The sequence below is a fragment of the Eumetopias jubatus genome, unplaced genomic scaffold (genome assembly GCF_037043125.1).
Source record: "Eumetopias jubatus isolate StellerSeaLion01/CBP00866 unplaced genomic scaffold, mEumJub1_p1.0 scaffold_4, whole genome shotgun sequence".
NCBI lineage: Eukaryota > Metazoa > Chordata > Mammalia > Carnivora > Otariidae > Eumetopias > Eumetopias jubatus.
The window spans coordinates 135,640,469-135,712,557 of NW_028274810.1; the positions used below are offsets into that span (position 1 = coordinate 135,640,469).

Sequence of the window (72,089 nt, forward strand, 5' to 3'; positions counted from 1 at the left end):
TTTCATTCTCATTGGTTTCCTGAATTGGTTAAGTTCTTCTTTGATTTCCTGGTTGACCCAAACATTGTTGACCAGAGTGGTCTTTAGCTTCCAAGTGTTTTAATTTCTTCCAAATTTTTTCTTGTGATTGAGTTCCAGTTTTAAAGCATTATGGTCTGAGAAAATGCAGGGAATAATCTCAATCTTTTGGTATTGGTTGAGACCTGATTTGTGACCCAGTATGTGGTCTAATCTGGAGAAAGTTCCATGTGCACTGGAGAAAAATGAGTATTCTGTTGTTTTAGGGTGGAATGTTCTGTATATATCTATGAGGTCCGTCTGGTCCAGTGTGTCATTCAAAGCTCTTGTTTCTTTGTTGATTTTCTGCTTAGATGATCTGTCCATTGCTGAGAGCGGAGTATTGAGGTCTCCTAAAATTAACGTATTGTTATCAATATGACTCTTTATTTTGGTTAACTGTTGGCTTATGTAGATGGCTGCCAGAGCAGAAGAGACCATCTCCAACTCTCTGCCTCAGAGCAGAGAGATCGCAGTTTGTTCTTCAGTGAGCTCTCCAGGCCACACTAACTCCTTTTCTGTCTGTGCTGCTATAAACTGCAGTGGCCTGAGTTGTGTGCCCCTCCGCAGCACTCCCAGTCCTCGCCTCCAGGTTGGGCAGTCTCTGCCCTTTGTGCTTCTAAAACTGCCAGCTGCCCCCAGTTTGTGCCTCCAGCCCCCGCCACTCCGGTTTCAGTCCGGGGGGGGGGGGGCTGCCCTAAAGTCCTTTCCCCACTGCTACCAGGCTGCGTGTCTATGCCCTGTCCCCAGCGCGGGAGGCTATCAGTCACTGGCAGTGTAGGATCCCCATGGCCAGGGACCCTCCCGCTGCCGTTTATCCTCCGATATCTGCACGCAGAATCATGGCTTCCCGCTTGTACCTCGAAACCAACCACCTATGATCTTCTGTTTGTAGAGATCAAGATCTATCTTCTTACATCTCAGGCTGATTTTCTGGGTGCTCAGAGTGGTCTGGTAGATATCCAGCTCAATTCCAGGGACCAGTTGGAATAGGGTCCCCTACTCCTCTGCCATCTTTTCCCCCCTTGGAATCTATATATTCTGTAGTTCTTTGAGAACCTTGAAAAAGTTTTCTCTCACTCAATGCAGTATCAATATAAGTTCAGTACAATTGTCACAAAACTCTCTGGCTATTTGTAACCCAAAGTCAAAATTACATATAAGATTGTCATATATTAACATCCCAGGGTTTGAAAGGTTGAAGAGAAAAGAAAACAAGGAGAGAGAAAGAGGTAAAATCAGAGTTTGTGTTGTTTTTTTGTTGTGCTCATAAATAAAATGTCCCTTTCATAGTCAAGTGGCAATCTGATAAAGAGTTTATCCAAGATCATTTACAATGTGAGACTACTGTTCTAGAACCTTCATCTGGTAAGACACTTGACAGTTGGAGCATTTTATAATAGTCTATGTGAAACAAGGTGATAAGAAACCATTCTATTTATTAATAGCCATTCTTATTCCAGTCCATTTTTCAGCTTAATATGCTTTCTTCGCACCCAGGGAGTCCCAGGTATTACTAATGAATTTGTGTGAAATTCTCACCTTTCTGCACACTTGAATATGACCATGAATGTAGCACAAGTCATCAGTTGCCCAATATGTTCAGTGAGATGCAAAATATGTAGAAAAACAGTTGGCAATATGTGTTTTATTAGGCAATAACCTAATAAAATTTGGCTGACCCCTGTTAGCCATATGTACTGCATTTTAATTGTCTACTTTTGCAAATATTCTGGCTCACTGTAGTCTCTATTAGAAATTGTTTATATTGGTTATATGTTCCATTTGCAGTATTAGTTACAAAGGTAATTAGTGGATTGAGTGGTAGGATATACATTTTAGAAAGAAGTTGCTAATAATCTTTTATTATTGAAATATTAGTTATACAATCATAGTGAAAAATAATAAAAATATAATTTGTTGTTAAATTAACTTTAATAACTGATAATGTCTACCTATTCCATGAGCCAAGCACATCTTGGTTTCTTGGTTTTATTTTTGGTTTATTTTTTTACTACACTTTTTTGGTCTAGGCTATTTACTACTAGCATGTAATATCACATTTTTAAACTGATCTTCCTTAATCTTCTCTGGTTACCAGTTGCCTTGAGTTAGCTATTGTTCTTCCCCCCAGTGTCTGTTGTACTGGAAGATTCTTCCCAGGAATCCCTCTTTAACTAGTTAAATTATGCTTTTTTTTTTTTTAAGATTTTATTTATTTGACAGAGAGAGAGAGAGAAAGGGAGAGAGCAAGCACAAGCAGGGGGAGTGGCAGGCAGGGGAGAAGCAGTCTCCCTGCTGAGCAAGGACCCCTGATGTGGGGCTCAATCCCAGGACGCTGAGATCACAACCCCAGCCAAAGGCAGCCACTTAACTGACTGAGCCACCTAGGTGCCCCAAATTATGCTTTTACTTTTTCTTTTTTTTTAAGATTTTATTTATTTATTTGACAGAGAGAGAGACAGCGAGAGAAGGAACCTAAGCAGGGGGAGTGGGAAAGGGAGAAGCAGGCTTCCTGACAAGCAGGGAGCCCAATGTGGGGCTCGATCCCAGGACCCTGAGATCATTACCTGAGCTGAAGGCAGTTACTTAACCAACTGAGCCACCCAGGTGCCCCAAATTATGCTTTTTCTTAAGACCACAACTCAGTTATTATTTTCTCAGGAAAATCCTTCTTGATAAATCCTTAAATTACAGCATGAAGATATGCCCTGCTTAGTGCCTAGCATAATTGAAAGTTTGTATTTCTTTATGTGATCTTTGATTAAGGTCTCTTTTCTTCACCAAATTACAAGTCTCCTGCAGGTGGAATCTGTATCTTTATTGCCTGATATAAATTAAGTTAAGTCACCAAAATACTTTATGGAAGAAGGAAGCAAAGAAAGAAGAGAAGAAATCCATTTAAGTTTTAAGTGGTTTGAGCTAGATACTGCATTTATTATTTCAATAAGACATACTAATCTCTTGGGGTGCCTGAGTGGCTCAGTTGGTTAAGCGTCAGACTCTTGATTTTGGCTCAGGCGGTGATCTCATGGGTCATGATCTCATAGGTCTTGAGATCGAGACCTGCCTTTAGATCCCCACTCAGCAGGGAGTCTACTTGAAGATTCTCTCCCTCTACCCCTCCCTCCACTCACACACATACACACATATGCTCTCTCTTTCTGTCTCTAAAATAATCTTTTTTTAAAAAAAAGACATCCCAATCTCTTTATATGAGAGCTATCATTATTTCTATTTTTAGAGTAGATTAGAAAATTAATTTTTACAGATGAAACAGAACACTGAACTGGAACAATCTAACTCATTTGTTCATGCCTTTGGTCACTATTCTATCTAAATTCATAAAAAATAAAGAGAACCTGTAGGAGCACTCATTTTAATCACCTCATTTTATTCTCATAAATATTCCAAACAGAATCACTCATCTTTTTTTTTAGATGGAGACTACATTTTTTACAACTAACCATTTCACTGTCTGGTTTCAAAAAGGTGATATTGACCAAAAAACATTGTAAAAATTCAGTGTATTGGGATAGATATACAGTATTAGTGGTAGAACTGGAGATAGGTTTGAGCTTCAATTCCATTACTTACTAGTTATATAAGCAGTTACTACTTTGAATATTAGTTTCGTATACAAAATGAGGATTATAATAATACAAATAAAAATACATAAAATTTCTTAGCTCTATTATGAGCTGGGCACTGTGCTAACACAGAATTGTGAAGCATATGATAGACTGTGTCAGCAAATGTACTTTAAAGTACTATATGTATTTTATGTATTACCTAAAAACATCTTTTTTTTTCTTATTGATGTATACTATTTACCAAACTTATTCAGATGAGTTTGCAGAATTCTATTAAGTTCACCCCATTGGAGAGACCTACAATCTTATTCTGTGCCAGTGACAGGGTAAACACAGGTGTTTCATTCAGGGATAAAGATGATGAGCCATAGCCTAAGAAATGTGTCTCAGGGTCAGCTTCATTACTAACAAAGGTGATAGTTAGATCTCCATCTGTCTTGAAACTTGAATCTATCTTTTAATTGGTTTTGAATTCAGGTAACAAAGAAAGTTGGTATTTATTAGTCCCACAGATACTCCAATAACATTGCTTTTATACTTAACTCTTTAACATTTGACATTTAAAAGATTGAGTGTAACTATCAAAATAAAAATAATTAATATTCTAATATTCTAAAAGTATTCATTTTAAACTTACTGTATATTGATTGTCTAAATTTGGATATACTTGTTTTGAAAAGAAAGGGGGTAACCAGCTTTCCCCTTGATTATGAGATGAACCAATCTAAAAGTACTTTGTAAATAATATATGTTATAATTGGTAAGTTGCTATTAATATTTTTACTAATTATATTTATTAATTTAAAAATTATAGGAAAGATATAATCTTTCTGTTTAGGTTGTTGGCCCTGTCAGAAATTGAGTAACTTATGGACAGGGAACACTATACTTTCCCAAAGTTACAGTAAGATAAGTATCTCATTGTTTTTAGAATTGCCTGAAATGACTGGCTGTAAATAGATTTGAAATAATAGATGTTCCTAGAGTTTAAAAGGGGTTCTTGCTACTCAAAGTATGTATCCTGGTCCAACAGCATTATACTGTTACTGGGAGTTTCTTAAAAAGTAGATTCTTAGAGCCTTACTCAAAACCTACTGAATCAGAACATGCATTTTTTTTTCAAAATTCCCATGCGATTATATTTTTAGGAGTATTTGAGAAGCCTTGATAAAGGTCATACACAGTGAAATAAAATCACAGAAGTAAAACAATTCTACCTTGTGCCATAAAGTCAAGATATTTACTTGCTAAAATATTTATGCACCCAAGATGATTTCTTACTGATCTTCCAACAATGAATAAATCAAAATGTGCTCAGTTTCTCTTATTCTATTCCCTGTGTGATATATGAGAAGCATCAGTGTCATGAGGCTGTCTTTCAGAGTTTCCAGAAAACTGAATCATGGACTCATGTTCAAGATAGATTTTTTTCATTCTATTCTATGCCTCCATGATTGAGTTCAAACATTAACAGCCTCTGAAATTAAGGAAAGCCAATTGCTCTTTATCAGGGCATCTATCATGGCAAGTAATATTCCACCGAACATACATTTCAGCCTGGAAACCCTATAAACAATGTAGACAATATATGTTGATTTGCTTAGTATAGTCCTTGATTATTCCTTTAATTTTTGCATAATTAGTAATGGTGCCCCATTTACATTTAAAGTTATCTGGTTTGAATAATAAATTATATGGTCATTCCATCTATAAATAAACCAAACAAGAATACCTGAATGACAACCTAAGGATTGTCATCAGATAACTTACTATTCTCAGGCTTAATTTTACAATACAAATATAATTTTAGGGCAACTTCTACTCTCAATATGTTTGAAATAGGGTCTTTTTGGGGAAATTTCATACTGTTTCTATAGTGGCTATACATTTTGTATTTTTTTACATTCTACCAACAATGTACAAGTGTTCAAATTTCTCTACATCCTCACTAACAATTGTCTTTTTTGGGGAGAATGGGGTTGATAATAGCCATTATAAGGAGTAAAGTGATATCTCTTTTTTTACTTGTACATCCCTGAAGTTGAGCACCTTTACTTATACCTGTTTGCCATTTGCATATCTTCTATGAAGAAATGTCTACTCAAATTTTTTTTTCATTTGTTAATTGGGTTATTTATTTTTGTGTTGTTAAGTTGTAGGAGTTCTTTATATATTTTAGAAATTAACCCCTTATGGGATATATGGTTGGCAAATATTTTCTACCATTCCTTGTGTTGCCTTTTCACTCTGTTGATTGTTTCTTTTGCTGTGCAGAAGCTTTATAGTTCGATGCGCACCCACTTGCTTATTTTGCTTTCATTGCCTGTGCTTTTGGTGTCAGATCCATGAGATCATTGCCAAGACGAATGTCACAAAGCTTTTTCCCTAGGATTTTTACAGTTTCCAGTCTTAAGTTTGTCTTTAATCCATTTTGAGTTGATTTTTGTGTATAGTGTAAGTAGGAGTCCAATTTCGTCTTTTGGCATATTGCAGCTTTTTTTTGGTATATGAATTATGCCTCAAAAAGCTGGAAAAAAAAGAAAATAACGTCTTGCTAAAATAGAGATTTATAACTAAAATGTTTCTGAATGGTTTCTTTCTCTCTTCCTTGCCCTTTCTTCCAAATACCACTATAAATAATCTAATTTTATTTATTGAACTGAAATAATGTAGAAGTTGTGATTACTTCATGATGAAAGGTTTTATATGTGGCATACTAGAAATATATTAAAGCACTACCATGTGACAGATCTTGTGCTATATCTTGTTTAGGACTTGGAATTCTTCACCTAACATTTCTCTATGTCCTGCAACTAGAGAGGAGGAGAACTAGACTAGAATATGAAGCTCCAAGACCATGGTTATTTTCACTCTTCTTCACTGTAGATTTCTGGATATTTTTTTATACTACCACCATTATTCCCTGAAATTAAGGGAAAAGCTTTGTGACATTGGTTTTTCAGATAGGGAACACAACCAAAAGACATAAGCCTAATGATTCCTTCAGAAGCCTGTTTTCTTATAGAAAGCTGTTGCATGTTCTTAGAAACAGACTTTGAGATGGAGAGTAGAGTATGGAAGTCTTGTAAGGTATGACCTTCAGATCATTACCTATATACAGGAAAGGAAACAGGATTGGGAAGGGCAGAAAACTGAAACAAAAAGCAGTCTCAGAAGACCTCACAGGGAACTCTATAGCCAGGATGGCCCATCAGAACTATCTCAGATTTATGCAAGGTTGTTAGGTCCATGCATACTCCTCATCAACGAGCTAAACTCTCTGAACCTACAGTGTCTGACTCAAATTGTTGGGAGACAGAAAAGAAGGAAGGCAGGCCAACCAGAATGAAAGAACCTCTTCATGTCCCCTTCCAATGAGGTTTTTGTATGGACTGAGATAAGACTGGATAGGATAGTTTTGCACAGCTCGGTATGTATTACTATTTATAAATAAGAAGGAGTTCATGCATGTAATGAAGTATGCCTACAAACATTTTGGAAATTAATGTTCATAATAGAGTGTTCTATTTGAAAGAGGCCTCAACATCAGTCAGTTATGCCCCTATAAACGACACTGTTCTCAAATGATTTGTAGGGATTAAAAAAAATGTTAAATTGGGCAATGAATCCCAGAGTATGCCTGACTTTCTAAAAATATTGATACTTTTAAATAGCTTAGATAGTAAACGCTCCAATTTTCATGATTTTTAGTTCTACACCAAATCATAATATTGGGAGAAATATCACAACTTGAGTAAATTGCAAAGGTAGAATGGCAATATGATTTATTTCAACTCAAGTAAAGAAAAATGATGTACCTCCAAGCTGACAATCTAACTAGAAGATGCATGTTGGAAGAGAGTTATTGTAATAAATAAGTTGCATAAAGAATTTTCTCTTTTGGTAAATAAATAATTGGTAAATGCTTTAAATTTGCAACACCTGTGGGACTTAGACTGCTATAGGCAGAGATTTAGGGCTGGCTAGTTTTGTACTTTATGCCAGGTGCGAGTGTTGGCAGGAAAAAATCTGGAGAATTGAAGGGATATAGAGAATTACTTGGCCACATTGTTGTTTAGCATAGAAGAGATATGTTATCCTGCACTGGTGCCATGGAGAAGCAACTGCCAAAAACTCAGTTCTCTTACCAATGTTAAAACTACATTTCCTGCTCTAGATGATAAGGAAACATAAGTAAATCTAAGACTGAAAATATTGGTTTTATTTTTTTTGTCATTATCTGCCATCACTACCTTTTTCCAGGAGTATAACATCCAGGGCATATGTAATTATATACACTTACTGAGTTTAAAAGCCTCCTTTATCTGGTGCCAACACCACTGGTAGGAGGGCATCGTCTTTCCTCTCCTTTCTATCTCGCCTTGGAGATACACTCTGAAGTTGTTATGCAACTAATAGTTTTTAAAAATTCCAATGTGTGGGAAACTTATTTGTTCAATAGCATTGAATAATTGAAGGAAGACATCACTTAGAATCAGAAATTTGTGGTTCAATGGCCATTTACTAGCTACACCTTAAAATGATCATTAATCCTCTACCTATATTGCCATCTTCAAAATGGGAAAATAAGTTTCTCAAAATTCACACCGGAAATAAAGGGATAATAGAAAAATAGGCAGCAATACAGATCTCCCAGCACCCATCTTTATAATTTTTCAGGTCATTTATAATCATTTCCTTCAGATGGATAGCTTGTAAGATGGAAAAATCAACTTGATTTTAAGTAGATAAAACAAGTCCTAAAATGAAATGACATTATTCAAAATGTTCCTTGAGTTTTGGCCTTAACTTCTGTGTGAAATGATGAATTTAATGGCAATTAGACAGAAACAAAGAAAAACATTTCAGGCACAATTATCAAGCTGCTAATATCCTCGGTGAAGCACAGCATGATTTGTTTCTGTTGCCTTGTTCCATTCCATTTGGCTAGAATCCCAGTTTATCCAGGCGTTCATGTATGGTTGAAATTAGTCAAAGTCTCATGCTTCCAGATTTTTTTCAGTTCTTTGTCTAATACAACACCTGCTTTCTTAGTGCTTTTCTTTTCAGACATCCAGAACCTGAGAGCAAAGTATACAGGCTCATTTCTATTCTGATCCTTGAAGATCATTTTCCTTCCTGTTTTTCTCAACTTTCAGATTTGTTCACTATTAAATTTCCCTCTACATATCCCTTGTGTTTTTGTTTTGCTTTGTTTCCCAATTCTACAAGTGCTTAAAAATTAAAGAAATTGTCTTGGCTCTAGCCATACCTATTTGAGTTAATATTTCCTATCTTAGAAATAATAGAAATATTATCTAGAAATAGTTATACGGCTAGTTATCACTACTGAAAGAAGACAAACACGGAATAGTGCATGTTCCACTTCTCTACTTTCTCTATATCCATCTTCTTCTCTCTACAGTCATTCTACAAGGAGGAGACTTTAGCAAACTCAATAGCTTAATAATTAGAATTTATTGCACATCACTTAAAGAGGGAAAGCCCAACTGAGGAGAAAGAATCAAATTCTGGTTAAAATTTTTGGTATTTTCAAATATTTCTGATAATTAAAAATTCTTGTTTAATTGTTTGGTTCTTGTAGCCAATATAAACAAACATAAGCATTAAATATGGCCATATTCTAATATTAGTTTCAGAAATATTGAATCTAAATATACACAGAAATGATATTGAAGATTAAACATATAGAAAGCCTTCAAAAACAATGTAAGAAAAACAAAATGAAGAAAAAGTGACAAGCTAAATTTTTTAATTTATATTATAAATTTGTTATCAATCCATACAGACACACACACACACACACACACACACACACACACACACACACACCCATAAAGTCTCCACATTAACTTGGTGCTACAAAAAGTGAAATACAGAAAATTAGTTTCAGATCTTGTCCCAAAGGCACATAATTCAGATTTGTCAGGCACACAGAATGCAGAATAGAGGTGAGTAGAAAAATCCATGTTAATGCTCTGCTTGTATTGCTATTGGCAGAGCTTCCCCAGCTGAGGGAGCAGACATTTAAATGTCCATATAAAATGTAAAAGAAACACAAAAAGACATTTAAATGTGACTTGAAACAGCATTAAGTTCTCAACATAATCCCAGCATTTTAACAACCATCAATATCAGTCATTCAAACAAGAGTTATGCCAAACTCAAGCCAAAGCTACTTAAAAAAAAAAAAAAACTGTTTTCAGCTAAAAACATTCTCTTCCATGGGCTTGCAAGAGGGACAATATCAATGGAAATGGATAGAAGCAGAAGGTATTCCATCAGAATGAAATGCGAAGGAGAGAAGAGGAACAATTAAAAATAGATTTTCAAATTTAATCACCTCCAAGTATAGTATTTGTTAGATTTTTAAAATGCAGAAGACACATGGCAGTATTTTGTTTTAAGCTCAGCAAACTTAACAGACTAATTTGTGACACCTGTCCCTATTGTTATTTAACATACAACACATATCGAGTATATGTGCAGAAACCTGAAAAGCTTAAGTATATTTGGCATAACTTATATTTTGTGAGATTCTAGGTGCAGGTGTTAAAAAGAAACATAAATGTACCTACAAAACCCTGACAGATGAGTAAGTAGAAACTGCAATGATCTTGTGCTGTTGGAGAATAGAATACTAGTAATTAATTACAATACCTACCATTTTCTCTTAAGCTACAGATTTCATTGGACAAAAAAAATACAAAGTTAGCTTTGTAAATGGTAGGTGCATAGAGCCATTGCTTCTCAATGCCAGGTGGTAGTCACTGCTGTGATTATAAGTATCATTATAATAAACATTTTGATGCTAAGCTTTCCCTATATTATCCTTCACAGAAAATAGGGTCACAACAATACAATAGGTACCTGTTTTATTGGCATTGCTCTCATTTCCAGACATGCATTCTAGTTTAATCATCCAACCACCATAAAATCTCTGTGTTTAACCAAAGACTAGGTTGGAAGAGCAAACACCTGGATTCTAGTATGCACTCTTCTATTGTTTATTGTAAATTACCCATGGCATTTTTTGCTCTGCATCATTTTGAAATAGCTAAGCTACTTGTGATATGATCTCTCAATCAATGACAAGATACCCTTGTCACTGAAGCATTTTTCTCACCATGTATTTTTGCATTGTCACAGATTCCGAGGCTCTCTGCTATTTGTAGAAACTTTCAAATATCTGTCACCCGATTTTTACAAGGGACGCCTGGGTGGTTCAGTTGGTTAAGCATCTGACTCTTGATTTCAATTCAGGTCATGATCTCAGGGTGGGGAAATTGGGCTCTTCACTGAGCATGGAGTCTGCTTGGGATTCTCTCTCCTTCTCTCTCTGCCCCTCCCCTGCTCACGCTCTCTCTCTCTCTCTCTCTCTCTCTCTCTCCCTAAAATAAAACAAAACAACAACAACCAAAAAAAAAAAAAAAACCACACATACAAAAATGTGCAAGAAAAAATTCCAAATAAAAACTTTTTAGTATCAGCTTTTACACCACACACACACATCTATAAATGATTTAGCCACTTGTCATAATTCAACTGAGGGGTCTTTAGGTATTTTTAGGGCTAATTTGCTTAGTAGACCTGAAGGAAGAGAAAGATGTATTTATCTCTTTCCTAAGTGGTTCCTTATAACTCTTAAGATGTCTTTAAAATAGAAACTGTAGGAGTTGGCATTTTAGAATTCATTCTGACTTTCAGGTAATTTTTCTTTCACACAATCTTTGGAACAATATATTTCCCCCAGAGGAATTTAAGGAAGTTGATGGCAGCTATTAAAATAATAGTAATTGACCATGAGAGACTATGGACTCTGAAAAACAAACTGAGGGTTCTAGAGGGGAGGGGGTGGGTTAGTCTGGTGATGGGTATTAAAGAGGGCACGTATTGAAAGGAGCACTGGGTGTTATACGCAAACAATGAATCATGGAACACTACATCAAAAACTAATGATGTAATGCATGGTGATTAACATAACATAATAAAATAAAATAAATCAGTGATTTCATCTACAAAAAATAAAAATAAAATAATAAAATAATAGTAATCATATGTCAATCAGAGGTTAGCAATACAATTAAATTCCATTCAAAAAGTATTTACAGTGGGCCTAATTAGATTAAAATACTAAAAAAATTGGTATAATTTGCAAAACTTCATCAAATGGTAAATACCATAGATATATATATTCCTCTACTCACAAGCATATACACCTATAATAGAGGTACCTATCTGTGTGCTCACTACTAAAAGGAAAAAATATAGAGAAAACCATGTTGCATTGACTACAAATATTAAGATTCACCTTGGAAAAAATTCAACTAATAGGGAATTTTAAAAAATCATATCAGAATTAAATAATCCATGAGTTAAACCATCTTCTTAGATATAATTCAGCAATTAGGTAAGACCAACAAGGCCTTGATTAAGTATCTAAGCCAATCATGGTGTGAACCAAAAGCTCAATTTTTAATCAATTATCTTTTTATCAAACAAGTGATTTCACTGTGTTTTCTAAAGCCTCTTTTAACACTGACAGACATTAATTTTGCTTTAATTTTTTCTTGCTGTCGCATACTAAAACTTCTATCACAAGATCTATCCCACTTTCTTTAGTTTATTGCTAAAAATTAATCATCTTCATTAAGCCTGATATTGCTAGGATTCTAGGCCAATGGTCAAAAATCATAAGCAGGACTATGAACCTCTAGCAATAGTTATCAATATAGCTCTATAAAGTTTTCTGGATAATCTATCAAACAAATTTAATTAATTTTCTACTGCTGTGTAAAACTGCCCCAAAATTCAGCAGTTTAAAACATTGAAATTTATTAGCTCACATAGAGATCAGGAATCCAACAATAGTGGTTTAAAAGCTGATCCTGATTCAGGAGGCTCTTTTATAAGATTTCTGTCAAGCTGTCAGCTGGGACTGGAATCAGATGAAAGTCTGACAGAGACTAGAGCATCTGCTTTCATGATAGCTCACTCATATGGTCAGTGGTCAAAGGACTCAGTTGTTTATCACCCGTGTTCCAGCATCGAGCTATGCTACATGGCAACTGGCTTCTCCCTAAGTGAGTGATGCAAAAGAGACAGACCAAGATGGAAACCACAATACCTCTCATAAACTAACTTCAAAAGCAAAATACCATCAGTCTCTCATATTCTATTGGTTACACATATCAACTCTAGGACAAGCTGGGAGGGGAATACACAGTGGTATGAATACAGGGAAGTGGGGGGGGTCACTGGAGGTCATCTCAGAGGTAGGCAACTACACAGATGATCAGGTTAAGTCCATATTACTTGATATATGAGAACTAAAATAAATACCCTAAAAGTACTCTCCATTTAGACCATCAGAGCCATAGTCTAATATACCAGCTTAAAGGCCATTTTTTTAAAACCAAGTATAGCATGCATTATTTTATTACTCTTCCTTTGATCACCTATTATTTCCAGAGCCTCTGTTCCATCTGTTATCCAAAGCAACCAGGGCGAATACATAATGCTATTCAATTTGAGTAGTTCTAGATATTTAATATCTCTCCCTCTCCCAACCAAGAGAGAATTTCTAAGTACAATACAAAGGTCCCCATGTTTTATTTCCCATATCTCATTCCACTATAGCTAGGGCCCACACCTCAGATTTAAACGTCCCCAAATAGGTGTTCCCATGCCAGTCTTTGAGTATAGAAATTTATATTTGCTTGTTTTGCCCATCATCATTCATCCAGCACCACTAATTATATGCGTATGCATATGCATGTATTAGGCCTTCTTTAAGTTCTCTAAAATAGGTACCTGACCAAATAATTACCCTTATAGCAAAACAAACATCAACTTGTGTCTGTGACATTCAGTACTCTCATATATCTTAGAAGTGAATACCTTTATAAACACATATGGATTCTGAAGATTCAGTATGAAGTCACATGTGAAATAGAAACTTGAAAAGTTATGATACTGTCCTATAGGATGTAAAATGTTTTTAAAATTAACAATCAAAATCTGGGAAATTTTCAACCAAATAGCCAGAAGATAAGCAAAGCAATCCTGAGAAAGAAGAAAGCTGGAGGCATCATACTCCTGGATTTCAAACTATACTGCAAGGTTTGGTAATCAAAACAGTATGGTACTGGCACAAAAACAGACACATAGATCAATGGAACAGAATAAAGAGTCCAAAAAGAAACCCATATTTATGTGGCCAGTAAATCTATAACAAAAGAGCAAGAATGTACAATGGTGAAGACAGTCTTTTCAATAAACGATATTGGAAAAATTTGATACATACAAAAGAATGAAACTGGACTACTTTCTTACACCATCTACAAAAATAAACCCAAAATGGATTAAAGACTTGAATGTAAGACCTGAAACCATGAAACTCCTAGAGGCAACATTAGGCAGTAAGCTCTTTGACATAGGTCTTAGCAATATTTTTTTGAATTTATCTCCTCGGACAAGGACAACAAAAGCAGAAATAAACAGATGGGACTACTTCAAACTAAAAAGCTTTTTCACAGCAAAGGAAACCATCACAAGATGAAAAAGCAACCTACTGAATTGAAGAAGACATTCACAAATGATATATCTGATAAGGAGTTAACATCTAAAATATATAAAAAACTCAGAATTTAATATCAAAAAAACAAGCAATTTCATTAAAAAATGGGCAGAGGACCATAACAGACATTTTCCCAAAGAAAGCATACAGATGTCTAACAGACACATGAAAAGATGCTCAACGTAATTAACCATCAGGAAAATACAAATCAAAACCAAAATGACACCACCGCACACCTACTAGGGTCAAAAAGATAGGAAATATCAAACTAGGGTCAAAAAGATAAGAAATACCAAGTGTTGGAAAGGATGTGGAGAATAGGAAACTCTCATACACTGTTGGTGGGAATATAAATTGGTCCAGCCACCATGGAAAACAGTATGGAGGTTTATCAAAAAAAAATTAAAAATTAGAAATACCATACCTTCCAGCATTTCCATTTCTATGTATTTATGTGAAAAAATGAAAACACTATTTTGAAAAGACATACATACTCCTGTGTTCATTGCAGCATTGTTTACAATCACTGGAATACAGAAGTAACCTAAATAAATGTTCAGTGATAGATGAATGGATAAAGAAAATGTATGTGTCTGTATGTATATATACATACAGTTTATTTCAGTAGCCTGTGTGTATATATACAGACACATACACACATACACACACACACACACACACACACACACACACAGTGCGATACTACTCAGCCATAAAAATAATGAAATCTTGCCATTTGTGACTACATGGATGGACCTAGAGGGATTATGTTAAGTGAAATATATCTGACAAAGACAAATACCATATGTTTTCACATATATGTGAAATCTACAAAGTGAAAGAAACAAACAAACAAAACAAAACAGAAACAGATTCATAGATACAGAGAACAAACTGATGATTCCTGGGGGTAGGGAATGAAATTCAGAGGTAGGTACAATCTTCCAATTATATAAAATAAATAACACACTAGGATGTAATGTACAGCATAGGGAATATAATCAATAATATTGTAAATTTGTATGGTGACAGATGGTTACTAGACTTATAGTGGTAACCATTTCATAATGTATATAAATATCAAATCACTATGTTATATACCTGAAATGAATACAATATTGTGTGTCAATTCTTCTTCATTTAAAAGGAGAAGAAAAAAAACTGTATTACTATTACATATCCTTGTTCATCTAGAAAAACTTTTTAACTAAAAAATATTTAAAAATTTGCTCCCATAAGTAGAGTACAATAGGAATCAAAGAATAGAAGTTGAATTACACATAAATATATATACCTAAGGGAAAAATGTGTACTTCCATGATTCTGGGCTCTACTGATCTAGAAGTTTGCATTCCAAGGAGTGCTTCAAAAATACTCGTTGAATTGCATTGATTGATTGTTATTGCATTAGTTTAGAAGCTGAGATTGCCTCTTAGCCAATGCAGCTTCTCATGCAATTAGGTCAAAAGGCAAAAAGGGGTATTTATGTTGACTGGCATGATTAATTCTCATTATCAGAGAAATAAGTATTACATAATGGAATAAAGAATATGAATAGAACTCAGATGATCCTCTAAAGTGCCCACTAGTACAACTACATGGAGTACCAAATGTTATTGCAGTTTATACAGGCAGGATTATCAAAATCACAGATTCTCATTAATAAAAGTATAGATCATACCAGTGGGTACAAAAGCTTGACAAATTGAGGTGCTGCCTCAAAGCCAGAAGAATCTGAAATGGGTGATTGAGGAGGCAATTTGTAAATATGTACTGTAGCCTCATGTTTAGTTTTAAACACCAAAGACTATAACCTTTATCCATTTTTAATTCCTTGTTAGTTTTTTATTTATTTCTATATTGTAGACAACTTTCTTCCACAGAAAGGAATAAGGATTTCCTAAAGAGTCTACTTAAAACCGGATGCAAAATTAATCAATTTTAGGTCATCTTCCTTTGGAAATGGAATTTGTTTCAGTGGTGTAAGAAACACTTGTATTATGCTACATGGAATAAATTATTCTACAAGTATAAATAGAGGAATACAGGCAGATGGTGGAGGAAAAAAGTTCATTATAGTAGATAATTGCCACTTGTTGATTAGCTATAATTTAAACACCTCTTAAATTTAGAAGTACTCCCTAGTTTCATGGTGTATCTGGTGGGAGGCAAGGCCCCATCCTACACCCACACTCTGATAGGTGTTTGAGCTTGGGTTGTTGCATCAGCCCTTCCTTACTTAGGCATTGAATATTAAGAGAGAATCACAAATTTCAAGAGATGTTAGAAGTTATTCAAGTTGACAGAGTCAAGGTTTCAATGGTGGCATTTGCGAGAGGTGGCAGAATTGAGTTTACAGTGCTGAAATGCCCAGAGTGGCGTCTATCAGTTTATTTCAGTAACATGTTGTCTGCTAACCAATTCCCTTGTTATTGTTCATTTTTTCAGTCTGGTTATCCAAATTCATCCTAGGTCAGTTTTATATTATCCCAAATGATTTCATTCTCTCATGTTACATTTCTGTTTTTACAAGAAACTGTAAGGAATTTGAGAGATGCCCTCTAAATTTGATAACAAGTATACATTTGCCCTAGAACAAGCTTCTGAATATAAACATGAAAAAGTCAACAATACAGTGAAGAAAAGAGAAAGTTTAAATGTTCAGTTTACATTCCACCATTTATGAAGTAAATATGGGTTTGAAAATTCTCTGTCAAATTAATTTTATGATATAACATTGGAAGACATTATGATTGTGTATTTTTTTTAGTCCACCCTAAACCATCAATACTTTATAGAATAGTTGCTGGAAGTTGCAGCAGCATATAAAACATTGAAATATTGCAGGTAGGTAAATACTAGGGCTGTAAAAATTTGAGAAGACTTACTATGGTTCTTTGTTGGATCAAGAGCCAACTTCTCAGACTCACAGTGGCTCAGAAAATTGTATTTATCTTTCTAACATGACAGGAAATGGAAAACAGAAATGCCAAAAGATCAGACCGAAAAATATGTTTTGCTATTTTGTTCAAAGAAATACAAAAAAAAAAAAAAATGTATTCATTTCAGTTGCTTTTCCTCAGTTTTCTTGTATTTCCCATCTATTCTTGATCTATAAATATTATTGTGTTCCTAGCTTACCTATGGGCCTATTTTTTACTTATATGCTGTTCCTATATGATTTCATCTAGCTTCATGGCTTCAGATAACATCAATATGCCAATTCTTCCCAAATTTCTCTCTAAATCTGAGCTTTCCCTTGAACTCCAGACTCATGTATACAACTATATACTATTAGGTGGTAAAACCACATGAAATTGATGGCATTAGTTAGTTTTACCTTACAAAAAAAAAAAAGAGAGAGAGAGAGAATTTTATATGGTTCAAACTAATCAATATCTTCACTTGGATGTTATATAGTAAACTCGTATTTAATGTGTCCAAACATAACCCATGACTTCCCACCTCTTTAACTCCTTGTCAAAACTACATCTAACCCAGGCCTTTCATCTCAGTAAGTGGCAAAACATTTCACACAGTTGCACAGAATCAAAACCAAGGAGAGATTCTTGATTTGGTTTCCACTCATATACCTCTAAATTCAATATGTATAACATACCCTATTTTCTGTTCTATTTCCAACATACCCTGCAGCCACTTCTTTCCTTCTCAAAGAGTAACATCCTGTTAAAGTATCATTATGTTTTATCTTGGCTACTATTATGTCCTCCTGACTAGTTTATCTCTACATTCCATCACTTTTGGAGGGTCCAATCTAGTCACAGAAGAGAGTTTCCAAAATGTGAACTACATTAGGCAAATCTCTTGCTTAAAACAATTGACATATCAGATTTATATAATAAATGTTGATTATGTATCTATAAAGCTCTACATATTCTGGGTCCAGCTTATTTTTCTGATCTCATCCAGTACCACTCTTCCCTTTTTCTCATTATGCTCCATTCACACTGGTTTCTTAGTCCCCAACATGTGAAGCTTGCTCTTCCTCAGTGTCTTCATGGAGCTCTCATCTCAGGTTTCCTATGGCCTTTTTGTCACTTAGTTTCCAGTTCAAAAATCAAACCCTCACAGAAACCCCTAATAATCTTATCTATCCAAAGTGCTTTCCTTTGGATAGAATCACTCTCATGTTACTAGTGTTTCCTTTTCTTCACAGCACATTATCTGAAATTTTCTTGTTTATTGCTTGTTTTTCCCTATCCCCCCTTACCTTCCAGAAAAAAAGAAGTTACTTTACAATGAGGACTTTGCCTATTCTGATTGCTACTGTAAACTCTGCACAGTGTGCAAGGCATCCAGTAGTCAAACTATAAATGTGTTGAAAGAATGAAGAAAATGTATTCTGTGAACTGCTGAAACAGAAAGTGGAGATTTATTTTCATTTCTTAAGTGAGTCATGCACTGAGGATTCACTGAGAACCCTTCAGAGCAATATATTTTGAACAATTATAGAAATACTTTATCACTATTTTTCAGAATTTCAGAATATTTCATAGTTTTATCATATTTAAGTTATTGTGGATATACTTAAAATGTACAAATCTAGATGAGTTATTGCTTAACTGCCTTAAAAAAGAAGAAATTGAGTTAAAGTTATAAAAGACATGGTGCTTGCCCACAAATATCAGAGAGGTGGCAGAAGAATCCTGTCCTGAAAGACATCTGGCCTGGGAATACTCTGGTATTAATGTCAGTTGCAGCACAGCAGATATGTACTGTGCAGAGAAGAGTTAATGTAGTCGACCTGAGACCGCTGTTCTTGGAAAAAGCCTGCTTAGAAGGTTGGTCCTTGTCTAGCATCTGGTAACTTGGTTTTTGAAGTAGTTCCAGTCAACAATTAATTGATTAGGGTGGCTCACAGCGCCTAGACCATTTGTGCAAGCAATGCGACTTACTCTTAAATATGTTTTCCTTCTGAGAGTCTGGAATTTTGGTATGCGCCAAAAAGAGAGTGCTTATGTGATTAGTCCCCAGTAAAAGTCTTGGGCCCTGAGTCTCTAATGTGTATTAATAGTAGACAATATTTCATATGTTGTTTCAGTTCTGTCGATGGGAGAAGAGTGTACTCTGTGTGACCCCTCATAGGCAGAAAAGAGCGTAAGGAAGCCCACACAGGGATTCATCCAGATGCCACCTGTGTGTTGTTCTTTTATGGTCTAGTTGTGCATCCTGACTGCATCACTATAATAAATCTTAACCACAAATAAAAATAAAGAAATAAAAATAAACAAACAAACAAACAAATAAATAAATAAAAGACATAGGCTGGTTTGGTCTTGCTTTCTAGTGTTAGCATTCTGGGGTACCTCCTAAAGATAAGTTGCTGCATCTGGCCCCTCCTACTACTAAGAAAGAAGCATGATGTTTATTGAGAGTTTTGGATTTAGTAGGCAACAAATCCATCATTTGGACTTGCTAAGCCAACTCTTTTACCAAGGTTGGAAATGAGAGTCATTCCTATTTTCCCTTGTGATACACTAGTGAAATTTTTACTTTCTGTCCTTAAGTGCACAGAACTTTGGGCTCTGCAACACACTTATTAGTTTCCATGGGAGAATACTTTCACCAGAGGACTCAACAAGGGTTCCAATACATTGCAATTTGAATTTGCCACCTGGCCACTTTAGGTTCCTAATGACAGTGAATCAAAAATTAAAGAATCTTACCCTACCAGGTGAGATGTTTAGATTAAGGGTTACTGTATTCTTAGGAAATTATGTTGCTACTTTACAGTGGCGTAAGGAAGATTTTGTTTGAGATATAAGTGATACCCTGGAGTGCTTTTGGTATTCCTATATCCTGTACTTAAAATTAATTTGGAACTGTAACAACCCAAATTCAGTAGGACTGCTAATGGCCCATAACCTTCAGGAATGAAGGTTTGATCATCCGCATCAGACAGGAAAACACAACCAGCCAATGTGGTAACTGAGGGCAGAATCATGAATGGATAGGAAAAGAAGATAATTATAAATATTGGCTATGGCCACATGAATAGTTGCAGAAACAAGGTCTACAATAGTTATTTGTATTTCTTCCTTATATCAATATCAGCATATCTGGTTATGTATAAAATATTTACTTCTTTCCCTCTCCCACTCTCCTTCTGTCAAACACAAGAAGTGTTAATAGAAGCTGACCTCATATCTCAAAATTTGAGTTTTAAGAAATCAAGGGAATGTGGTTCAGCTAGGAGAGGAATATACTTTACACCAAAATGGTTAAAATGATTTATATCCTCTTTGGGAAAAGATTAGCATGTTTTTTATTGTTATCAGGGATAATTGCATCATTAAAGATGAAGCATCACTTTGCCATTACCTTTACTTGGAAGTTTTGTATAGTTTAAAGTAGTGTATATATTGGCCAAGGTGACAAGAAATTGATTATGGGGACTTTAAATTATGTTGATTTAGCTTAGTTAGAACTGTCTCCCTCCAAATTCCTGTCCCTTCATAGTTCTGGGAATGAGGTTGGCCTAACCTAGAGAAATTTGCAGAAGATTCAGAAGGCACAGTGAAACAGCAGCGTGTTAATGCTTAGCAAGTAAGGTTAGGTGCTCTTGCCACATATCAGGTATGTCAAGATTGTGTTGACATGCCTTGTGGATCTGGGGAAGCAGTTAAGTTGCAGATGTTTTACCTCCTGTCAGATATCTTCTTTCAGGTTCTCCAAATCCTGGGAGTGGTTTTTGTAAAGTTTTATGGTCAAGTGCATCAGCATTTTTGCTGGTTGTCTAAATCATCAACATTGGCAGTTTTACCTCAAGTTTCCAGCCCCCTTTTGCATATTCCAATTGGCCATTACTCTTTCCTCACTTCATGTCATATCCATTTTCTTTCCAAACTGTGGACATCGTGAGACTTCAGAGACAGCAGCAGATGCATGGGTTACATACTTATGTGGACTTCATCAGTACCTATAATCCCATAAGGTTTCTTTCTGGCTTGGAATCTCTGATTAAAACAGCCTGACACAGGCTGACTGGATACACCTGAGTGGCGGCATGGTAACCCACTGTTCTGGCCCATTCAAGCAGCAGAATAAAGTTCATAAAGGCAGGTAGCATCGCAGCAGGATGGCAAAGGCTGTCTAGCACTGAAAATCCTAAGCAAGAAGGTGAGAAAAGAGCTCAACAAAGTAGACCAGCGGCATCATTCCAACCAGCTCTGAAAGCGTAAGGAGGTGGTTCTAGCAGAGAAGAGATGGCTGGGCAGCAAAGATGGCCCTCCTCATCAGGTACTGGTGGTTCCCCTGCACAACAGGATTTCCCTGCCAGAGGACTTTTCCTGCTTCAGGATAAGGACACTGGAACAGTACACTTGACTGAATAGGGAAACACCACTAGCTTTATGCTGTTAGGTACCCCCCCCTTAAAACATCAGTGGTGTTTCACATCTACAAGGCCTAGGGATCTGCACACTATGTTAGACATGGCTAAAGTGACAGATACCATCCTTTTCCTCCTTGATCCTCTAGAAGGTGGGGGACAGTACTGGGGATCACTATCTTTCCTGCTCAGGGCCTTCCCACCTGTACACTAGCTGCCTGAGGGGTTTCTGGCTTCCCACTGAAGAAACAAATAGATGCCAGAAAGAAGCTAAGTAAAGCAATAGAGAAGTGCTTTCCTGAGGACAAACTTTTCCTGTAGACACTCGACAGGAGGTAAAGACGTTACTCAGGCAGCTGGCTAATCAAAAGCAAGGACATCTTGCCTTTCCAGATTGACAGGCCTACCTGATTGCACATGCTGCTGACTTTGTGCCTAGTGAAGAGATGAACTTGGTGGGCACCTTGAAAATCTCAGGCTGTGTTTGTGAGCCGGCTCTGAATGTGAATAGCTTGCTGCATATCGTTGGACAGGGTGATTTACAGGTGAAACAGATAAATGCTCCTAGGACCCTTTCCCTTTAAATCCTAGAGTGGTCAAATCCCAAAAGGACCAGCTGTAGCAACGGAGATTTGTGCTATGGATGCTGAAGCTGGTATGGAGGAAGACCTTAAGGTCCCAATGAAGGCAGACCCTGATAGACAAGAATCTTTGTAAACAGAATTTATCCCAGATCTGAAGGAAGAAGACCAAACCTGGCCCAATTGAAGAGGAGCTGAACAAGGCAAAATCACTTCTTGAAGGAAAGTTCCAAGTTGGTAAAGAAAGTTCCCAAAGGGGTATCAAATTACCATGCTGAATAGATTTGGGATGAGGATGGTGAAAGTGATGGGGAAGATGAATGTGATGGTATGGAACATGAGGATTTTATTGAAGAGGAATCTTGGGATGAGGGTAGTGAAGAGGAGCAGGGGGAGGAATGTGAAACTGACTATCGGAGAGTTGTGATGATCTGTATGATGAGAAAATGGATGAAAAGGCTAAGGAAAACAATGTTGGAGAAATACAAATAAAAAAGACTGGAAGAGCCACTTCCAGATGAAGTAGAGACCCCCCTGTGACATGCCTGCAAGTATTTGATTTCAAAAATACAGAGGGCTCCAGAGCTTCTGCACGTCTTCATGGGACCCTAAGAAAAACCTTCCTCAAGATTATGCTCTGATCTTTCAGTTTCAGAACTTTACTAATACTAGGAAATTCATTTTTAAAGAAACTGAGGGAAAAAAAGAGGTTGAAGGAACTGAGGTTGGCTGATATGTTACACTTCATATCTGAAGTCCCTGTCTCAGGGATTGAGTGCTTCAAGCAAGGAGCACACCATTGATTGCATTTTCATTACTACCTGATGAACAGAAGATGTCAGTACTGAATATGGTGGGACCCTGGCAACACAGAGCCTGTGAAAGTTAGAAGGGCTGATCTTCCACTGTGGGTTCAGGCTCTTCTGAGCCTCACCTTTATTCTCTCAGCACACTGCAGCAGATAAATAAATTTCAGAGATTTCCTGTCTGCTGACATGGCCTTGGTGGTAACAATATATGGCCAATCACTTTTCCTCCTGCATCTATGCTACTTTTCAAACAAAATAGCAATGGGAGGCACAGCTTTATTACCACAGGCATCAATTGTCAGTGGATCCAGACAAAACGGCCGTCAAGAGAGTTATTTTGAGTGGTCATCCTTTCAAAATTTTTACTAAGATGGCAGTAGTACATTACATGTTCTTCAACAGAGAGGATGTGTTGTGGTTTAAACCAGTGGAACTGAAAACAAAGTAGGGCCACAGGGGATACATCAAGGAGCTTTTAGGTACTCATGGCCACACGAAGTGCAGTTTTGATGGGAAGCTAAAATCTCAGGATACGAGTTTCCCCAAATGGACTTGTGATCCATATGGACCAGAACCAATATTCTGGGTGAAAAGTGAGATTTCTTCAGCAGTGCCTGAAGTGGACTCAGATGAATGGACTTACTGGGATTCTGTCTCGTTGCTACTGGCTAGCACACTAGGGATGAGAGCCTACAGGTTGTGATTGGGCAAAGTTTGTGTTATCTACCTTAGCCTAGATAGAGATCTGCTGCCTTTTTTGCAAAAGGCTTTTCTTGGCCTTAACAAGGTACCTCAGTAAACTATGGATGTTTTTCTATTGCTACTTAGTTAAAAAAAATATATATTAAATCTTACTGAAACATCCACTTTCCATTAGGATTTTGAAAGCTGTTTAAGAGAGGAAGATAGGAAGTTGAAGTAACCAGGAAACAAAATTTCCAAGTGTCTGCAGACACTGAATCCCATCTGTTCTGTGTAAACTAAACAGAAACAGATTGATAAGGAGCTGGCCTTACAGCCTGCTTCACCCAAGTTAGGGAGGTTAAGTCTACATTTCCACCACCGAGCACAGTACCAATGTGTTTTACTTCTGGGGAAACTGAAAATGCTGAGACAGCACAGCAGCCCCCACAATAGCAGTTCAAAAAACAGTGCCATCCTCTCCCACACCAGCTGGGTTGCGTACTGTTGCTATGGAAAGGAGTTAAGAATTAGTGAAATGGGAGAAGGGGAAAGAGCCTAGTTGGTTGGCCTTTAAAATTAAAGGAGAGATGGGGTTATATGCTTAGTCTGAATTTTCTTCTTGGCCGTAGGTTTGTGCTTGCCAGTGAAGGGCAGGGCTTTTTTTTTCCCATCCTAATTCTGCTTCTACTGTTGAGAGAGCTGTCTGAATACATCTGGAGCACCTCCCACCTTACCGCTCGGCGAGAAGCCTGCTTCTCCCTCTGCTCCTCCCTCTCCCTCTGCTTGTGTTCCCTCTCTCGCTGTGTTTCTCTCTGTCAAATAAATAAATAAAATCTTTAAAACAAAACAAAACAAAGGAACAAAAGAAAAAAGAGGAAGAGAGAGAGACAAACCAAGAAACAAACACTTAACTATAGAGAACAAACCGATCATTTCCAGAGTGGAGGTGGGTGGGGGGATGGGTAAAATCGATGACGAGGATTAAAGAGTACACTTACGCTGAGCACTGAGTAATGTTTAGAATTGTTGAATCACTGTATTTTATTTACATCTGAAACAAATATAACACTATGTTAACTATACTGGAATTAAAATAGAAAACAATAAATATAAAAAAAGAAATATAGTTTTTATTCAACCAGTCATCACCTTAAAAGCTTACCTTTAAGAAACAAGGCAAAGGATAATAGGGGAAGAGACAAAGAAATGAAAGAAGGCGAAACCAGAGAGGGAGACAAACCCTAAGAGACTCTTAATCATAGGAAGCAAACTGAGGGTTGCTGGAGGGGAGGAGGGTGGAGCAATGGGGTAACTGGGTGTTGGATACTGGGGAGGGAATGTGTTGTAATGAGCACTGGGTTTTATATAAGACTGATGAATCATAGATCTCTTCCCCTGAAACAAATAATACATTATATATTCATTAATTGAATTTAAATGTTTAAAAAAGCTTACCTTGATAATACTATGACCCAGTTATGATTATAATAAAATTTCATAATCTTCCATGAGATTCAACACATTAACTAAATTAACTATTATAACTAAAATGAATAGATAAATTTTGAAATATCTGAAAATAGATATGTGGTCAAAATGCACATACAGATATATTCACCATATCAATATCTAAAACAGTAAAACTTTAGAGATTTTTAAATATTCATTTGCCAGTGAAATACATAAATGCAGCATATTCATCGTTCTGTTCCTAAGTAACATATTAGGGCTGTGAAATATTATAGCACATGGAATTTGAATCTGTAAAATGACATGAGAAATATTTATTTTATAATTCACTTTGTAATTTTAAGTGTTAAAAATGTCTTACATGTGCTCTATTGTGATTATACCACAAAATAATAAAAGTGTAAAAAAAGCTTTTTTAAAAAATCTGCAAAGAAATCAAACTAAATTTCAAGAGTAAATATTTCCAGGGGCATACCTGGCTGGCTCAGTCGGTAGGGCATGCAACTCTTGATCTCAGTGTTGTGAGTTCAAGCCCCACACTGGGTTAGGGATTACTTAAAAAAGAAGAAGAAGAAGAAGAGTTAATATTTCCAGACTATGGGCTCATGGGGTCATGAGGGATCTGTATATTTATCTTCTTTTGACATGTTTTCCAAGTGTGTAAATTGATCACAATAATAAAATGATTATATTTGTAATATATGCTGTCTGTCCATAAAGAAAAGTCAAGCTAATAAACTCACAATTAATTTTACACTGATATTAAGAAAAATAAAGAAATCTACATACAAACCCAATAGTTATATGTGTTTGGTTTAAATATTTTCTTCCAATACAAAGGAGAAAGCAGGATTAGCTTCAGTTGAAACTTCAGTAAATCTAATGTTCTCATTTCTAAGACAATTTTATTGAAGTAATAATAGTTATTCATTCTATAATGAAAATAATGCCACTGTTTTTGGAAATGTAGCTGAATAAACATGTATAAATAATTTTAAGTGATAGAATTATATGTTTTATACTCCCAAGGGAATAAACACTCTCTTTCAAGAAATTTATGGGGCTTCTTTGCAAGAAACCTGAAGAAATTTTTAATTCAAGGAAGTAGTGTTAGAAACAGCATAAGATGCATTTGAAATCATAAAATAATTTGATGATTACAAATTGAACAAAAAATAAGATCAATTCACTTTTCATTGGGTTTGATTATATTTCTATATGACCAAGGTTTCTGACAATATTTTAATATGTCACAAAACTTTCCATTGATGAACCATGTCCTACTGAAGCTTAAGGTTCAGTAGGGATGATGGCAGAAGGCATTAATCGAAGATTTCATATATCTTTACCACGTGTGATAAATAATTACTGAAGGCAATTATGTCACACTTGCTGGTGAAATAACAAAAGTATAGTGGGAGAAGATGATTTTGTAGTGTGTATGAGAAGAGAGAGGAAGAGTGAGTGAGTAAAGCATGAGTAATGTTCTAAGCAGAAGGCAAATGCATTGTAATAGTGAGAAACTTGGATAATTGAAGGAACTGAAAGAGAACCAATGCTAGCAGAACCCAGAGAGTAAGAATTCCAACTATGCAGGGTCATGGAAGCCAGCAGAGATATGAATCCTTATAGGCTAAGACTATTGGAAATAGCGTGATTAAATCTGCATTTTTAAAAGACAACTTTCACTGCACTGTATCAAACAGTTTGGGAAAAGACAAGAACAGATAAAAGGTCAATTGGGAGTATGCAGACAGAAACTTGGACTTGATTGTAGACCTAGAGAAGATTGAATAGGTTCAAGGAATATTCGTGTGGTAAGATCAAATAAATCTGGATATAGATTTGTTTTGAGAGCTGGGAATAAAAGGGATTCTGGCACGAAACAGGGTGGATATTGCTCCTATTTATTGGAAATTAAGTTTGGGACTGATAGATTAGAAGTGGCCAGATTATGGATTCTGAGTTTTTTGAGGTCAACTAACCTTTTCTTTTTAGTATAACAAGTAGGTTAATAACTGTGTATTAATGATGAATAAGAAAATATACTAGAATAAGTTTTATAGAATATTTAGAAGAATAATCCATAGAACATTTAGAAGAATAATCCATTTTCCATTGGAGGAAAAAATTTAAAAAATTATATATAATCATCCTACATTAATTTTATAATCTCCTAATGTAATAGCTATAGAATAAAACTGCACTGCATTAATTAATTGTGTAGTATATAGATATAATGTGTTATAAGTATATAGAATAAAATGTGCTTAATAATCTGTTTTCATGGGTTTATTCTCATACATCGTAAGTGCCCTTCATCATAAACATACAGAAATAGGAAACATTAAAAAAATTTATGGTCTCTAAATTACTAATATCTTTTATTTTATAAGGGAAACAGATGTGGTCATTAAGTATAGATTATATTTTAGTTTTGGTACATACCCATTTTTTCCCACTCTAGTTGAAGAAAAATCACAACCACTTAGCCTCATTTATTATTTGTTATGAAAAGCAAGAAAATAATTGTGTTTTGATTAATAATTATCTTTCAACTGTGTACAAGTGAGGTGAAAACAGTAGGACAGAGAGGCACAGCATGTCTAATTGAGAAAACTGCATGATCTGCAATATTGTGTTATACCAGGAGATAGACTAAAATCAATTTAGCTGAAAATTGGTGGACTGACTACTCAAAAGTAAGGATGCATAAGACTAGTATCTTAGTCAATAATGTTTTTCAGAAGAGCAAAAACACAAAACAGTTATCTTTTCACTTCTGAAAAGTTCAAAAGGTGATAAAAATTGGATCTATAGATAATAAGTTGGAAAATAAAGCCTGGGAATGATATCCTTGCAGACCCTGGCAACCACCATTCTACTCTGCTTCTACAAGTTTGACTATTTTAGATTCCATATAGATATATGAGATTATGCAGTATTTGTCTTTCTTTGCCTGCTTAATTTCACTTAGCATAATGTCCTCTTTATTCATCCATATTGTCAAAAATGGCAAAATTTCCTTATTTTTAAGTCTGAATAATAGTCTATTGTGTGTGTGTGTATATATATATATATATATATAATAGTCTATTGTGTGTGTATAGATAGATTGATAACATTTTCTTCACCTGTCAATGGACATTTAAGTTGGACATTTCTTGGCTATTGTGAATAACGCTGAAATGAATATCAGAATACAGATACCTTTTTGAGATCCTGATTTCTATTTCTTTTGATATATACCCAGAAGAGGGATTCTTGGATCATATGATAGTTCTGTTTTTCATTTTTTGAGGAATCTCCATACTGTATTCCATGATAGCTGTACAAATTTACATTCCCATCGAACTTGTACAAGGATTCCCTTTTCTCTACATCCTCAACATTTGTTACCTTTTGACATTTTGAAAATACTAACAGGCATGAGATAATATCATTTTGATTTGCATTTTTCAGATGATTACTGATGTGGAGCACCTATTCATATACCAGTTGGACATATCTCTGTCTCCTTTGGAGAAATGTCTATTCAGGTCCTTTGCCCATTTTTCATTATTTTTTTGAGGGGGGCTATTGATCTCTATGAGTTTCTTATATATTTTGGATATTAATTCCTTATCAGATGTGTGGTTTACAAATATTGTCTCCCATTACATAGGTTGCCTTTTAATTTCTGTTGATTGTTTTCTGTGTAGAAGCTTTTTAGTTTGCTGTACTCCCACTTATTTAATTTTGTTTTGTTTCCTGTGCATTTGGTGTCAACAAAAATTGAGAAGACCAATGTCAAGAAGACATTGAAAAATTGAGAAGACCTATGTCTAATTTTTCTCTATGGTTTCAGGTCTTACATTTAAGTCTTTAATTCATTTTGAGGTGATTTTTATGTACGCTGTAAGATATGGGTCCAAATTCATTATTTTGTTTGTGGATATATGGTTTTCCCAACATCATTTATTGAAAAGACTATTCTTTTCCCATTGGGTGTTTTTGGCACCCTTGTTAAAGATCAATTGGCTGTCAATGAATATTTTTATTTCTGTACTCTATTCTGTTCTATTTGTCTATATTTCTGTTTTAATAACTATAGCTTTGTAGCATAATTTGAAATCAGGAAGTATGAGGCGTTCAGATTTATTCTTTCTCAAGATTGCTTTGGCACTTCAGGGACTTTTGTGGCTTCATTCAAATTTTAGAATTTATTTTTTCTATTTCTGTATAGAATGCCTTTGGGGTTTTGATCCAGATTGCATTGAATCTATAGATCACATTGTATGGGTAAAATGGGCATTTTAACAATATTAATTCTTCCAATCCATGAACATGGGATGTCTTTCCATTGATTTGTCTTTTTGAATTTCCTTCTTCAATGTTTTATAATTTTTAGTGTGCAAATCTATCATCTCTTTGTTTCAGGTTTTTCATAAATATTCTATTCTTTTTTGTTGCTATTGTAAATGGGATTTTCTTAATATTCTTTTCAAATAGTTCTTTGTTAGTGCATAGAAATGCCACTGATTTTGGTATGCAAATCAATGTGACATACCACATTGACAGAAATGTAAGATAAAAACTACATAATCAATTCAATAGAGGCAAAGCATTTGACAAAATTCAACATCCATTCATGATAAAAAGTCCCAAAAAATATGTATAGAAAGAACCTAACTAAATGCAATAAAGTCCATATATGTAAAACCTAAAGCTAACATTATAGACAATGTGGAAAAACTGAAAACTTTTTCTCAAGGACCCAGTACAAGGCAAGGATGCTCATTCTTACCACCTCTATTCAATATAGTGCTAAAAGCACTATTTAGAACAATTAGACAAGAAAGAGAAATAAAATGTATCCACCGTGGGGGGAAAAGAAAAGAAATTATCTGTTTGCAGATGACATGATCACATATGCAGCAAAACCTAAAGCCTCAACAACAACAAATCTACTAGAATTGACAACTTTAGTAAAGCTGCAAGATAGAAAATCAATATAAAAAATTAGTGGCATTTCCTGGGACACCTGGGTGGCTCAATCTGCTAAGCATCTGCCTTCGGCTCAGGTCATGATCCCAGGGTCCTGGGATTGAGTCCTGCATCTGGTTCCCTGCTCAGCGGGGAACCTGCCTCCCGGTCTGTCTGCTACTTCCCCTGCTTGCGCTCCCCCTCTCTCTAATAAATAAATAAAATCTTTAAAAAAAATTAATGGCATTTTTTGTCTATACTTTTAAATGCTGAAGTGATTCAGTCCTCAGAACTCTTTTCTCCTGTATCTACACTCACTGCCTAGGAGCTTTTGTTGAGGCTTCACCTCAAACCTCATCTCCTGTTAAACCTTAGAAATTAGCATCACCATTTACTAGGTTATATAATATCGTGAAGTCTACCTTGACACTTTTTCCTTCCAAGCCATATTTATTCAGCAAAACTAGGATTCTACCTTTGAAACATATCTTTCTTAATAGATTTCTTCATTTCACTCTGTTATTCCATATTTTTCATAAATTTCTAATTGCTTATTTCCAATCTTTCAACAAATTTTCATTTCTCTCCTGCCCTTCCATATTTAGTGCTTCTCAAAGTGTTACTCTAGGCACACCTTTATTATTACTTTGTATAGTCTTCCCTGCTCTTTCAAAATATCAAATAACAACTATGTTCTGATAGTCCTTGAATCTATATCTCCAAGGCAAAGACTGTCCACCTAAGATGTGTGTCCACTCTCCTCCTGAGACTGTCTTCTTGTGTATTTTATAGATAGCTAAAAATGATACAATATCTAAAATTTATTGAGTACTTATGCACCTGCACCTGGCACTAATCTAAATGCCTTACTCTATTATCTCCTGCAACAATCCAGTAACCCTATGACTTGTACCTATCAATATCCCTCCTTGACAAACAAGACACAGACAGGTTCAGTAACAGACCCAGAATCCACAGCTAGTAACTGACAGTCCTGGATAATACATGCAGCAATTAGGCCCCAGGAAGAACATGCACAAAATAGGCCCTCTTAAAATATGAACAAAAATCAATTCATCTTCTCACCCCAGCCCAGTCCACTTTTCTCCAGAATTCATTAACAGAAAGACAATCTCCATGGTTGTTTTAGCAAGGAAACCTGGCTATAGTCTCCCCATGCTCTCCCTATAGTCTTCCAATCCATACACTACCATATCACCATGTCTTGTCTATTTTAATGCCTGTTTGTTATTTAAATTTATTCATTTTTCTTCCAAAGTCAAATAACTGTCATTTTTTAAATTTTCACAGCCTTTCAACCAATCTCCCTGACATCAGAATAGACCACCTTTCCTAAACCCCGTCAAAATAATTTTAATAGAATATTCCCATGTCTCAGTTTTTAACATTTTGATGGATGTGCTCCCTAATTAAAATAAAAAAGTAACAAATGTAGCTTATTAGGTCTGCATGATCTGGTTCAATTTTAATTCTCCAGCCTCTTACTGTTGTCTCCTATCCTTTAGAAAAAGGGCATGGTTCATTTTTTTCTCTACTTGGCAAGCTTTCTGTTACCTATGCCTTTGGCTCTGCAAGTTTTTCTCTCTGCCTGAAACACTTGATCCACTTTGTCTAGTTAAAGTTTATCATATTCAAATCTCAGTTTAGAAATCGCTTTCTTCAGGGAATGTCTCCCTGCAATCATATGCAGGTAATAAGGCTCTTCTAACACCTCATAATCTCCTTTCTACTAGGTCATAATTGATAGTTTATTTTCTGTAACTCTCATTGGACTGTGATCTCAATGAGAAAAGGGCAATATCAGCTTTGTTCAAGTATACAAGTATTTTCATGCCCTAAGCGTTCCTTAAATATTGAGTGGATGAATAAATAAATGATTAAACTATATTTACTTGTTTATATGTTATTATCTTGAAAACTTCCTTAAGTGAGGGGCGCCTGGGTGGCTCAGTCATTAAGCATCTGCCTTCGGCTCAGGTCATGATCCCAGGGTCCTGGGATCGAGCCCCACGTCGGGCTCCCTGCTCTGCAGGAAGCCTGCTTCTCCCTCTCCCGCTCCCCCTGCTTGTGTTCCCTCTCTCGCTGTGTCTCTCTCTGTCAAATAAATAAATAAAATCTTAAAAAAAAAACTTCTTTAAGTGATTATACACACACAAACACACACACACACACACACACACACAACTTTCCTAACTTAATTTATGTTATCTTGACATCTTATGAATTCTAATTATTGTCCTTTCCAGATGCAACTTTTCACTTCTGACATAATAGTTTAGGAATGGTGTATCCTCTTCAGTACAAATCTATACTAAAAATTATTCTGAAATGAGGTCACAATTTAGGCATTCAAATGTTACATTATAAAGTACAAGTTAAATAATCATTTAATAAATCAATGTTGCTTCTCTTGTGTACCTCCTAGGTGAGCTGTTTATGAAATCCAGCCAACTACAGGTCTACTGACTTATGTCACAACTTTCCACGCAGCCCTGTCAGTTCAATTTTTTGTCTTTCTATTCTCATCTTCCTTCATATCAGTGAATTGTCATAGGCTACTGATCTTGAATCAAATTTATCTGAAATTCAAACATAATGAAAATGGGAATTGATGAATGAAAACCAGTCACAACCATCATTTTCATTCTTAAGCAAATAAATTCTTCAATTTATGGAACATCAGCACTTATTCCTGTAGTAATGGAAGCAATAAGGCAAATGAATAGAGTAGTGAGTTTCAACTAATCAATGCCCATATTGTACTAGTTAACTATAGTAGTTATTTAAATATCCAATGATTTCAATTGTTTGTATTCAATGCCCTATTTTACCTACTGCAGATTTTAAGTAAAGTTATTGACTCATTTTCAGTGTTTATTGTGAACCTGGAATATGAGAGTCATGTCATAAAATAGGAATTGATTTCTAGGTATCAAAATCAGATTCAATAAATTAGTGTATGCTTTCTTCCTTTGGGGACATTAAAAAGTATATACATTTCTGAATGAAAAAGGTAACAAATAAAAATAAAAATTTCTCAGTCTTCTGTTGGGTATTCATGAAGGTTAATTTGAAAGGATCTCTTAAGAATGTTATCAAAGCATGTAATTAGTAATGAAAAGAAATAGCTACAAATATTTGTAAGTGAAATGATGAGTTTCCTGATTGAATGAGCTGGTATCATGGGTGCTAGGCCAAATAGTTTATTCCAAATATAGCTAATATTTCTTTGGATCAGATTAAGTTTATATATAGACATGATCATTATTATTGCATTCTTTGTTATTATGACAGACATTTACTGAGAATCAAAGATATACTAGGGGCGCCTGGGTGGCTCAGTCGTTAAGTGTCTGCCTTCAGCTCAGGTCATGATCCCAGAGTCCTGGGATCGAGTCCCACATCGGGCTCCCTGCTCAGCTGGAAGCCTTCTTCTCCCTCTCCCACTCCCCCTGCTTGTGTTCCTGCTCTCGCTGTCTCTCTCTGTCAAATAAATAAATAAAATCTTAAAAAAAAAAAGATATACTAGGCATTTTGCTAAGACTTTAAACCTTAAATTCTTTATTCAGTACTCCAATTTGCATCTCTACTGGCATATTTCATTCATACCAGGTTCTAATGTTAATCTTTGCATGTCATCATTGTTTCCATTAAAAAAATACCATTACTGATGCTTTGGTAAACCAGAGACTTTGATGAACTTATGTGGAAATATAAAATATGATTTTTTTTTATTTTTGTTCCTAAATCATTGGGGACTTAAAACATAAAAATTTCAGAAAAAAATCAGATCACTGTGAAAGAGATATTTCAGCAGCTTCTTTCTTTCTTTTTTCTTTTCTTTCTTTCTAATTCTACCTCCTGTATTACCTTAGTCTAGAACTAGGAAACTATGGAAATGTACCAGTGTGTACCAACCATTATGTTAAATAAAATTTTCATTGTTTTAAGAAATGCTCATTTATCTATTGAAATTGTTAAGAAAATTCTAGTCTTTCTCTTTGCTCAAAATGACTATTAAACTTCAAATGTAAGAAATTAATATATTAAATATAGTTCATTTGTGTTACAGAAATAAGTAAAACATTTTAATGTGTCTTTCAATTGCTCATATTTATTCTTTGCAGCATTTTATTTTCCCAAATGTATGCCAGTTAATAATGTTTTCTCTTCCTAGTAGATGCTTACATTTGGATGACCTCTCAATTTTGCAGAATATTTAAAATCTTAGCAAATTGTTATAATGTTTTGAAAAGATGATAAGGTTAAAGTTATAAATATAATCCAACCAATAAATTATCAAATAAATTAATCAAGGCAATTTATTCTGATGTGGGCAAAATTTTTGCACTTTTTTTATCTCTCTATTCAAAGTGACATTGCCATAAAAACAATTCAAGATGCCCAGAAAATAAACATACTTGCTAATTTACTCTAATATTTAAAAGATGTAAGCCTTTGTATTTTCTTAAAATAAAATAACATTTCAAATTGACCTTGCTTGCCAAGCTTCCTCTAATAATTTTAGCATAAATCATTCTCTATTTCTATATAAAGTACCAAGCAAGACATTACATAGATCTTTGAACTTCATCAGTATAATGTTGAGTCATTTAACATTGTGGCTTATTTGAAAATATGGAAAAGTGATGAAGTCAAAATGATTTTCAGTTTTTAAAACAACTTTAAAATGCATGCATTGCATTTACTGTATGAATTTGTCATCTGGTAGGTATCAAATGGTTAAGACTATCTACAATGAGTCACAAACATGTTTTTAGGTTAAAAACCTCCTTTATGTGAATATTATAATAACTGGTTTGTTGACCTGTATCACAGCTCAAACAGATTAAACATAATTGACCAGTTCTCCTCCTTTTTGTAGATTCCAACAGCAAACAATATGTTCACTTTTATTGTGGACTCACCTGAACCATAGAAGTTATTCTCTTGGACTCTTCATCTTCCCTTGGCTTCAGGGAGAATAGTCTGTTGGAGAAGGCAGAAATAGTCTTATCACAAACAACACTGACAAAGTTGGACTCTCTCTTCACCTCTCAGTTTTGCTTACAGTCTTACAGAAGATTCATTGGAGCACTCTGGTAGGTGGTGGTAGTAGGGCCAGTTTAGTTACCTCTTGGTAAACTGTAAAGGAAGCATTTAACTCCAATTGTTAGAGAGCTTCCTCCATTTAAGTGTATTTGCTGTTGTCTCCAAAAGTTAGGTCATGGTGTTCAGTTCTGGAGCAAAAGGAAAGTATAGTTTAATAGCCTGCTACTTTTGTTATATTTTTTTTATTGTTCCTTCTGTATTCCTTATGATGCAATCTAAGCTGCTGCAACCACACTTCCCCCAAAAGATTTGTTTTAAAAAGATGGAGTTTTATTTCTCTGTCATATCACAGTCTCAGCTACCTAGTCCAGGGCTGGCATGAAAACTCTGTTCCATGAGGTGGGCCAAAGTCTAATTCTATCTCCTTATTTTACAATCTTGAAACAGGTGGCTTCCATCTTGAATCCTAAGATGCTTGCTTCACCAGCCACCTGCATATCCATACCCTCATACTGCAGAAGGATAAAATGGGCAAATGTATGACATGTCCCTTGCTTCTAATAGCATGTCCAGAAGTGACACTTTTTTTTTTAACCTGGCAACATCGTTTTGCCCAACACTTAGCCACATGATTACATCTAACCTCAAGAATTTGGAGGTAATATAGTTTTATGTAGGTAGTGATGTGTTCAGCTGATTTTAACGAATTGTAATGTTAAAGAAATAATGAGATAATGAATATTGTGGAACAGACAGTATTCCCACTTCTATTTACTCTTTCTATTAGCTGAAAACATCTGAATAAGTGGTGCACCTCCAACTAAGAGCAAATTATGATGACTATTTCAGGCAAATTAATGTTGTGTTTTCCTTTATTACACCAATAAATCCCAAATCTTGGAATGACAAATTATATTACTCAAGACTGTAACTGTATAAACATGTGTTCTAGCTACAGAGAATAATACTGTGTCCCCAGAACAAGCTTTCCTTTTTTATGCCACTTTATGTTTGGATACTTTGTATCATTTTCTGAATTCTGAATTCTCTCAATCTCCTCCCAAATTTCTACTCAAAGTTCAAGATTCTGCTGAAAAGTAAACTACTCTGTGAAGCCTCTCTTCAGGCCAGAGTTGTCCACTCACTACTGGGTTCCTGCAAAATCATACACATACTTTCACTATAGCACTTGAATACAATAACTATATGGGCATATGTTATATGTGCATATGGAAAGAACTGATGCTCAGAGTTCAGGTTAAGAACTAATAAAGTCAAAGATTACTAACTCATTAAGCAAAAAATAAACCTACATGTATCTCACTCCAAAGTTAAATTCTTTTTCCATTTATTACAATAACTATTCTCCATTCCTATTGAAAATAGCAAAATTCACAACCTAAGAGATATAGTTCAGACACTGGAAAGATTTTTTTGTACTGAGACTTATGACATAGTAACTATACCATGGTATTAATTGGAAAAGTTGTCAATTCTGGAAAATTAGAACATAGTAGATAAAAATTTTGCAGTCTCAATCCCTGTAATTTCTTGTCTCTACAGATAATAAATTTTTGCTTAACAAATAGGTATAAATGTTGATTAATACTAGACTTGTATATTCAGTTCATTAAATATCCATTATGTTCTTTGTATTACTTTAGCCCTAAGGGTTCAGTTGTGAAGGAGATGGCTAAAGTTACAGTTATTCTGGAGCTTATGTTTAGTGGAAGACTGATGGTGGGGTGTTAGGAAGAAAGGAGACAGACATTATAAGAACAAATAAAGAACAAGGTATCTTTAGATAGAGTTAAATGCCATTAAAAATAATAAAATAGTGAAATGATATATGAGAAAGACTGAAGAAAATATTCAGATTAGGTGGCCAGGAAAAACCTCTCTAAAGAGATGGCATTTATAAGAGAGTATAGAGCACGGGACAGAGACCTAGGCAGGAAATAAGCAGTATTTGTAAATTCTCACAAGAGGAAATATGGACACATAAGAATATAGAACTGGAGATAAGCCTTAGGACATTCCAATAATTACTAGTCCAGCAGAAAAAGAAATTGTAAAAAAGCAGAAAAGGAGTGGCTGTTGAAAAGGGAAATGTAACTAGAGTATGAGCATAAGGAAATCCCAAAAGGACTATCTTTAGAAGGGTGTAGACAATTGTACAAAATGCTGCTGAGCGAGAGAATGCAGCAAAGATAGAAACCATACCTCTAGATTTGGACAGATGCAAGTTTCTAGTACCATAGGCCAAACTTATTAGAGTGATGAGTAGGGTCTCTACTGGAGTAAGTTGAAAAACAAATGGGAGATGAAGACATAGACATAGTAATTTATAGACAATTCTTCCAGAAATTGTGTTGTAAAGGGATAAAGGAAGAGATTTGACATAAAAAGGGGTACTTTGCTTTCCTGAAACTTTTCTCTCTTCTTTCTTCTTTCCTCTCCCTCCCCCCCTCCCTCCTTTCCTTCCACCCTCCCTTCCTTGGTTGAGCTTATAGCTCTATTAGCAACTTTTTTCACTATATGTAGTAACATGAAGAAATACAGTCACTTGTTAAAACCAAAAGATAGTAAAACCTACTACTCCTCATATCTTTCTGGACATCCAATATACAATATAGTGCCTATAGCTTAAAATATTGTATTGTACACATAGAATTGCTAAGAGCGTAGATCTTCTGTCCAGTGTTTTTACCACAAAATAACAATAATAATAATATCTGTATATGTTTTATAATAACTGTTAAAGAGGAAAGATTATCTCATCTACTTTGTACTACATTGAGCGTAGCACTGTATATACAGATAATTTACAGCTGTCTTATCATGATAATGCCTTGATAAATGGAAAACATTAAAACATCTTTTGCTCTGACATAATCATATATTTCCATCTTCGATTACAAAATAAGTGTACATATGCTTAAAAACATCACTACAAATCTTACAAACATTAAAAAGTAAGGTAATGTCAAGATCTTTAGTTTACCCTGATCCCAAAAAAATATACACCAATCCTAAGGAAAAAACTATAAACTAGTATTTCTCCACATAAATACAATAATTCTTAAAATACATTATTAAATCAAACTGAACAATGTATAAAAATAAAACAGAATTACCAAGTAGAATTTATCATAAAAAAAATATGGGGTTAAGGGTGCCTGAGTGGCTCAGTCGTTAAGCATCTGCCTTCGGCTCAGGTCATGATCGCAGAGTCCTGGGATTGAACCCCTCATCATGCTCCCTGCTCCGCGGGAAGCTTGCTTCTCCCTCTCCCACTCCCCCTGCTTGTTTTCCCTCTCTCACTGTGTCTCTCTGTCAAATAAATAAATAAAATCTTTAAAAAAAAAGAATATGGGGTTTTATATCCATATATCAATCTTGGAATTTGCCATTTTAATAGAAGCAAAGATCAAAAGCTACATAAGAATTTAGATTGTGCAAAAAATTCCCACTTTTGATGAAAAGCAGGACTCATTAATGATAAAATTCCTCAGGAAACTAGAAATAAATGAGATTTTTGTCATTTGATAAAGAGCTTCTATAAAAAAATACAGCCAACCTCATAATCAATGGACAAACACTGCTTTCTATTTAAAATGAGGATCAACACAAAGTTGACTAATCATTTCATGCAACACTGTACTGGATGTCTTTGTCAGTGAATAATGCAAGAAAATGAATAAATGTTATACACATTAGGAAGAAAATAATAAACATTTCTTTATATGTAAATGCCATGATCATACATGTAAAAATCACTAAGAAGGCTATAAAATCATTGATAAATCTTAGAAGTGAAATTAGTAAGGTGTCAGGATACATTGTCAATATAAAAAGCTCAATCACAGTTCTCTGTATTATTAATAAAATGAGTCTTGATACATAAATCCTATTTATATTATCAGCTTAAAAGGACTAGGGATGCATTTATGGGAATATATGCAAGATATATACATTGAAAACATCAAAATATTGCTGAGGAACATGAAAGAAAACTAAATAATTCAAGAGATACAGCATGTACAAGGTTTAGAAAATATAATGGTAAGATATCAATTTTCTCCAAATTCTTCCATAAATTTAATGGAATGACAATCAAAATCTTAATTGCCTTTTAAATTGATCTGCTAACTATAAAATTTATTTGATAAGGCAAAGGAATTGGAATAATCAAAACGAGAACCAAGTGGAAAACGGGAATTACCTGGTTTTAAATTATAAAACTTCAGTTATCAAGACAGTAATATAGAGGAATATAGAAATATAAGGGAGTGAAGCAAAATTGAGCATCCAGCAATAGACCCACACATATATCATCATTCCATTTTCTCTAGAGAAAAGTCAAGTGAGGACACAGTGAGAGGGCATTATCTGAAAGCCAAGGAGAGAAGCCTGATCAGAAACCAATCATGTGGGCACCTTGATCCTGGACTCCCAGCCTCCAAAGCTGTGGAGAAAGAGGATTAGAATAGTTTTACTTTGTCCAAGATTCATAAAGTTGGCTACAGCAACATGAAATCATGAGGCTTGGGATCAATTTGCTCTTTAAACTAAGTGACTAGTAAGTGACTGATGAAACACAAATTTAACCGATTTGAGCTTGTGAATTACTAAATTCAAAAGCTTGCACCGATCTTATCCTGCCTGTTGGTGTGTGAGCCTTGACATTAAATCTCACTGGAACAAAAGCAACAACAACAAAAAAGACCCTTACTCTAGAGCTTTCTAAAATATTATTATATCAAAGCACAGGAGGAAGTGACAGTAGTTGGACAGTTTATCAGTGTGAATGGAGAAGACTGCACATAGGTGAAATAAGTTAATTCCAGAGCTCCATTACCTCAAACCTCCTCCAGAGGCCTCAGTATCTGAAGGAGTCATAGTCTGGTATACCTATAACCTGTGACAGAAATTGGAGAGTCCTGCCTCTTTGGACTGGATTTACTTGTGAGTAGACCAAGTGCTCTGGAGAGAATGTAGAGAGTTAAGTTAAGCTCACTTTATGGAAAAATAAAATTATATTTTATTTTACCTATTTGGATTTTTTAAACTTTACTGATCATGAAATCACAACTCAGCCCTTGCCTACCATTAGCGATATAGCCAATGCAAATGACCAAGGTATGGATAAAATTCCAATTTGTCTCTTAGGCAGACAAAGGACAAGGGTTGCCTTTCTTTCCAAAGACCAAAAGTGCCTTTATGTGTGTGCTATCAACTTTAATCACTGTGAGCTCACTTCTTTGCTACTTCTATCTCGATGTGATTATTTATTGCAGTGCATTTGAGAACAATTAAGATAAGAGCAAGAATCCAAAGAATAAGCACCCAAGGACATTGATCAAAGTCAAAGTAATTTAGTGAGAAACAATGAAAATTGACAGGGGAACTACACTATCATTTTGTACTCTGGGCCGAGGAATTTTAGCTAAGTGAGAATTCTGGAATTAAAAATGTGTTTTGTTTTCTTTGCTATACTGTGTTTGCTCTTATTGGCCAAATCACAAGCTGATTAGAATAAATGCTAGTGGACAGTAATATGAACCTTAGTTACTGCCTACTCAGCACATTGCCAATTTTTTACACCACAATTTTCCATGTAAAAAATCGGTCAAGTATTTAAACCATTTACCTTTTTTTTTATTTTTCTATCGTGTCTCAGAATTTAAGTTCTTGTCTCCTACAAAAAAACTTATCCTGAAGCAGCCCAACAACTTGTGAGTTGAAAGCTTGATTACAATTTTCCAACTATAATATGACTGTCCAGCACAAAACAACGACAGCAATAAGAAAAACATGTATCTGTGGTAACACCACTTTCTATTGGCACAAATAACTGATTTTCTCTGGCGGCTGGAATTTTCATAGTAGTGGAATGACTGTGGCATCACATGAGATTAATTCTGAGTTCTGAGCAGTAATTAAGTGCTGAAATGTATATTTTATTAGTATTTTGATAGATGACCTATTCACCTTTTATTCACTACATGTAGATGATCCAATGTGTGAATTACATGTATTTATATTTTTTTATGTTTTCATTATTAGTGAAAAATACAGATATTTTTCAATCACCCAGCACTCTTCTAAGTTGTCTTCCCCTCCCTTTGATAATTATGCTTAGGGAATCAACCTAATTTGAATATTAGTCTGAGCAAAACATAATTAAGAATGTAAATCTGAAGAAAAGCAAAAACTAATGGAATCCAAAATTGAATACAGATGATGTTTGAATTATCTCATTACTCCTTCTTTTTATCACCTCAAGAACTAACTATATACAAAAAGGTTATATGTATGGATGTATCCTTTGTGCATAAACAAGAGTCATGGTAAAGTGGGATCTGACAAGCTGAGAGCAGTGCAGAAAAATATGTTTTACTTATTGTAGGTTCAATATATTCTAGGCAGAAGAAAGAACTGCTTACTTATATGGTTTGGTAAATTGGAACAAGTGACAAAGAACGAGTGTGAACCTCCCCTGGAAGTCTTTAAAACTATAATGGGTCTGGGATAGCCTGCCTTATAATGCTTTGAAATTGAGACAGAGTGAAAAGTCCTTTGATGTCCCCATATAGTCAAAAAAAAAAAAAAAAAAAAATTCTTGAGTGTAGTTGAGACACGTTATATTAGTTTCAGATGTGTGATATGATGATCCCACTTCTCTATACATTATGCTGTGCTTGCCACAAGTGTAGCTACCATCTCTCACCATACAAGGTATATTCCCTGTGCTGTGCCTTTCATTCCCTTGACTTCTTCATTCTGTAAGTGGAAGCCTGTAGCTCCCACTGCCCTTCGCCCATTTTGCCCATCCCCCCACCCCCTCCCCTCTGGCAACCATCCCTTTGTTCTCTGTATTTGTAAGCCTGATTTTTCTTTTGGTTTGTTTATTTTTTCTTTTTTTCTTTTTTTCTTTTTTAGATTCCACATATGACTGAAATCTTATGGTAAATGTCTTTCTCAGTCTGACTTATTTCACCTAGTATAGTACCCTTGAGGTCCATCCACCTCTACATAATTTTTAAGTCAAGGGAGAAGGGAATGGAACTTTATTAGCTATTCACTGAGTACAAGTAATTTTTTACACTTTATAATGTTTTATGTTTACCAATTCGATGAATACATTTTTATTAGCTCTTATTATGGATGTAAGAAGTGAGGCTCAGAGAAATTAGTTTGTCAAAGATCATATAGCTGGTAAGTGGAAAGCTTGGATTTTGATTAATATTTTTTAAAGATTTTATTCATTTATTTGACAGAGAAAGACACAGCGAGAGAGGGAACACAAGCTGGGGGAGTGGGAGAGAGAGAAGCAGGCTTCTCACGAAGGAGGGAGCCTGATGCAGGACTCAATCCTAGGATCCTGGGATCATGACCTGAGCTGAAGGCAAACACCCAACAACTGAGCCACCCAGGCACCCTGATTAATTTTTTTAAATCCAAATATTGTAATTTTTTCTATAATGTTATGGGGAAAATAATGAGAATTTTAGTTCTTAGTTTACTTACAATTTTAGTTCTTAGTTTACTTTTTTATAACATATTTCAAATTGCTTCAATATGCATTTCACATTTTATTTCCAATAACACTGTATTAAATTTTCTCATTATTCCTGTGGAAAAATTAGAAACGGATATTGTTTCTATTATTATTCAGAAGTGAAATCAGAAAAAAAAAGTATTTTATTTGAAATCATCCATAGAGTCTAGCTATGAATTTTCCCAGGACCCTTGACTAGCAGCTTAGACCAATATAATGCCTTTGACCATACTAAGTGTATAGGAAGTTATAAATAAGCATTTTTTTTCAACTGAATTATCTTCCTAGATCCATGGAACAAAACGTTTACTTTTCCATGTCTCCTTAAACAGCAAGAAGATGCATAGGATTCATTTTGATTATTTGATCACATTTTTTTTGGCCTCTGGTGAAAAGTAATCATTAGGTTTGCAGTTTTAAAGGATATAGACTCTATGTGACCAACTCTTATTTTTCAAATAAAATTGCAAGAGTTCAGTAAAACAAACCTGTGTCTGGGATTAAAATCTCATGACCTCAGATCATTGCTCTTCCTCTTATGTCTCATTGACTTCCATTTGCTGATGCAGTTTATTATTAGCTGGAAAACATTTTTAGTGTTTAATATTCTCTTTGAGAAACTCTTTATTGTCAAAGAATAAGTTTACAAAGTTTTCAAAATGCCACCATACTGTGTGTACTGCTGTAATAAAAAGACTAAGCAGAGCTTTATTGCCAATTTTAAAAATCAGCAGCACAACCAAATGACACAAGCTCTAAAATCATGCCATGGAATGTATGGACTTTTGAAATGGTTTTTGTTATTTCTCCTTGATAGCCTTTGAAGGAGAATTCTAATGTTCCATCTTGTCTTTATTTTGTACTTGCAAGAGAAGTTCGTAGACATTTTATAATTAATGTATATAAGAAAGGTGGTCACATTCTAAATAATGGAAAAGCTTATCAAGAGAAATGCCAGTTTCAATAAAAATTCTACCTAATCTAGTGGCATAGATTCCTGTAAAAAGTTATCAAATTTTAAAAAGGAAATTGCAAAACTAATCAAGGTACATGTACAGTATGTACAATGTACCATGACAGAAAATACTTTGATTTTTTTTTAAAGGCCCAAGTTACAAAATCTAAATAGTATAATTTATGGTAAATGTCAAGGAACATTATTCTGATAAATGCCATTGTAATAATTAGATGGAAATTGTTCTAGGTATTAGACACTATATAATCAGTTTTGATAGAAGGATCAAAGGTCTAAATTTATGACCATTCTGTGAAGGCATTTATCAGAGGCTTTACTAGGGAGAGGAGAGACAAGGAGGGTAACAATTTATGGTAAAACAATTTATGGTAAATTCCGGTCAGCTATAATCTTAGCTTGTAAGTTCTTTGAGTATAGACTATGCACCTTATATCCTCATTTTAAGAGTGCAATTATAATGATTTTAAACACATGAGAGCCAAAAATGAAGTTCATTAAAATTATATTTTCCAGTCAGATGATTAAACAAACACAAAAATACAATTCCTAAAGTTATATATAGGTATTGACTGTGGGGAGCAATGAACTTTTATAACTTTCTCATCAAGCAGAACCCGTAATAAAGGATTTTGTTGATTCCTTTTTTCTTTTTCCTTCTTTCTTCTTCTTTCTTTCTTTCTCTTTCCTTCCTTTTTACTGTGGAACCAGTAGTATATAGAAGGAAATGGGAAATGGCAAAAATATGGAGGATGCTCTCAAAAAATACATTTTTGGAAGACAAAATTACTATATATGAAATAATTAAAATATATGCAACATATTGTTCCATCATTTTTCTCAGTAAGAACTTTTCAATTTGGAAGAAATATTAATCTTTCAACCTCAGGAAAGTCAGAGGCCCTCTGTTTATACAATTGTTCTATATACATATTATGTGTTTCATGATATTACAAATATTGAGAATTATTAGCCTGGCAAGAAATTTTATAGAAAATCTAAAGAGGGAAACGTCATTACAGATTTCAGGTTAGAAGGAAGATGGAAGAGGTTGTTGGCAGGACACTTAAGAGTATTCAGGAGATATATCTTCTCTATTTCACATTTAGAATGGTTAGCTCAAAAGAGCCATGGCTGTCTGACATCCTGTCTGGCTTCTCAAGGTATACTGTCTGGCTGCCTGTGTATATTTGGGCATAAACAAGAGGGAAAGGAAGATAGTGTGGGAGGGAGCCAAGGTGATTTTGGAGCACTGTAATTGATTTGTCAATTTAAGAGTCTTACAGAACTCATGGTCAAGGTCAATCTAAATCTGAGGCAGAAAACCCAGATCTATTTCACAGTGACTGAATACTTGCCACAGCTCAGGCTCATTCAAACCCCTTGGGAAGTCTGTGAGATCAGTGAGTTTAGTTTATGGACCAAAGGCAGCTTATATTTGTCCTTTAATGGAACACGAAATAATATTTCAGTATCCCCAAAAGTAACAAAATGGGGTTTAAAATGAAGGTATTCATCAATAACTATTCAAAAATGGAAACAGACATGGGACCATTGAGGTTTTAATATAAAGGTTTTTGCAATTTTATGTTTTATCTGTTACAGAAATTCTAATCTCACTACATGTATAAAAAATGTAACCAACCAATGTATCTCTACAATGCTTTTTATGAAATTCACATTCTGTGAGTTTAGGTGATCTAACCAAATTTATTTTAACTGTAAGAAACACATCGGTAAAAGTTAGACTTCTTTTTGTTGGCTGAAGCTCATAGTTATTTCATCTTTCCATTATCTTTACAACATAACGAGTTCTTTCTTCCAAATCCATGTTGATCTATTTATTCAAGAGCAAATCAAATTTAAGGAATTATTCTCATATTAAAAAAAACCTTAGTGTTGTTTATTTTAATAAAGTTTGTAAAGCAATGAAATGTTATTTGGAGTAAGCTTAAGAAATACGAAATTTATTGTCATGCCACCTGATGTGCAAAGCAGTTGCCTATACACATTTAACAGGCTTCTTTTATATTTAAAACTCTTTCATCTCTCTGAGGGGGCTATTCAATTGGCTGACAGGGGATAATTTGTTTTGTTCAGTGAGTTCCTGATTGTTGTACAAGGAAAAGTTCTCTCACCTTTCATTCAACAATTCATCTTCCTATGGTGATTTATTTTACTATTTCCAGACCTGCTTTATTACCTACAGATTTGACATGTACTTTTTTCTTTCTTTCTTTCTGGGAATCGACTGAGCCCTAAAAAGGTATGCACATTCTAACAAGTTATAAACTCCTTGAATTGTACATTACTACAGACAATTCTATTGCCTTGTTCTGCACAATTTAATGAACATGCTATATACTATCATATAAAATTGAGAAGAACATTTAGATGGATCCATATATTAATCATGTAGGATTTTCTTTGATAAATAAAATGGAAATATATTACATACTAGGTGACAAAATCAATGGTGAAATAATACTTGGGGGTGTCAGAAATGTTTGTTGCTATGTCATAGCTCTGTAACTTCATTCTGATTAGTAAGGAAAGTCTCCAATACGGAAGTGAAATTTATGAGGAGAGAAAAAGGGATCACATTAGATTCTTTTATATATGCCAATGATATTTTAATTCAGTTCAAATTATAAGTGAAAATATGTATAAGATCCTAGAATTGGATGTTCAAAGCAGCTGTACGGTTCCTGTTTTGAGCCATACCTCATTGTCAAGAGACTCTACATATATCACCTCTCAGTGTACAGCAGATGATAAAGTATTTTTATTTGCACCAATGTCCAATTTGAAGAAAAATCTTTTTTTTATTATTATGTTATGTTAATCACCATACATTACATCATTAGTTTTTGATGTAGTGTTCCATGATTCATTGTTTGTGCATAACACCCAGTGCTCCATGCAGACGTGCCCTCTTTAATACCCATCACCAGGCTAACCCATCCCCCCACCCCCCCTCCCCTCTAGAACCCTCAGATTGTTTCTCAGAGTCCATAGTCTCTCCTGGTTCGTCTAGAATAAATATTCATTCTAGCTTATACAGTAAAAGATGGCATGTGAAACCAGAAGTGCAAAGTGCATCAACTCTCATAATGTTTTCATTGTTTTGATAACTATAGAAATTTCTGAAATCTCTTAATTGGATCAATATAGTTCCTTCACATAAGATAAAATCTGCTAATGGCATTTTTCAGAAGTATGGTTCCCATAAGGTTGTATTTATCTTGGTAAGCTAAAGGATAATTAAATGCTTTTCAATAATTAATTAGTGAGATTAAAAAATAAACTGGGACCCAGGGGATATAAATTCCAGTGATCTTCAGTGTGAATGTGGACCTGACAAGGTCATAATCTTCAATTTTATTCTCTGTGAAATGACCCATTCTGGCTCTGTTGTTCTAGTATTTTCCACCTCAAGGATTTGATTCTGGATTTCTGGATGTAATTCATGACTCTCTCTTTTCACTTGACTCATATATATCTGTAACATATCTTAGTTTGTCAAAACAAATGCTTGGATGTCTAGGGTCATCTTTGTTTTATTTTTTTAATTGACTACTGTTCATTTGGATTCTGTTCCATATATGCACCTGCTTACAAGTCCATCTGTGGGTGGATGGGGTAACCGGGTGATGGGTATTAAGGAGGGCATGTGTTGTGATGAGCATTGGATGTTATGGGCAACTAGTGAATCGTTGAACACTACATCAAAAATAATGATGTACTATATGTTGGCTACCTAAACATAATAAAAAATTTTAAAAAATCAGGCTATGTTTGGAGAGGCAAAATGTAGGTAATAAAGAATTACATTAAAGAGCACCCAGTTGTTGGGGCACCTGGGTGGCTCAGTTGGTTAAACATCCGACTCTTGGTTTCAGCTCAGGTCATAATCTCATGGTCGTGGGATTGAGCCCCGTGTCAGGCTCTGTGCTCAGCATGGAGTCTGTTTCAGATTCTCTCTCCTTCTCACTCTCTCTCTCTCAAATAAATAAATAAAGTCTTTAAAAAAAAAAAAGCACCCAATTGCTTTCACATACTGTTTGACCCATTCTGTTTATCAGAAGCTCCCTAGTGAAGTTATCCTATAAAGCTCTGTTTTGCATTTATAACATGATAGAAAGCTTGTGGAAAGTCTCATCAGAAAGTTCAATAAAAGTATAAACATAGAAAAATTCCTGCTTCTTTCCCAAAATTAATTTTGTGTAAAAAAAGAGATATATTAGTTCCTATCTATTAGAAATGTCACTACTAATGCATTTGTTCCCCAATCTCCAATGTTCCCTTTTTAACAAATGAGTCACTTTTTCTTTCAACATACTTCTTAAGCAATTTATGCCAGTTTCCATTCAAGGGGTTTTCAGATGGAGAGGTCAGTCATGAAGGTGGATGCTATTATTTCAAGCTCTGCCAAGCTAGAGGCAGAAATGTGGGTGTCATGACCATATAAATAGTTGCTGAGACAATGGAAGTGGGCAAAATCATCAAGGGAGGGAGAGAGACAGAGAGAGGGAGCACTAACAAAGAAGGAGTATTCTGATTGGAAAAAGAAAAGGAAGAGTGTGCTGCTTTGGAAGATCATTGAGGGGAAAGTTTTGATAATGAATTGGTCCACAGTGCCAAATACTGCTGATTTCAGTTAGGATCAGGACAGGGTCATTCACACCAAGATTAGGTGGTATAAAGGATCGATGACCCTGATGACAGTGGATTGAGTAGACTTGGGAGAGAAGAAAGGAAGAGTATTCTGAGTTGAAGAATGAACACGAGTATGAGAAAGTCAGTAAGTCTAAAACACTCTCAAAAGATTAGCTTAGAAGGATGTACTAAGATGAGGCACTTGTGAATTAGATTTCATGATCAAGAGATAGTTAACAGGGAGGAAGAGGTTAAAAATACATAAAAAGCCGGGATGGTACATGGGTCAGAAAATAGTATTGCAGGAGGAAGCAGCACTAATATGGAGCAAAACAAGGGAAGTGGGTGCAGATATAGAAACATGAACATGAATGGGTGGGAATAGGGAGTTGAGACATTTCACTCTTAATTCCCTTTGTATAGTGAAATAAGAGGCTTTCCCATGGTGTGAATTCTTTTTATACTTAGACTGTGGATTTTAATGTTAATATACTAAGTTATAATTCAAATTTAACAAGGCATGTTTGTTTCTTCTTCCTCTTCAATATCTACTGAAGCTGATAAATGTATATTTAGTAGTATGGTTCACCTTATGGATATTAATGAAGAAGTTAGTCTCCATTATAGAGGTTTGTGCCATGTAACATTTAACTAGAGAAAGGAAGTGATAGATAAAACTGACAGACTGTTAATGTTTTACTTTACAAGTAATATTATCCTGTTCAGATATATGTTATTAAAACCTCTTATAAAAAAGCCTCTTGGGGCACCTGGGTAGCTCAGTCGTTAAGCATCTGCCTTTGGTTCAGGTCATGATCTCAGGGTCCTGGGATCAAGCCCTGCATTGGGTTCCCTGCTCTGCGGGAGGCCTGCTTCTCCCTCTCCCGCTCAAAAAAAAAAAAAAGCCTCTTAAAGCTTGCTAATCCATATTCACTGCTTACAGCTGTGAGGTGAATAGTATGTTTGGGGTTGCACAATGTCATAGTCTTTTCTATGACCCAAGGATAACAAGGTCTTTCCCCTGTCCCACTTTGTCACAAAATTTCTCTCTCTGATGACCACAGGCAATTTCAGAAGTTAGATCCATGTATAAGGAAGATCTCTAAGTTGGTGTTTTAAGGAAAAGGGAAGAGAGTTACCCAGCGGCAGGCTAGTTATTGAGTGTTGCCCTCATTTCCTACATGCAAATATTAATGAAAGGATTAAGATTTTTGTAAAACTCAAGACACAGATTCCATTTTTATGCTTTTATATAAATGTAACTACAGAATTAGGTCATCTTCAAACTCATACGTAGTTTGAGGGAAATTCCTGAAATACCATGTTTCCTTCTCAAATTTTAGCTGATAAACAATATTAAGGATTGAGAATATTTTCATTAATTTCTCTGCAGTGAAACTCTTCAAAAATACCAGTCTTAATGGAATTCCTATGGGATTTCTAGACTTATACTTCTCTTTAAGTCATTTATTATTTTTTAGATATATATTGCCCTCAACATATTGACAGTGCATGATAGAATGACAAAAGAAGCAGAATATATATGTCTATAGTTCATGAATACTATCATTGCAATTTATCTAGAAAAAAAGGATCCCATCCCTTTCTTTCCTCTAAAATACACCATTTTTTAAGCCATTATAAGTTTTTTTTGGTATTGCTCACATATTCAGCCACCCAGGAAATTAGTCTCACTGAGTAGAGAACCATAATAATGATTTATGATTTTTAGATGAAGATACAGTACTTAGGTGCATGGTTGGGAGAAGGAAAATGCAAATGCTCTGCAAGATAACTAGAGTATAGGTTGGGCTTAGCCAAGGGAAAGGAGAGGCTCCGGCAACCTGACAAGGGACCCGTGTCTGAAAAGAAAAAATAGGCAGTGAAAAATCACCTTCTCTGGGAAAAGCTGATTCATTTTTGGGAAGAGTGATGCCTGCCATTGGATATAGAGTTATGTCCAGCCCCATGTGGTAATTGCGTTCTGCTGCTCCCTAACCTTTAGAAAGGTCTGCTATGAGAAAGCACCTGCTGTTAGGGTAAAACTAGGGGAATGAAAGAACAGTGATGAAAGCTAGGAAAGGACAACACTTACATGAGCAGGTTAAGACAGAAAAGCAATCAACTGTATTGACTGACTCAGCAATAAATACGCTAGAAACCACTTTTCCTACATAGAAGAGGATGTGACCACTGGGGTGGAGGGTGGATATTGGGCGCTACATAAAATCTGTAAAAAATACTAATGCTTCCTGATTTGCCTCCTTGCCACAAGAAGCTGATACATGACTGAAACAATGTGTCCCAAGCCTGGGGAAGACATGGCAGAGGGTTAATTTGGGGTTTTTTTATGGCTACTATTAATCGATGTTTCTTAACAATTTAATGGGCTTCTAAGAAAAAAAATCCAATATGTAACAGTAAAGAAAGAAAGAGAGAAATTCCTTTTCTAATAATTATTTAAGGCACTTTGAAGCAGGAAAGACTTTGAGAGGCATCAGGACATTTCTGAAAGTTTCAGTATTAAAACAGTTCAGTCAAATTTCTATTCATTAACTCACCTGATTTTTACTTAACACATACTATGTGCCAGACATTGGGCACATAAGACAAGTTTCATTCTTGCCATTATGGGGTTTATTTATATTCTGAAGGAGCAGAAAAAAACAATGAGAATGCCTGATGCTCCATGTTTAAGTTACTATGACTGCATAAACAATTACCCCAAAACTGAGTGGCTTACAACAATAACAAACTTTATTTTGTGCATCAACCTGACATCTGCTGACGACTGAGGTGGTACAAAGGTTAGGAGTTGAAATCATCTGAAGGCTGACATGTCTGATGTTTGAAGGTGGTTGTCAACTGAAACTTTTCTGGAACCGTTGGCTGGAAAAATTATCCATGGCCTCTCAATATGTCCTAGGATTCCTCAGATCATGGAGTATGTGTTCAGCCCCAGGAGGGAGAGAGAGAAAAAATATCTTTATGTCCCCTTTGGACTTAGTCTTGGAAGTCACACAGCATTATCCCTTTCAGCACATTCTATTCATTGGAACAGTTAAAATGTCCACCAATATTTAGGGAGAGGGGAAATAGACTCTACCACTTGATGAGAGGTTACAAGTTTCTAAAAGAGATTTTGTGAACCGAAATATTGCTGTAGTCATTTTGGAAAATACGATCTACTACATTTTGTTATTTCAGTTTTGAATGTGGTATTAATGAAAATATTTACTCATTTAAAATCTTTCATTGAACTTGGGTCTCTTTGGAGACATTACTAATAATTATTACTATTATTATTAACATTATCAGTTTGTGAACTTCCAAATCTCTTGACCTTTAACTTTTTCTCTGCTATAGCCTAATAATTTGAGTGTTACATTCAAAAGCTGGTGTTATAGAAAGTCTAGTGAAAGGGACTATATTAAATTTCTGGGTTTGGAATATTTAATTTGTAATGTTCATTTGAAAGATAGTAGTACTCTACCAAGTGGCTTTAAGGGTGAGCTTATAATTCACATTGGCTTGAAGAGGAAAAAAAGAAATCACAAATAGACTGTCTCCACTAGCCCCAGCTAATCCCCATGAGAATTATCATTTTACTTTATTTTATAATCATTTAACCTAAACAACTTGTTGACTTTGTGTATTGTAATAAAGCCTTATCATAAATAACCATTCTACGCCACATAAAATTGTTCAAAGATGTTAATGGGTTATGTTCTATGGTAGAAATTACTTCTCCTTTAAAAAATGTTAGAGACAGGGGCACCTGGGTGGCTCAGTCATTAAGCATCTGCCTTTGGCTCAGGTCGTGATCCCAGGGTCCTGGGATCGAGCCCCGCATCGGGCTCCCTGCTCTGCGGGAAGCCTGCTTCTCCCTCTCCCACTCACCCTGCTTGTGTTCCCTCTCTCCTGTGTCTTTCTTTTTGTCAAATAAATAAATAAGATATTAAAAAAAAATGTTAGAGACAGTGCCAGGTGAAGGACACAATACAAAAAAACAATTGAGAAAAATTATGAAAAAATTGTATTAGAAAAATACGAAGTATATGCCACTTTGTCCAGATTAAAGGTAAGAGTACATTAAAGTAGAAAGGGTCATTTCTGAAATGATTACATTAGTCAAAATGACATCATCAAGCCTCACTTCATATTTTTAAAGGTGAGTAGGCAAAGGACTATGTCTGCTTTTTGAAAATGTCAAATAAAATGCTACTTTTCCAAAGTGTGAAGTAATGTTAATCTAAACATTACAAGCACAAATTATATTAAGGAAACAAATTTAAAGCATGCTATTAATCAGAAATTATATATTCTTACAGTGTTAGGATGGACTCAAGGGAAGTTTGAAGAAGATGAAAAATCCATATTTTTTATTCTCAGATACATTAACCATAACCTAAGGGCACTGAAGGAGAAAGAGTGGTAAAATGTTTAGAAATTAAGATAAGGAGAAAAGAAAATAATCTTACTTAAACTGAAATAATAGAACTAAATGAACACTTAATTCGAGAGAACACAACCTGATATATTGGATTATGAGTAGGTGACTAAGGTACCACTAATTATATATCACTTATCCCATTTCCCAGTACTTCAGTTTCTTTGTTGTAATCATAATGTTTGCCATGGACTTCTTGCCAAGTCTTCTCTGAATAAATACTAGATTGTTTTAATATTTTTACATGAATATTGAGGCTGTTTCCAATCCTTGTAGATATCCTTATGCATAAGTCTTTTATGTATGTGCTAATGTATTAGTAGGATAAATTCTTAAGGGTGGAATTGCCACATCAGAGGGTATGTCTATTTTTAATTTTAAAAGATATTCAACACATAGTTTATATTCTATGATACTGTCAGATGGCTGTTCATGTTCTTCTAATAAAACCAGTCAAGATAAATCCATATTTCCAACTTCTTATGTTGTAAACCAAAAAAGGGTGGATATTTTTTTATTATTATTATTACTCCTGAATCCCTGAAAACTAGAAGAGACCTAGCATAGGCACACTTCAGCTCACTAAAGGGATGGCACCGAGCAGAGCGGAATTAGGGAACCAAGAGATTAAAAGTGTTGATCAAATCTGTATGCATTGAGTACATGTCATTTTCATATGACATACTCTTCTTAAAAATCGTAATGGCCTTTGTAAAAATGATGTATATAATTTATTATACAGTATAGTTTAAATATAGTACTTTATTCTCATTTATTAGGCAATTGAAGTAAATACATAAACTACTATCAAACAGAAATCCATAGTGGTTTTTTTTCTTTTCTTTTTTTCATTTTCTTTAATTGAAATTTTAAATTTGTATTTTTTTTATTTTATTTTACTTTATTATGTTATGTTAGGGGTTTTTAACATCAAAAGCACATCAGAGACTTCTGGTTTCCCGTCTGACATGTAAAGAGTTCAAAAATCATCAGTCCTCGGGGCACCTGGGTGGCTCAGTCGTTAAGCATCTGCCTTTGGCTCCGGTCATGAACCCAGGGCCCTGGGATCCAGCCCCTCATCGATCGCCTCATCGAGCCCTGCATCGAACCCCGCAACGGGCTCCCTGCTCAGCGGGAAGCCTGCTTCTCCCTCTCCCACTCCCCCTGCTTGTGTTCCCTCTCTTGCTGTGTCTCTCTCTCTGTCAAATAAATAAAGAAAATCTTAAAAAAATAAAAATAAAAATCACTCCTCTCCTCACAAGAAGAAAAATGCTGAACAAATTGAAAAACAACAATTCTTAGATCCATCAAAGAATTGTTTTCATAGGGAAAACTGCTGTCCTGAAAAAAAGAGATAGGCCAATACAGCAAGTATATTTACCAGAACTAAACTTAGATTTTTTTTGCCAAACAAAACAGTAGAACAAAAGAAGAAATATATAATTGAGTGAATTGTTCTTTTTTGTATTTTTCTTTTTTTTTTTAAAGATTTTATTTATGTTGGGGGGGCACAAGCAGGGGGGATCAGCAGAGGGAGAGGGAGAAGCAGGCTCCCTGAGCAGGGAGCCTGACATGGCACTCCATCCCAGGACCCTGGGATCATGACCTGAGCCCAAGGCAGACATTTAACTGACTGAACCACCCAGATGCCCCTCTTTTTCATATTTTACTAAAGGAAAAACAAATAAATGCACAACTACTACTCTCTAGAGCTGAGGACCAAGAAGAAGGGAGGTTTGGAAAAGAAAGTATTGTGTATCCAGAAAACCTATCTTCTTCATAACTTTCCATTTCACTGGCTGTAGGAGGGTCCTGGAAACTTGAGAGAGGAAGAAATTACTGTAGCTAAAATAGATGTTGTTAAAGAAAAATCTGTGTCCATGTGTCAGGTTGTACAATTTTTGCCACATCAAATTTTTTAGATTTCTTACAACTGATAATAGTGCGGTTTGCCCCAAACTTACATTTTCCTGAAACATAAGATTAGTGGGTTTAAAAGTAAACATTTTATAGTGCTAGCTTTGACAGCACATGTATTAAAATTGGAATGATGCAGAGAAGATTAGTATGGCCTCTGTGCAAGGATGATATACAAATTTGTAAAAGCGTAACTTTATATTGTTTTTTCCTATGGTTTTCATTTGAAGTATCAATCTGATATTAACTAACAAATTTTGACTCTCAGATGACTATCATAGGTGGACATATGGATAAGGTGACTCAGGTTTAAAAATACAAAGGACAGGGGCGCCTGGCCTGCGTGGCTCAGTCCTTAAGCGTCTGCCTTCAGCTCAGGTCATGATCCCAGGGTCCTGGGATCGAGCCCCGCATCGGGCTCCCTGCTCTGTGGGGAGCCTGCTTCTCCCTCTCCCACTCCCCCTGCTTGTGTTCCCTCTCCCGCTGTGTCTCTCTCTGTGAAATAAATAAATAAAATCTTAAAACACACACACACACACACACACACACACACACACACACACACACACACACACACACACAAAGGACATGCAGAAAATGGCAAAGCATTCTCTGTGAAATCAACATTTATAAAGTATTCAGGGACATTTTCTAAATGGTTTCTTATATCTGTGGCTATAACAGCTTCTGGTCAGTGAAAAGTAAACCATAAGAGAGAGAGAGAGAGAAAAAAAACAAGGCAGTTTCCATTGGTGGCAGCAGCTATACTATGCCCAAGATGTGTCATCTTTACTGACACTTAAAAGGCATATATAAAAACACTTAATGTGTTTGGGTTACTGTTGATGACAGATTGTCACCAAGTCTATCTTCTGTGTAATTTCTTCTCCAAATTCATCTTAAAAGACAGATGCTTCAGGTATTTTGGGACTTACAAATTTAATGGGTTACTATTTTTCTGTTGCAACTGGTGTTTCCAGAATGATAGAGTAAGTGTTCAGAATAGCTAATGTGATGGAAATCTCTGAAATTGTAATTATGTGCTTTGATTCTGTTTATAAAGAAATGAATTTGGTGGCATCAGTTTCTTAAAATAGACAAAATGTCACAGGACTTTAGTGCATACTTGTTTGGAAATACAGATAGTAGGAGTTAGAGTTGCTCATAACTGGATAGCTTCATGAGTAGGCACTGATGGGAAATTAGCAATATTTTCCTCACATTTACCTTACCCATATGTGATTAATCTTGAAGCCACAGGGACTAGTGATATGGAAGATTTAGGGACATAGGTATTTCTTAAAATGAGCCCTTGCATTGGCATCCTATTTTGCCACTTCGGATCCTCTTAGTTTAAACTTGTCTTATTTCTTGATTATCATGCTTTATTTAAATTTCCAGTATTTTCAAATGTAGTTTGTCCTTTCAACACTCTATCTCTACCCATGTGACAAAGATTTAATTATCTCTTGAGTCACTGCTTTGATATCACTACCACTTAGCCCAGAAATGTTTTCTTTCCACCAGCTCTGGGTTAAGTACCTTTCTTTGGTGCCTTTCCTTGTCTATCTCTGTGAGGTGTGTTCAAAACTATCTCTATTACCATTTTATTATTACTATACTGTATAAATTATTAGTTTTACTATTTGAAAGGTATGAGAAAGTGACTTTTTATCATTGAGAATTTACCATTAGAGATATTTATCATTTATCATTAGAGAAAAGATTTACCTCCTGTGAGGGTTATTGCTTTTTTTTTTTTCTCTATGAGTTTCAAACTATTTTGTTGTATCCATTTTTTATAGCTGCCATAATAAAGTACCACAAAGTTAAAACAACACAAATTTATTATTTTACAGTTCTGTAGGTCAGAAGTTAGAAACAGGTCTCATTGGGCTAAAGTCAGTATGTTAGTAGGCTGTGCCCTTTCTGGAGATTCTGGGAGAAAATCTGTTTCCTTGTCTGTGTCCTTGTTCCGTTCCTGTGTTTTTGGTGTCAGATCCAGAAAAACCATTGCCAAGTCCAATGTCAAGATTTTCTTCTAAGGTTCCTTCTAGGAATTTTATAGTTCCAAGTCTTATATTAAATCTTTAATCCATTTTGAGTCTATTTTGGGATATAGTGTAAAATGGGGGTCCAATCTCTTTTTTTTCAATATGGATATCCAGTTTTTCCAACTCTCTTTGTTGAGGACACTGTCTTTTCTTCATTGGGTATTCCTAACACCCTTGTCAAAGATCAGTTCGCTGTTTTTGTATGGACTTATTTCTGGGCTCTCTGGAAAGTAGCTGGCCTGTTTATGTTTAGGTGATAAAACATAAATGGGGAGTAAGTGCATAATTTCTGGCTAGTTACTGTCTTTCAAAAAAGAGATTTGTTGATAAAGGCATGTAATGTAAATGTAAAATAAAGATTTCACTTTTATATAGTAATTTTACCTTATAAAGCACTTTCAGGGTATCTTAATCTTCACAACTACTGACACTACAATCCCCACTTAAAAATGAGAAAACTGTGACTCTGAGACTAGCTAATGTCCCAGAATTATGGCTTCCTTAAAGATCATTCTAGGTCTCATTTTTAATACTATAGACTCTTTAAGAAGATTTTTTCCCTCTTTTTATATTACTTGGTTGTAAATGTCATGTAAAAGTGATATCTGGGGGCTTAGTCTTAACTGCCCCTTGCCCGTGATAGTGACAAATGCTCTGTGGTTGTCTTATTTTAGGATGTTTTGCAGAAGTCACTTCTGCAAAGGCTGCAAAACAGAATGCTAGTGTGGTTCTGTCTAAGCTGAAAAGCAGGATGTTCGTACCGTTTTATCCTAGCTGTCCTGACTCCATATCTCCTTGTTGGGGACCCTGGCCCTGACTAACTGTCCAACTAACTCCTAACAAATCAACTGATACAGGGGGAAAATGTGTATTTAAGGAGAAATTATTTTTATTGTCCATAAAAGTAGGATGAGAGGAAAGAACAGATGAATAGGAATTGACAAAGAGAAATGACCCTGACTACAACCTCAACTTTCTTCTTAATATTATTCAACTATTTATAACTAGTTACTCCTAAAATTAATATTGATAAATGTAATAATGTTTTAATTACATTTTCATTGCTGGATTTTATTAAAGATGAAACATGAGAGTCCTTACTGATTATTAAATTAACTTAGCAGTTACCCTTGGCTTCCATATATAAGAAAAATACCTCTATCGATAGTAATAAAGAATCACTTAATATTTGTACCACATCAAGGGTCCAAAAACAAATATGTAGGGTTCTTTTGGGGTGATATTCAGACTATGAAGACAGTACCATTTGATACTGGTTGAATGGAACCCTGAGTTAGATCACTTACAGATGTGCCCTTATTTGCGGGAAATAACAGTTATCGTTGTGGAAATGATAACTCAATTTTAAAAAATAACTTTCAATGACTGAAAATGACATAATTCTCCAGAGAACACCGAAGAAAGTCATTCAACGCGACCACCTGTGGAGTTAATGCTCAAGATGTATTTGTCATCCTCCATTTAGCTCCCTTCATGTAAATGCTACAGAGAATTTTTTAAAAGGATGGCATAAAGGCATATCAAAATCAAGTTACCAACAAAATTAATAATACATTGACTTAAATTGTGATCAACAATAAAATGTCTTCAAGGAGGCAATCAGCTCACTCAGCAGGAGTGTATCATGGGCTGCAAGCAGATTTGGGATTCAAGCTGCACTGTAATCGCACATCTGAACATCACAGGAGCTGTTTTCTGTGTCATCAAATAGGCTAGATTATTCAAGAAATGGGTTGTTTACTAATGATTTGCACTGTCCCTAAGTTACCAAAATCATTCATTTTACACTCAGGCATTAAAAGTAAAATGCTACTATGCTATTTCATTATACTTTATAAAGGAAGTCAAAAAGGTGTCTGCATTTGCACATTATTTTTTTTATTATTTTATGTTAATCACCATATATTACATCATTAGTTTTTGATGTAGTGTTCCATGATTCATTGTTTGCGTATAACAGGCAATGCACATTATTTTTGATATAATAAAGTGAACTCTTGACATAAACAAGTCTGCATTTTTTTTCAACCAAAAATAAATTGACATTTAAAAATCTCTTCAAACCCTTGAGACCTAAGAATGCTTAGATAACAAGACACACCTGATTCTAAGGTTTCCATTAGGAGACCAGAAGTATAATGTGTCTAAAGTGAATTTTTATAACCTAGCTATGATGGTTAATTTTATGTGCTAATTTATCTGGTCTAGGAGACACCCAGATATCTGCTAAAACATTATTTCTGGATGTGTTCTTAAAGAGTGTCTGAAAGAGATTAGCATTTGATTCAGTAGACTGAGTGAAGAGATTTGTTCTCACCAATGTGGGCCAGCAGTATCTAACCCAATGAGGACCTGAAAAGAACAAAAAGGCTAAGGAAGGGTAAATTCTCTCTCTCTCTTCTTGAGTTGGATGTCCACCTTTTTCTGCCCTGATAGTGGAGCTCCTGGTTCTCAGGCCACAGGCTCAGACTGAATTATACCACCAGCGTTCCTGGTTCTCTAGCTTACAGATCATAGACTGTGGGATTTCTCAGCCTCCATAACTATGTCAGCCAATTCCTATAATACATCTCCTCATATATCCTTCTGGTTCTGTTTCTCTGGACAACCCTAATACAGATTTTGGTACTGAGAGTGGGGTTTCTGTCTTCGTAAATTTGAACTGCTATAACAAAAATGACACAGTTGGGAAACTTATAAACAATAGAAAACAATAGAAATTTATTTTCTCATAGTCTGGACACTGGGAAGTCCAAAGTTGGGGTGCCAGCATAGCTGGGTGAGGGCCCTTTTCCTCGTTGATAGTTGGCATATTTTTGCTGTGTCCTCACATTGTGGAATGGGCAAGGGATCTCTATGAGGTCCTTTTACAAGAACACTAACTTCACTCATGAGGACTCTACCCTCATGTGCTAAGTACCTACCTCTCAAAAGCTCTACCTTCTAATACTATCTTATCAGGCATTAAGATTTTAACATATGAATTTTGGAGAGACAAACATTCAAATCTGCACTAGCCCTTACCTAAGCAAAAAATGCGTAAGGCTAAATCTCATTTCTGAAGTAGGCAATGTTTATGTAGAACCTGAAATTCCTTCTTATAATATTTCTTGCACCAAGCTTCTTATTCCTCACCCATAATTACTGTATCCTAAGGACTCTTCTTCATTATAACCATTTTTTGGCCGGTCATCTATATACATGATATAATGTTTTGAAGCTCTTATAAATACTTCATCAAACATTCTTTGAATACCAGCTATCTACCAGTCACTATCCTGTGCAGAGTGCCATAGATATGGTTCCTGCTCTCTGAAGGAGCTAGCTCTTGAGAGTGGGAATCAGATTCACAAAAGTTACTTTCCATACACAGTGACGTAGGTGCTGTAACAAGGATATATAGTGAATTTTGGAGACACACAGGTGATAACAACCAACTCTACCTAGAAGCAGTCTAGGAATGCTTCCCAAGGGAATGATGTTAGATTTAAACCTTGAAGGAAAGACAGGGATTTTGCACATGCTCATCTTTTAAACTGGTAAGCATATTTATCTGCAAGAATTTCATTATGGTTGGAGCTCTAAGTATTGAGAGGAAGGGTAGGAAACACTGAGAAGGATGGAGGACCAGGCAGAGTCCAGTTATTAGAAGTTAGAATATTTTGATAAAACTTTGGATTTTATAAAAATTACTAGAACTAATTGATCACCTTATATATGCTAAGTATTGTGGTAAACACTGGACATGCATTACCTCATCTAACTGTCATCACAAACTGCCGGGCAGGATTATTGTTTCCCAGAAGCCAAAAGAAGCTGCAGCTTCTGTCAACAAGGATACCAACTCCCTCCTCACCAAAAATGAAAGCCTTCAGAGTAGTTGGCCAAAGAACAGACTAAAAATTTAGAGTCCTGGGTGGTAAATAAATATATGAAAGTAGAGGGAAATGCGTAGAGTTAAAAATCACAATTATTATACTTTGAGGAGGACAAAGTCTTTGAGTAGTAGTTTTAGTTTAGATTACTAGTTTTGAACACAGTAATATCCCTTTAAAATAGTGAGAAAAACAATTTTACTTTTAAAATTTTAAAAAGTTAAAAGAATGTTTATATAATTATAAGAGGAAACTAATAACTCTAGGTAGGGTACTAAGACCTCTGGGTTTCTACCTATGCTCTTGGAGAATTTTTACACTTTTAAATAAAGAAATTGTATTTAGAAGAACAGTTTGGTCACTGTTAAGTTTTTCTTACCAAATGTTTTCTAAGAAGTTTATTAAATTATTTGTGTGTTACCTGAGGTTGATTACATTAGAAAAAAATAATTCAAAACCCATGCTCAGTGAATAGCTTCTTATAGCACTTGTTGATTACTGGGTAACATCCTTTATGCTATATTAAAATCATGTTTCAGACCAAATTTTAATTTTCCTGAGAGCATGTGCAATGTCTTTTATCTCTCTACCACCAATATTTCACCTGGCTCTGAACAAATAAATGGTTAGATAATAAATATGCTTGTTTAGATTAATTAATGACTGAATACATGAATGATTTTCAACAAGCAAACCTAAAGTGACATTTTGTATCATGGTAAGACATTAAAAGAAAAATATTTATAAGACCCTTTATACCAATATATGAGTAGTTAAATGCTTCTTTAAAATGAAAAACAAATGAATTTATGGTGGATCTTTATATGTTGACTAAAGTTATTCCTTGGCTTAAGAATTTCTTTGCACATTCTTGTAATATCCCAACTTGAATATGCTGATCTTAAAAATAAAAGTCAGTTATATTACCAACAAAACAGTTCATTCAGGAATATCAGGGAATTGCAATTCAGGACAAGAAAGTTACAGCAAGAACCATAGGCTAGTCCAACAAATAAAGCAAAAGAATGTTATTTTATGGAGAATAAACAGAAAGTTGGGAGGGGTTGTTTTGAAGGAAATTTCACTGGAGAATAGGAAGAGCTCAGGGTGATGACGGTCTCTAGGCTGAATTGCTGGGGTAGTCAATTTCTTGTAGAAGACGCAATGTACATCTTTTCCTGTTGGGGTCTGAAATTGATGATTCTTTCCTTTTGAGGATTATTCTGTTGAGGCATATAATTGACAGTCCTTCCTGTAATTGATGGTATGGCATGAAAGCTCCCCCTTCTGGCCTCCCGACGTCTTTTAGTGAGGTTTCCTTTTATTAATTTTCACAGATACATCATTTATTTTTAACATAATGAGCCTAAAAAATATTATAGAGTTAACTTACTCCATTAAGTTTTGATGTATGAAAATAGCAATGAAAATCATGTTAATTTTGTAGTCATCAATATAACAAATTAATGGAGGTGACAATCAACGAAGTATATTAAAACCACTAGATAAAAGTTGTTGGGGCAAGGATTATGGTCTAAAAATATCCCCTTAAAATTACTTATTAATTGACAAAGGAACAATTCATTACAATAAAGAAAAGATAGACTGGGTGTTATACGCAAACAGTGAATCATGGAACACTACATCAAAAACTAATGATATAATGTATGGTGAATAACATAAACATAATAAAATTAAAAAAAAGAAAAGATAGTCTTTCTACACATGGTACTGAAACAACTGGACAGCAACATATAAAAAAATGAATCTATTTGCAAACCTTATATTCTTCACAAAAATTACCTCAAAAGGATTACAGACCCAAATGTAAAAATAAAAACTATAAAATTCTGGCAGACAGTCTCTCTGCTGTCCTGCCCGATGCTCCCTTATGGTGTATTTAATAAACTATACACTTCTATTTCCTAAAACAAACAAACAAACAAAAATCTATAAAATTCCTAGAAGACAACACAGGAGAAAATCTAGACGATCTTGGGTTTGGTAATGACTTTTTAGAAAGACACCTAAAATTCATATGGAATCTCAAGGGACTTCAAAGAGGCAAAATGATCTTGAAAAAGAACAAAGCTGGAGATTTCACTTTGTGATTTCAAAGCTTGCTGCAGAGTTATGGTAATCAAAATAGTGTGATACTGATATAAAGTAGACATACAGATGAATGGACTAGAATAAAAAGCCCACAAATAAACCCTCACATATATGGTCAAATGCCTTTTAACAAGGATGCCAAAACCATTTAATGGGGAAAGGACATGGTTTTTATCCACAAATGGTGTTGGAAAAACTTGATATCCACATGTCAAAAAATGAAGTTGAACCCATACTTTGCTTCACAGAATAAAATTAACAGAAAAGGGATAAAAAACTTGAAGTTTAAGAGCTAAAACTATAAAATTTTTAGAAGACAACATAGGAGAAAAGCTTCATGGCATTGAACTTGGCAGTTCAATGGATATGACACCAAAAGCACAACCAACCAAACTTACCTGTCTATTGCCACCTCCACAGTTTGACACAAAGCCAAACATTTGGGAGAAGTTCACTAGAGTCTAGTCTCTATAGACAAGCCAAGCACATTTGCTGTACACTCCACTTTTGATGCCCAAAGTTCTTAGCAACATCCTGAACCCAGCTTAAGTCAGTATTTCTAATTTGTATACCTGGAATCATATATTTTACTTATCTTGCATATTTAAGTAGCTTCTTTCTTTACAGTATACTATAGCATAAAGAAAATGTTTTCAACATATATTTATTTAATTATTTATCATTTAGTAGATGCTTCTACATGAAGGACTCCAAAAAATGATTAAACCACATATTCATAATCTCAAGGAATTTTCAGTTTAGTGAATGAAGTAGCTAAATTAAAAGATTATTACACCACCTTGTATAAGAGACTAGCCTAGAATGGGAGTGAGATAAGGCTTTTTAGAAGAGATGCTGCCTTCATATATAAAATAAATTTGTCAATGAGTTGCTTAGTTCAACAGTTCCATGCAGCTTCTCCCCTCCCCCAGGCTTCAACTAGAATACCTGATATCTACTTGTCTCTGTGCAAATTTTAATTAAATACTGTCTAATATTAGATACTTATGTGCTTGGAATAACTTTGAGGACAGTGGCAGATAAAGATAAGCATTATCTCTAACTTCAAGAATATTGTTATTTTATGGAAGTGGAGAGATGAGAAAACTATGCATATATCCACTTCAAAAGCTTGAGAGTTATTTAGATTCATTGGTTGCTATTTGACAATAGATAGTTTGGTTTGGCAATAGGAGAATGTAGATACTTGACAAAAGAGCTTTAAAACTTTGTTTTCCTTTATTTGGGATAGAGTGAAGTCAGATACATTCAAGTCAGAAGTGGTTTGAATATTAATTCACATTTATGTGGATGAGAAAATATATTTGGTAGTACAATGACACAAAAGGAATTTGAATAATTTGATTGAGTACTTCCTTGACTATAAGGATAATTTAACCATATTTCAACTCTTCTTATTTGATTTATTCTGAATAACCTTAGTTTAAAATAAGAAAGAACTGTCATTCAAGGAGAAAACTGAAAGGAATTGCCTATATTCATACTTCCTAAGTGCAGGGGAAAGACTACTACCAGCTTATTGTAATTTATTGACAAAAATAAAAGTTCATCAAATTCAGATGAGAAACTCTGTGCCAAAAAATAAACAGCCATTTGCAAAACTGGAATCTTTCTAAAGGAAAGCTCAAGAGAAACACTTAACAATTTGGCCTATTTTCACTTCTGATTTTGAAAAGGTTTAACTTGGAGTATCATATGCATCAACACTCTGGAGTTATTTTTTTTTTTTTCCTCTGTGGATTGTATGAATTGGTTCCAGTCAATTTCACCTAAATCAGTCAGCTGAGGTCTAGAAGCATGGTTGCATAATCAGTAGGGATTTGCTAGAATCTTCAACTCCTACAGCACAGACTGCAGATGAAATCTGGGGTCAAAGCAGCTCTAAAAGCATTGTTTATGAAAGTTAATGTGAGTTCCAGAAACTGATTATGATCACTCACTGATTAACAAATCTTAATGTAGACCAAGCTCGACTTCATTTCCCACCAATAACCGTCCCCATTTTTAGACATTTAAAGCCAAAAAAATGTAGTAATTATGGGAGAAATTTGCATATGGCATGTGGCTATTTCATAAATTGATGTTTATTTTGTTCAGAACAACATTCAAACCTGATTAGAAATGAATGTTGAATATTAACAAACTTTGTAGATAATGATGACTTTAGTGTGGTAGGTGTTCAATAAACATTTCTAATAGAAAAATAATGTTTAAAATAGCTAAAAGGTACAAAGGTAAAACTATAGGGACAGAAAACAGATCAGTGGTTGCAACAGACGGTGGTTAAGGACAGTCTTAAGGAGACTCCAAACGGGGTCACGTGCCAGATATAGGGGTTGACAACAAAGGACCGCAAGGTTTTTGGGGGGAAGATGGAACTGCTCTTATTGGGTGGTGGTTACATGATTGCATATACTTGTATTTGATTTATATGTGTATATATAAATATATATTTATATATATTTATATATGTGTGCATATATATATGTGTGCATATAAATATATATATGTGCCAAATTCATAGAACTGAGGGTGAATTTTTCTATATGTGAATTATATCTCAATGTATCTGACTTTAAGAATAAAAGCTCTGAATATCATGTGGACTATGTTATCGAAGCATGTTTCTTTCCAAACCTACCTGCATTTTTCATTCCTCCCACACATACACAAATGTCAACCTCAATACCCCAGATGTAATGAAGCTTTAAAATACAGGGGGTGCTAAGTAATTTTGAATTATCTAGGATAAAATAAATCTATTGGGAGTTTATTTTACTGTCACTTTTATCATTTCCTCATAGATTCCATACCCTGATTATGAGATAGATTTGAATAGGGGAGAAAAATCCTTTTTCAGACAAGGCAAGCAAGCTGCTTATAGTTTCCAATTACCAGTTTTATATTTTATTTTGAGCTATGAAGATACTCCTCATTATGCTGTTTCAAAGTGCCAATACACTTTTAAATATTTATTTATTTATTTTAGAGAGAAAGAGAATGCATTCATGCAGGGGTGGTGGGCAGAAGAAGAGAGAGAATCTTAAGCAGGCTCCAGGCCCAGCACAGAGTCCAATGTGAAGCTTGAGCTCATGACCATGAGATCATGACCTGAACAGAAACCAAGAGTCAGACACTTAACCAATTGAGCCCAGGCATCCTGCTAATGCATTATAAAATTTTAGACAGGAATGGATTATTCTAGGACTTCCTATGGATATCATTATATGTGTAGAGATCATGTCTCACTGAAACATTCTGATATAATTATTTCAAATACGGGTCAAGTATTCATGTTGATAACTAATTTTGCTTTGTTTTAAAGTGGATTATTTGCAGGTGACAATATTATATTTGGGATATTATCAAATTAAATTAATAGGATTTCTACCTTTATTAGTATAGAGAATTCTTTATAAAATTCTTTCACTAGAATACAACTACCTCTGAGATAAGTTACAATATATCTTTCATGGCATTGCTAAAGTTATATAAAAGCTGGAGGAATGACCCAGTGATGGGCAACCAAAGGGAACCCTGGACGAAAATGAGCAGTGAGTGAAGCCTAGAACACTGGCCAGAACATAGGGATGTTCACCAAATACCTGCAGTGGATATCAAAGCTAGTGTTGCCTGTGAGCAAATGCCAACAGAGAACACTGAAAAAAAAAAATGGAATTACATTTTTACAAAATTGAAGGGAAATGGGGGGGGAGCAAGATGGCAGAGGAGTAGGAGACCTAAATTTTGTCTGGTCCCAGGAATTCACCTAGATAGGGATCAAACCATTCTGAAGACCTACAAACTCAACAGGACATCAAAAGAATAGCAGCAACTCTCTGAACAAAAAAGCAACCACTTTCTGGAAGGTAGGACATGAGGAGAAGTGAATCCGAGGCAATATTCAGGAAGATAGACGTGGGGGGGGGGGAGACCTCCATCAGCGGCTACTGGCAAGTGATGGAGGAGCAGAGCACAAAATCGGAAATTTCAGAAGTCGGCTCTGCTGAGGGACGTCACTCCAGTAGCTAAGTGGGGGGTGGGACCCTCGCTTGGACAGTGTGGTCTCAGGACCCTCAGGGTCACAGAAAGACCAGAGGTGCCTGAGTGTAGCAGAGCTCCCAGGTATAGGAGCGGGGAGGCCAGCTGCAGAGAAGGAGCCGAGGAGTGGGTTCTCAGCTCAGGGTTGCCATAAACCATGATCCACTTCACAGTCGGGCCACTGCTTCTCCAGCAGGGACCTAATAAGCAACATATCCGGGGAGACTCCCCTTCCACCCCTGGGAGGAGCAGCATGGGAGCACACCACAGGGATCTGCTGGGTTTGGAGACTCCAAACGGGGTCGTGTGCCAGATATAGAAATGTTCATTCACAGGCCAGGTGAGCACAGAGTGCAGCTGGAGATGGGAAGACAGGAGTGATTGACTGCTTTTCTCTGGGGGCTCACTGAGGAGTGGGGCCTCGAGTTCTCTGGGGCAGAGATTGGGAGGCCACCATTTTCATTCTCGTCCTCCAAAGCTTGCAGGGAACAAAAGCTCCCGAGAGCAAAACCGAGCAGATTACTTAGCCCAGACCGGCAAGGATGGGGCAATTCCACCTCCTGCAAAGCCATCTGGGAACCACGGCAACAGGCCCCTCCCCAAGAAGATCAGCAAGAACAGCCAGCCAAGACCAAGTTTACCGATCAATGAGAATGGCAGAACTCCAGAGCTAGAGGAATACTGCACATAGAATCCATGGCTTTTTTCCCATGATTCTTTAGTCTTTCAAAGTTAATTTTTTTAATTTTCTTTTTTTTTTTGAATTTTTCTTTTTCACATTTTCAACCAACATCTTATCAATCTCTTTTTGTAAAAATCTTTTTTATTTTTCATTTTTAGAGTCATATTCTATCCCTTCATAGTAGTTACCCTTATTTTTGGTATATGTATATATATATATATATATATATATAAGTTGTACTCTCTTTAAAATTTTGAGATACGGTTTCTTCTAACTGACCAAAATATACCCTAAATATCTAGTGTATGGCTTTGTTCTAGTCTCCAGCCTGATCACATTCTCTCCCTCTTTTTTTTTTAAATCTTCTTTCTTTTTTCAACCAACTTCTTATCAATTCCTTTTATAAAATCTTTTATAATTTTCATCTTTATAGTCATATTCCATCTCTTCATTGTATTTAACCTTATTTTTGTACATATATACGTTTTTCTTTCTTTAGAATTTTGGGAGGCACTTTCTTCTAACAGACAAAATATGCCCAAAATCTAGTGTGTGGCACTGATCTATGCACCAGCCTGATCATATTTGATGATATTCTGTTTTTTTTTTAAGTTTTTCTTTTTTTTTTCTTTCCCTTTCTTTTCCCCCAGTTTCAGGTCTCTTCTGATTTGTTTAGGGTATAATTTTCTGGGGACATTGTTACCAGGTTAGCATTTTGTTCTCTCATTCATCTATTCTTTGGACAAAATGACAAGACAGAAAACAATCACCTCAAACAAAAAGAACAAGAGGCAGTACCAACGGCCAGGGACCTAATCAATACGGACATCAGTAAGATGTCAGAACTAGTGTTCAGAATGACGATTTTAAAGATACTAGCAGGGCTTGCAAAAAGCATGCAAGATATTAGAGAAACCCTTTCTGGAGAAATAAAAGAACTAAAATCTAACCAAGTCGAAATCAAAAAGGCTATTAATGAGGTACAATAAAAAACGAAGGCTCTAACTGCTAGGATAAATGAGGCAGAAGAGAGAATTAGTGATATAGAAGACCAAATGATGGAAAATAAAGAAGTTGAGAAAAAGAGAGATAAACAACTACTGGATCACAAGGGCAGAATTCGAGAGATAAGTGATACCATAAAACGAAAAGATATTAGAATAATTGGGATCCCAGAAGAAGAAAGAGAGAGAGGGGCAGAAGGTATATTGGAGCAAATTATAACAGAGAACTTCCCTAATTTGCGGAAAGAAACAGGCATCAAAATTCAGGAGGCAGAGAGAAGCTCCCCTCAAAATCAATAAAAATAGGTCAACACCCCAACATCTAATACTAAAACTTTTGAGTTTCAGAGACAAAAAGAAAATCCTGAAAGCAGCTCGTGACAAGAGGTCTGTAACCTACAACGGTAGAAACATTAGATTGGCAAAAGACCTATTCACAGAGACCTGGCAGGCCAGAAAGGACTAGCATGATTATTCAGAGCGCTAAATGAGAAAAATATGCAGCCAAGAATACTATATCCAGCTAGGCTGTCACTGAAAATAGAAGGAGAGATAAAAAGCTTCCAGGACAAACAAAAACTAAAGGAATTTGCAAACACAAAACCAGCCCTCCAAGAAATTTTGAAAGGGGTCCTCTAAGCAAACAGAGAGCCTAAAAGTTACATAGACCAGAAAGGAACACAGACAATATACAGTAACAGTCCCCTTACAGGCAATTCAGTGGCATTAATTCATATCTTTCAATACTTACCCTGAATGCAAATGGGCTAAATACCCCAATCAAAAGACGCAAGGTATCAGATTGGATAAAAAAACAAGACCCATCAATACGCTGTCTGCAAGAGACTCATCTTAGACCCAAAGACACCTCCAGACTGAAAGTGAAGGAGTGGAAAACCATTTACCATGATAATGGACACCAAAAGAAAGCTGGGGTGGCAATCCTTATGTCAGACAAATTAGATTTTAAACCAAAAACTATAATAATAGATGAGGAAGGACACTATATCATACTTAAAGGGTCTGTCCAACAAGAGGATCTAACAATTATAGTTATCTATGCCCCTAACATGGGAGCAGCCAATTATATAAGCCAATTAATAACAAAAGCAAAGAAACACATTGACAACAATACAATAATAGTGGGGGACTTTAACACCCCCCTTACTGAAATGGACAGATCATCTAAGCAAAAGATCAACAAGGAAGTAAAGACTTTAAATGACAGAGGGGACTAAATGGACTTCACAGATATATTCAGAACATTCTATCCCAAAGCAAAAGAATACACATTCTTTTCTAGTGCCCATGGAACATTCTCCAGAATAGATCACATCCTAGGTCACAAATAAGGTCTCAACCAGTACCAAAAGATTGGGATAATTCCCTGTGTATTTTGGACCACAATGCTTTGAAACTAGAACTCAATGACAAGAGGAAAGTCAGAAAGAACTCAAATACATGGAGGCTAAAGAGCATCCTACTAAAGAATGAACGGGTCAACCAGGAAATTAAAGATGAATTAAAAAAATTAATGGAAACAAATGAATATGACAACACAACTGTTCAAAATCTTTGGGATGCAGCAAAGGCAGTCCTAAGAGGAAAGTATATAGCAAACAAGCCTTTCTCAAGAAACAAGAAAGGTCTCAAATACACAACCTAACCCTACACCTAAAGGAACTGGAGAAAGAACAGCAAATAAAGCCTAAACCCAGCAGGAGAAGAGAAATAATAAAGATCCAGAGCAGAAATCAATGAAATAGAAACCAAAAGAACAGTAGAACATATCAATGAAACTAGGAGCTGGTTCTGAGAAAGAATTAATAAGATTGAAAAACCCCTGACCAGACTTATCGAAAAGAAAAGAGAAATGACTCAAATAAATAAAATCATGAATCAAAGAGGAGAGAGCACAACCAACACCAAAGAAATACAAACAATTATAAGAACATATTATGAGCAACTATATGCCAGCAAATTAGAAAATAAAAAAAAAGCAAATTAGATAATCTGGAAGAAATGGATGCATTCCTAGAGATGCATAAACTGCCAAAACTGAACCAGGAAGAAATAGAAAACCTGAACAGACCTATAACCACTAAGGAAATTGAAGCAGTCATCAAAAATCTCCCAACAGTGCTTGCTTCGGCAGCACATATACTAAAAAATTCCCTAACAAACAAGAGCCCAAGGCCAGATGGCTACCCAATGGAATTCTAACAAACATTTCGAGAAGAATTAATACCTATTCTTCTGAAACTGTTCCAAAAAATGGAAATGGAAGGAAAACTTCCAATCTCATTTTATGAGGCCTCCATTACCTTGATCCCAAAACCAGATGAAGACCCCGTCAAAAAGGAGAACTATAGACCAATATACTTGGTGAACATGGATGCAAAAATTCTCACCAAAATACTAGTCAATAGGATCCAACAGTACATTAAAAGGATTATTCACCACGACCAAGTGGGATTTATCCCTGGGCTGCAAGGTTGGTTCAACATGCGCATATCAACCAATTTGCTAAAATACATTAATAAAAGAAAGAACCAGAACCATATGATCCTCTCAATAGATGCAGAAAATGTACATTGACAAAATACAGCATCCTTTTGTGATCAAAACACTTCAGAGGCTAGGGATAGAGGGTACATACCTCAATATCATAAAAGCCATCAATGAAAACCTACAGTGAATATCATTCTCAATGGGGAAAACCTGAGAGCTTCCCCCCTAAGGTCAGGAACACGGCAGGGATATCCACTATCACCACTGCTATTCAACAATGTACCAGAAGTCCTAGCCTCAGCAATCAGACAACGAAAAGAAATAAAAGGCATCCAAATCAGCAAAGAAGAAGTCAGACGCTCACTCTTTGCAGATGATATGATACTTTATGTGGACACCGCAAAAGACTCTACCCCAAAACCGCTAGAACTCATACAGGAATTCAGTAAAGTGGCAGGATATAAAGTCAATGCACAGAAATCAGTGGCATTCATATACACCAACAACAAGATAGAAGAAAAAGAAATTAAGGAGTTGATGCCATTTACAATTGCACCCAAAACCATAAGATACCTAAGAATAAATCTAACCAAAGAGGCAAAGAACCTGTACTCAGAAAACTATAAAATACTCATGAAAGAAATTGAGGAAGACACAAAGAAATGGAAAAACGTTCCATGCTCATGGATTGGAAGAACAAATATTGTAAAGATGTCAATGCTACCTAGAGCAATCTACACATTCAATGCAATCCCTATCAAAATACCATCCACTTTTTCAAAGAAATGGAACAAATAATCCTAAAATTTGTGTGGAATCAGAAAAGACCCCGAATAGCCAGAGGAATGTTGAAAAAGAAAAGCAAAGCTGGTGGCATCACAATTCCAGACTTCAACCTCTATTACAAAGCTGTCATCATTAAGAGAGTATGGTACCAGCACAAAAACAGACACATAGATCAATGGAACAGAATAGAGAGCCCAGAAATGGACCCTCAACTCTATGGTCAACTAATCTTCGAC

General features: G+C 35.3%; 1 non-coding gene and 1 pseudogene across 1 annotated transcript; both read left to right on the forward strand.

The window, feature by feature from the left end:
- Positions 1 to 21,277: 21,277 nt before the first annotated feature.
- On the forward strand, positions 21,278 to 23,694 carry LOC114223560 (pre-rRNA-processing protein TSR1 homolog pseudogene; annotated as a pseudogene).
- A 31,147-nt stretch (positions 23,695 to 54,841) lies between these two features.
- Positions 54,842 to 54,949, forward strand: LOC114223570 (U6 spliceosomal RNA). The gene has a single exon (XR_003612180.1). It is a non-coding gene; the product is annotated as a U6 spliceosomal RNA (small nuclear RNA).
- Positions 54,950 to 72,089: the final 17,140 nt, after the last annotated feature.